Source organism: Pseudophryne corroboree, chromosome 9, assembly GCF_028390025.1.
Source record: "Pseudophryne corroboree isolate aPseCor3 chromosome 9, aPseCor3.hap2, whole genome shotgun sequence".
Lineage (NCBI taxonomy): Eukaryota > Metazoa > Chordata > Amphibia > Anura > Myobatrachidae > Pseudophryne > Pseudophryne corroboree.
The window spans coordinates 386933607-387005695 of NC_086452.1; the positions used below are offsets into that span (position 1 = coordinate 386933607).

Genomic DNA, 72089 nt, shown 5'->3' on the forward strand with positions numbered 1-72089 from the left:
GAAGCCGGCTGTCCCGCATTTGGCATGTCGTCAAATTTTTTGTGTAAGGAGTCGACACTTGCACGTAATCCATAAAACCATCCACTCAGGTGTCTGCCCCGCAGGGGGTGACATCACTTCTATGGGCATCTGCTCCGCCTCCACATAATTTTCCTCATCAAACATGTCGACACAGCCGTACCGACACACCGCACACACACCGGGAATGCTCTAATAGAGGACAGGACCCCACAGAAGCCCTTTGGGGAAACAGAGAGAGAGTATGCCAGCACACACCAGAGCACTATATAATGCAGGGACTAACTGAATTATGTCCCCTATAGCTGCTATAATATTTACTGCGCCTAAATTTAGTGCCCCCCCCTCTCTTTTTTACCCTTTCTGTAGTGTAGACTGCAGGGGAGAGCCAGGGAGCTTCCTTCCAGCGGAACTGTGAGGGAGAAATGGCGCCAGTGTGCTGAGAAAGATAGCTCCGCACCTTTTTCGCTGACTTTTCTCCCGCTTTTTTAAGGATTCTGGCAGGGGTAATTATCACATATATAGCCTCTGGGGCTATATATTGTGATTGTTTTGCCAGCCAAGGTGTTTTTATTGCTGCTCAGGGTGCCCCCCCCCCCCCCCCCCAGCGCCCTGCACCCTCAGTGACCGGAGTGTGAAGTGTGTATGAGGAGCAATGGCGCACAGCTGCAGTGCTGTGCGCTACCTTGGTGAAGACAGAAGTCTTCATGCCGCCGGTTTTCCGGACTTCTTCTGGCTCTGTAAGGGGGACGGCGGCGCGGCTCCGGGACCGAACATCAAGGCCAGTTCCATGCGGTCGATCCCTCTGGAGCTAATGGTGTCCAGTAGCCTAAGAAGCCCAAGCTAGCTGCAAGCAGGTAGGTTCGCTTCTTCTCCCCTTAGTCCCTCGTTGCAGTGAGCCTGTTGCCAGCAGGTCTCACTGTAAAATAAAAAACCTAAATTATACTTTCTTTCTAAGAGCTCAGGAGAGCCCCTAGTGTGCATCCAGCTCGGCCGGGCACAAAAATCTAACTGAGGCTTGGAGGAGGGTCATAGTGGGAGGAGCCAGTGCACACCAGGTAGTCTAAAAGCTTTCTTTTAGTTGTGCCCAGACTCCTGCGGAGCCGCTATTCCCCATGGTCCTTACGGAGTTCCCAGCATCCACTAGGACGTCAGAGAAAAAAGAGGCGCACCAAGGTCGCTGTGTGACTAAGCTAAGCAACACAAGTGGCCGACACAAACACCTGGCCCATCTAGGAGTGGCACTGCAGTGTCAGACAGGATGGCACTTAAAAAAATAGTCCCCAAACAGCACATGACGCAAAGAAAAAAAGAGCTGCACCAAAGTCGTTGTGTGACTAAGCTAAGCGACCCAAGTGGCCGACACAAACACCTGGCCCATCTAGGAGTGGCACTGCAGTGTCACGCAGGATGGCCCTCCCAAAAAATACTCGCCAAACAGCACATGACGCAAAGAAAAAAAGAGGCGCAATGAGGTAGCTGTGTGACGACTAAGCTAAGCGACCCTAGTGGCCGACACAAACACCTGGCCCATCTAGGAGTAGCACTGCAGTGTCAGCCAGGATGGTACTTAAAAAAATAGTCCCCAAACAGCACATGATGCAAAGAAAAAAAGAGCTGCACCAAAGTCGTTGTGTGACTAAGCTAAGCGACCCAAGTGGCCGACACAAACACCTGGCCCATCTAGGAGTGGCACTGCAGTGTCAAGCAGGATGGCCCTTCCAAAAAATACTCCCCAAACAGCACATGACGCAAAGAAAAAAAGAGGCGCAATGAGGTAGCTGTGTGACGACTAAGCTAAGCGACCCTAGTGGCCGACACAAACACCTGGCCCATCTAGGAGTGGCACTGCAGTGTCAGACAGGATGGCACTTAAAAAAATAGTCCTCAAACAGCACATGATGCAAAGAAAAAAAGAGCTGCACCAAAGTCGTTGTGTGACTAAGCTAAGCAACCCAAGTGGCTGACACAAACACCTGGCCCATCTAGGAGTGTCACTGCAGTGTCACGCAGGATGGCCCTTCCAAAAAATACTCCCCAAACAGCACATGACGCAAAGAAAAAAAGAGGCGCAATGAGGTAGCTGTGTGACGACTAAGCTAAGCGACCCTAGTGGCCGACACAAACACCTGGCCCATCTAGGAGTGGCACTGCAGTGTCACGCAGGATGGCCCTTCCAAAAAATACTCCCCAAACAGCACATGACGCAAAGAAAAAAAGAGGCGCAATGAGGTAGCTGTGTGACGACTAAGCTAAGCGACCCAAGTGGCTGACACAAACACCTGGCCCATCTAGGAGTGGCACTGCAGTGTCAGACAGGATGGCACTTAAAAAAATAGTCCCCAAACAGCACATGATGCAAAGAAAAAAAGAGCTGCACCAAAGTCGTTGTGTGACTAAGCTAAGCGACCCAAGTGGCTGACACAAACACCTGGCCCATCTAGGAGTGGCACTGCAGTGTCACGCAGGATGGCCCTTCCAAAAAATACTCCCCAAACAGCACATGACGCAAAGAAAAAAAGAGGCGCAATGAGGTAGCTGTGTGACGACTAAGCTAAGCGACCCTAGTGGCCGACACAAACACCTGGCCCATCTAGGAGTGGCACTGCAGTGTCACGCAGGATGGCCCTTCCAAAAAATACTCCCCAAACAGCACATGACGCAAAGAAAAATGAAAGAAAAAAGAGGTGCAAGATGGAATTGTCCTTGGGACCTCCCACCCACCCTTATGTTGTAAAAACAGGACATGCACACTTTAACGAACCCATCATTTCAGCGACAGGGTCTGCCACACGACTGTGACTGAAATGACTGGTTGGTTTGGGCCCCCACCAAAAAAGAAGCAATCAATCTCTCCTTGCACAAACTGGCTCTACAGAGGCAAGATGTCCACCTCATCATCATCGTCCGATTCATCACCCCTTTCACTGTGTACATCCCCCTCCTCACAGATTATTAATTCGTCCCCACTGGAATCCACCATCTCAGGTCCCCGTGTACTTTCTGGAGGCAATTGCTGCTGGTGAATGTCTCCATGGAGGAATTGATTATAATTTATTTTAATGAACATCATCTTCTCCACATTTTCTGGAAGTAATCTCGTACGCCGATTGCTGACAAGGTGAGCGGCGGCACTAAACACTCTTTCGGAGTACACACTGGAGGGAGGGCAACTTAGGTAGAATAAAGCCAGTTTGTGCAAGGGCCTCCAAATTGCCTCTTTTTCCTGCCAGTATACGTACGGACTGTCTGACGTGCCTACTTGGATGCGGTCACTCATATAATCCTCCACCATTCTTTCAATGGTGAGAGAATCATATGCAGTGACAGTAGACGACATGTCAGTAATCGTTGGCAGGTCCTTCAGTCCGGACCAGATGTCAGCATCAGCAGTCGCTCCAGACTGCCCTGCATCACCGCCAGCGGGTGGGCTCGGAATTCGTAGCCTTTTCCTCGCACCCCCAGTTGCGGGAGAATGTGAAGGAGGAGATGTTGACGGGTCGCGTTCCGCTTGACTTGACAATTTTCTCACCAGCAGTTCTTTGAACCTCTGCAGAAAGAGTCTGCCGGAAAGAGAGATCCAACATAGGTTTTAAATCTAGGATCGAGCACGGTGGCCAAAATGTAGTGCTCTGATTTCAACAGATTGACCACCCGTGAATCCTGGTTAAGCGAATGAAGGGCTCCATCCACAAGTCCCACATGCCTAGCGGAATCGCTCTGTTTTAGCTCCTCCTTCAATGCCTCCAGCTTCTTCTGCAAAAGCCTGATGAGGGGAATGACCTGACTCAGGCTGGCAGTGTCTGAACTGACTTCACGTGTGGCAAGTTCAAAAGGTTGCAGAACCTTGCACAACGTTGAAATCATTCTCCACTGCGCTTGAGACAGGTGCATTCCACCTCCTTTGCCTATATCTTGGCCAGATGTATAGGCTTGAATGGCCTTTTGCTGCTCCTCCATCCTCTGAAGCATATAGAGGGTTGAATTCCACCTCGTTACCACCTCTTGCTTCAGATGATGGCAGGGCAGGTTCAGGTGTTTTTGGTGGTGCTCCAGTCTTCTGTACGCGGTGCCTGTACGCCGAAAGTGGCCCGCAATTCTTCTGGCCACCGACAGCATCTCTTGCACGCCCCTGTCGTTTTTTAAATAATTCTACACCACCAAATTCAAGGTATGTGCAAAACATGGGACGTGCTGGAATTTGCCCAGATGTAATGCACGCACAATATTGCTGGCGTTGTCCGATGCCACAAATCCCCAGGAGAGTCCAATTGGGGTAAGCCATTCTGCGATGATCTTCCTCAGTTGCCGTAAGAGGTTTTCAGCTGTGTGCGTATTCTGGAAAGCGGTGATACAAAGCGTAGCCTGCCTAGGAACGAGTTGGCGTTTGCGAGATGCTGCTACTGGTGCCGCCGCTGCTGTTCTTGCAGCGGGAGGCAATACATCTACCCAGTGGGCTGTCACAGTCATGTAGTCCTGAGTCTGCCCTGCTCCACTTGTCCACATGTCCGTGGTTAAGTGGACATTGGGTACAACTGCATTTTTTAGGACACTGGTGAGTCTTTTTCTGACGTCCGTGTACATTCTCGGTATCGCCTGCCTAGAGAAGTGGAACCTAGATGGTATTTGGTAACGGGGGCACACTACCTCAAGCAATTGTCTAGTTCCCCGTGAACTAACGGCGGATACTGGACGCACGTCTAACACCAACATAGTTGTCAAGGCCTCAGTTATCCGCTTTGCAACAGGATGACTGCTGTGATATTTCATCTTCCTCACAAAGGACTGTTGGACAGTCAATTGCTTACTGGAAGTAGTACAAGTGGTCTTCCGACTTCCCCTCTGGGATGACGATCGACTCCCAGCAGCAACAACAGCAGCGCCAGCAGCAGTAGGCGTTACACTCAAGGATGCATCGGAGGAATCCCAGGCAGGAGAGGACTCGTCAGACTTGCCAGTGACATGGCCTGCAGGACTATCGGCTTTCCTGGGTAAGGAGGAAATTGACACTGAGGGAGTTGGTGGTGTGGTTTGCGCGAGCTTGGTTACAAGAGTAAGGGATTTACTGGTCAGTGGACCTCTTCTGCTGTCGCCCAAAGTTTTTGAACTTGTCACTGACTTATTATGAATGCGCTGCAGGTGACGTATAAGGGAGGATGTTCCGAGGTGGTTAACGTCCTTACCCCTACTTATTACAGCTTGACAAAGGCAACACACGGCTTGACACCAGTTGTCCGCATTTCTGTTGAAATAATTCCACACTGAAGAGCTGATTTTTTTTGTATTTTGACCAGGCATGTCAATGGCCATATTCCTCCCACGGACAACAGGTGTCTCGCCGGGTGCCTGACTTAAACAAACCACCTCACCATCAGAATCCTCCTTGTCAATTTCCTTCCCAGCGCCAGCAACACCCATATCCTCATCCTGGTGTACTTCAACACTGACATCTTCAATTTCACTATCAGGAACTGGACTGCGGGTGCTCCTTTCAACACTTGCAGGGGGCGTGCAAATGGTGGAAGGCGCAAGCTCTTCCCGTCCAGTGTTGGGAAGGTCAGGCATCGCAACCGACACAATTGGACTCTCCTTTGGGATTTGGGATTTCGAAGAACGCACAGTTCTTTGCTGTGCTTTTGCCGCAAGTCTTTTCTTTTTTCTAGCGAGAGGATGAGTGCTTCCATCCTCATGTGAAGCTGAACCACTAGCCATGAACATAGGCCAGGGCCTCAGCCGTTCCTTGCCACTCCGTGTCGTAAATGGCATATTGGCAAGTTTACGCTTCTCCTCAGACGCTTTTAATTTTTATTTTTGGGTCATTTTTTTACTGATCTTTTGTGTTTTGGATTTTACATGCTCTGTACTATGACATTGGGCATCGGCCTTGGCAGACGACGTTGATGGCATTTCATCGTCTCGGCCATGACTAGTGGCAGCAGCTTCAGCACGAGGTGGAAGTGGATCTTGATCTTTCCCTATTTTTTTAACCTCCACATTTTTGTTCTCCATATTTTGCGCACAACTAAAAGCCGCCACAGGTATACAATGTAGATGGGTGGATAGTATACTATTATTACTTATACTTATGGACGACGAGTGACGACACAGAGGTAGGTACAGCCGTGGCCTACCGTACTGCTGCTTATATATATATAATATACTGTATAACGGACCTGGTGGACATTATCAGCAGACTGCTAAACTAGTATGAAGAAGAAAAAAAAAACACCACAGGTATACAATGTAGATGGATGGATGGTATAGTATTATATTACTTATGGACGACGAGTGCACTGACGACACAGAGGTAGGTACAGCCATGGCCTACCGTACTGCTGCTTATATATATAATATACTGTATAATGGACCTGGTGGACACTGTCAGCAGACTGCTAAACTAGTATGAAGAAAAAAAAAACACCACAGGTATACAATGTAGATGGATGGATAGTATAGTATTATATTACTTATGGATGACGAGTGCACTGACGACACAGAGGTAGGTACAGCCGTGGCCTACCGTACTGCTGCTTATATATATAATATACTGTATAACGGACCTGGTGGACACTGTCAGCAGACTGCTAAACTAGGATGAAAAAAAAAAAAACCCACCACAGGTATACAATGTAGATGGATGGATAGTATAGTATTATATTACTTATGGACGACGAGTGCACTGACGACACAGAGGTAGGTACAGCCGTGGCCTACCGTACTGCTGCTTATATATATAATATACTGTATAACGGACCTAGTGGACACTGTCAGCAGACTGCTAAACTAGTATGAAGAAAAAAAAAAAAAACACCACAGGTATACAATGTAGATGGATGGATAGTATAGTGTTATATTACTTATGGACGACGAGTGCACTGCCGACACAGAGGTAGGTACAGCACAGATATATCATGCAGCAGTGCAGCACACTGAGTGAACACAGATATGGTGGAGCGTTTTTTTCAGGCAGAGAAACAAAGGATTAAACTCACTGGTGTGGTATAATCAAAACCCTGCACTGTACTCCCTAACAGCTGCTCCCCGTCCCCAATCCTCCCCACAATTATAACTAACGAAGTCACTCTCTGTTCTACTATAACGGAGAGGACGCCAGCCACGTCCTCTCCCTATCAATCTCAATGCACGTGTGAAAATGGCGGCGACGCGCGGCTCCTTATATAGAATCCGAGTCTCGCGAGAATCCGACAGCGGGATGATGACGTTCGGGCGCGCTCGGGTTAACCGAGCAAGGCGGGAGGATCCGAGTCGGACCCGTGTAAAAAAAAGGTGAAGTTCGGGCGGGTCGGATCCCAAGGATCCGAACCCGCTCATCACTAGTTCTTTTATTACAATAAACCTTGTTTCATTTTCACCTGGCTTTAGCTGACCTCATTTCAGGTTCTTTCAGCATGTGCACACAGGGATTGCTTACAAGTATTATGTACACTATACTGAAGTATGCCCTATAGTGAAGTATAATGTACACTAAACTGAACTATACCCTATAGTGAAGTATGATTTACACTATACTGTAGTACTGTATACACTAGTGAAGTACACTTTACATAAAGATTGATGCAAGTCACCATACCTGCTCCCATATTGCGCAGACTTGGAATTATCTTTCCGTAGTATGCAGAGTTGTATGCATCTTTGTCACGTTACCATCATATGGGCGAACTTGGACCACCCTATATACCAAACAGATGTATTTATGATGATGTACAACTTTATATAGCTGGCATTTCTGTCTATACGCCCTCTCTGAACCTTGCCTATGTGATTACTCCCTGGTACAGCCCAGTTACGCCCCTACAGTCACAACTGGAAATATGACTGAAATGTGTATGACACTGCATTGCTTGTACTTGAATACACTTAGGGGGTAATTCAGACTGGATCACTGTAGCGATCGCAGTCTGAATTACTATGTGCAGTGCACATGCGTGGCAGGCGCACTGTGCATGTGCAGCCAGTGAGATGCTATCAGCATGTCACTGGTGTAATTGCCTCTGCCTGATTGACAGGCATAGGCGGGAGGGGGAGTGCCAACGGCGTTAGAAAGCCATTGGCGGGGCACGGTCCAGACAACGGAGGCGTGTCCGGACCGTTGGGGGAGGGGGTGGCCACTGCAGCCGCGTGACTCCATACGCAGCCGCTGCGACACGGGACTCGGCACAGGAGCTGCGCTGGCAGGGAGCTACTTGTCAGGTACAAAAGCATTGCCGCCGTGCAATACTTTTGTACCTGTGCGGGGGTTTAGGGCCTGATTGGCGGGCGTACTAGCCCTGTGCTGGGCGTCCCCCCCCCCCCCCCGCATGTCAGAGTAAATGATTGTAGCTGTCCTAAATTTAGCACATCTACGATCAACTCTGAATTACCGCCTTAGTTTGGAAATGACGTATGTTCAATTCTGTATCAGTTCCAAGGTGTATAGGTCAGGGACTGCCCTGGGAAAAAGCACAATACATGAGACGTCTAGTATAGGGGGCCAGGAACTATCTCCTCCAGGGAACACAGAAGACCTCATTTCCGAACCCTCTTAGCCACATTGAGTACATGGTTGCCGCTTCTCGGAGGTAACACAAGTTCACATTTCCTAGAAACATTTTATGCCTCGGTGCAGAAATCTGTTAGATGGAATTTATAAGACTTCAGGTGCTGTGGAATAATCTGTGTTTGTTGTAACTGAAGCACCATATTAGATACTTAGAAACTGTACGGTTTGCATGGGTTATTTGTAACCTTTGTGGAATAACTGGACCACTATCTTGAAACTCCTGTTTAAGAATGCAATGGAAGCAAATCCCTCTACAAGTCGTGCTGTAAATTCAGCACTTTCCGGATGGTCAGCACCATATTTCATAATGCAAAATGTCTGGAGAGTGCGTGTGATTCTGCATATTTTATAAGCACACACATGGTTTGTTTTCATAAATGGTAAAAATGTCTCCAAACAAAAGGATTTCCTGAACAAATATACAGTAATAGCATGTGCATGAAGGGTGACTGGTATAAACTACTAGTCACCCTAAACTAGTAGATAGGTAATATCTATCTATTGACACTGTCCATCACTGAATCAGGCCCTTAACAAAGCAGTCCTGTAGCTAACTAACATTCTTTGATGATACACACTCTGCAACCATCCAGTTATGCAGATCCTCACAACCCTACCTAACTTTGGGTTTTAAATATTTTTCCCCGGGTCTGTGGGGCAAAGTCTGTAAGCAGTTTTGACATTAGTTTTTTATTTAAATCTACAAATGGAGCCTCGCTCAACTAGCCTTCTCTGCTGCGCCTAGGTGCACCAAGGCTTATTAGCATAAACCTTTCATCTATTGTTCTCGGCTGCAATACAGAGAGAACAATACAGCAGGGGATTAAGTCATTACAGAAGGGGATTAAGTCTGACTGCCCTGGCTCAATTAATCCTATTAAAGGGATAGATGAGCAGGGCTCCATCTGTAAATTACTAAACCCCATAGTTACATTTCCTAGTAAACAATATCTTTATGCACTTAGCACCCGTTTTTTTTCTAAATACTACACGAGTCATAAAATGTCTCATTAATTAAGACCTGAACAACCTTTAAACTGCAGCATAAAAGGATTACACAGCCTAGTACGAGCTGTCTAGGCCTTTGAAAGCACTGATCATAATTAAGATATGCTGTCATCCCAACCATTTTAAGAGTGCTGCTTTCATAATAGATACACAACAAAATATTCAGAATGCAAATTAATATTTATCACCATGACAGGGATAACAAATTATTCCAATCACCGTGATTCAAATGCTGTAAATTTCTGCAGATGTTCCATACTCTGTTTTTTATATATATAATATAATCAGTTTAATTTTGCACCATGAAATTGTCGAGGTCGACATTAAGTTTTCAGCCCTGTCAAGGAAATTGTTCTTTTTAAATTACCCTTTAAGGAAAAATGTTGCTAACACAGAAGTCGCTCATCTATGAAAGTGAATTTTCTCAATTTCATACTTGTGGTATGTCATGTGGGGATTTGCTCTGCTTAGGATTTTGCCACCAACCTACACAAGATCATAACACAACTACTGTACATGAGGCATTACTACAGGGGGCAATACTACATGGAGGCATTACTACTGGGGGCACTACTAATGAGGGCATTGCATAGAGGGCACTTAATAAATTCAATGTGTCTAAGGGGCTACCTGTTGCAGTGTGTATATGGGTCCACCTGGCGTAACGTGTATAAGGGGCTCTACTCTACTGTGGTGTAAGGGGTTCTAACATGGTATAAGGGGTACTACTGTGTGGTGTAATGTGAATCAGTACTATTCTGTGGTCATGTCCCTTCCCTATGAAGCCATGCCCTATTTTGCCTGTCAGGGGGGCGCCAAAGGAAACTTTCGCCCTGGGCGCCACAAGGTCTAGAACTGGCCCTGGCGCTGACCCCAGTGTTTTGGTTTTGGATCTGCATTCATTTTATGTTTTAGGTTTTGGTTCTAATTTAACAAAACCACCTCGCATGTTTTGTTTTTGTTTTTTGATCTGTTTGTTGTTGTTGTTGTGTTTTTTTTAATGCTATAAACTGCTAAAATCATGTACTTCAGGCCTTTTTTTTTGTTCCTACAGTATTATTAACCTCAATAAGATTAATTTCACAGTTCATAATATTGTTTTCACCCAAATTAGTCAAAAGGTGCAGCGAGCTGGCTGGTTACTAAGCGCCAGAGCAGCGGCACAAACACATGGCAGTTTATAGCTCATCTATGAAACAATGCCACACAGCAGTGGCATAAAAGAAAAGTGGTGCAAGGAATTGTCCACACTCCCACCCACCCTTATGTTGGATATTAAAAATGATGTGCACAGTTTAACAAATCAAGCACTTCAATGACAGGGACTGCCACTTTTGTTGCTGAACTGCTTAGTTTGTTTGGGTCTCCACAAAACAAGCTATCAATGGGCTTAAAGCAGCTGACATTGTTTTTTTTGTTAATGATCTCTTCTCTATAGTGGGAAGATGTCATTATCATCCTCATCATCACCTTCATCAGTGTTAACATCATTATCACACAATATTAACTCATCCCTGCTGGAATCCACCATTACAGAAGTCTCCGTGCTTTGATGTAATTGGTGGGTAAGGTCTTCCTTATGGAATTTGCAATTCATTTTTATGAACATCATCTTTTCCACCTTTTGAGGAAGTAGCAGAGTACTTCGATCACTCTCAAGGTTCCTGGCTCTGCTGAAAACTCTTTCTAAGTACACACTGGAGGGTGAGCAGCTTAGGTAAAACATAGTGAGTTTGTACAATAGGCTCCAAATAGCCTTTTTACCCCTCCCAGTAGTTAAAGGGACCGTCTGACATGCTCATTTATACACTGTCATTAAAATAACCCTCTACTATTCTATTGATGGGTACTGTATCGAGTTGAGTCATGGTAGAGGTGTCATTAATTTTAGGCAATTCTTTTAGGCCTGACCATATGTCAAAATGTTGTCACTCTGGTGTTGATTCAACCTCATCACAAGTATGTCTCTGGGAAAAGTTCAGTTTTTTCTTGGAAACAGTGCAGCACTAGCACTTGGTTGCTGCTCCTGCTCTTCTATTGACTGATTGTGATCCATATCGACTCACATTGCTTATATTATTAACGCAGTGCCATGACACCTACTGAGTAGTACTGTAACACAGTGCAACAACAAATGACAACAACTTCACGCTGTGATTCACACAGCGCTTGTATTATTAACGCATTGGCATGGCCTGACCCTGAACACACACAATTTTGTTTCTTTTTGTTTGTTTTTATTTAATTTCTGTGATTCACATATTAACGTGGTGACATGGCCTGCCTCTGAACACACACACGTTTATTTTCCTTTTTTTTCATATTTAATTTTTTTACACACTGCTGTAACTCTCACTACACATATATTATAAGTACGGTGGCACAGCCTGGCCCTGAACACATACAAGTTTATTTTTTCTATATTTGTCTTTTTTTTTTTTTACACTCTGCTGCAAAACACTGTTCTTGTATTATAGTAAAGGTAGCACACACCATAACTTTTTGCAGGCACCAGTGTGCACCAATAAAGGCTTAAAGGAGCTCTGGGCTGCACTGCGGACAAGAAAAAACACCACTGTGCACCAACTGTTAATGCTGCCCTGCAGTGCCGTAACTACGTGTGTGCCAGGTGTGCCTGGCACACAGCGCAGTTGTACTGGGGGCGCAATGGCCAGCGGCTTTTAATGAGTCAATTTGACTCATTACAAGCCGCCTGTGCCGGAGGAGGAGAGGGAGCAGGGAGCCGCAGCAGCGCTATGTAACTGATAGCGGCGCCGCTGCAGCAGTCCCCTCTCCTTCCACATCTCACTGCGCCCAATAGGAATCCTCAGACTCGTCTCCCACCCAATCAGTGCTGCATCCCATCCAAATTGTTCCCCGCGCTCCCATTAGGCCCCGCCCCCTCACGGATAGGCAGATGCTGGGCACTGACTGACGTGGACGCGACTGTCGCTGCTGCCGCCGCCAATCAGGCCGGGAGCAATGTTACAGTGAGCGACATGTGTGGTACGCCAGCAACCCAGTGTGCTCTATGCTAGCCTCGGCCGTGACACCTCCCGCATGGGGGAGTTTCCACAGCTTCCCGGACCGGGGAGACGCAGGAGGGATCAGAGCGGACTGGGCACCCTCCTTCCCCGCCCACCAGCAGCAGCGCACACAGTCTCCACTCTCCACAGCGTGCGGAACTGCCAGGAGTGTCTCCGGTGAGTCACTTGTGACAGTCAATAGGCCCGCTCAGACCTGGCCCTTTAGCGGCTTTCCGCACCCTATAATCAGCGCTGTGTAATAAAAGGCTAATTACAGAGCACCGGCATCAGAGCGTAGCATGGGCCAGCATCACAGTCCTAATACTTTGGGTCAGGCGAGAGCAGGGAATGTGAACGAGCATCACCCTGCCTTTCAGATGGGCTTGTCAAGGTCAGATGAGAATTATCATCTGGACACATTGTGTATCCAGTGTGGTCTCTCTCTATTGTAGGGAACAAGGGCTCTCTATTATACACTGACTAAAGGAGCTCAGGCAACAAGGCATCACACAACACACCATGTACTGTACATGTCATTTACTATATCATCACAACTGTCTATCGTTTCAGTGTACATCAATGTTACTCTATCCATTGATGAAACTTTCCAGTGCATCTTTAGCCATATCTATCTATCTATCTATCTATCTATCTATCTATCTATCTATCTATCTATCTATCGTTCGTGTAAAAAAGAGGGACGCTGTCTGCCGTAATGTGTAAAAAGGGGACGCTGTCTGTCGTAATGTGTAAAAAAGGGGACGCTGTCTGTCGTAATGTATAAAAAAGGGGACGCTGTCTGCCGTACTGTGTAAAAAGGGGACGCTGTCTGCCATACTGTGTAAAAAGGGGGACGCTGTCTGCCGTAATGTGTAAAAAGGGGGACGATGTCTACCGTAATGTGTAAAAAGGGGGACGCTGTCTGCCGTAATGTGTAAAAAGGGGACGCTGTCTGCCGTAATGTGTAAGAGGGGAATCTGTCCACCGTAATGTGTAAGAGGGTCTCTACCTGGTGTAGTGGTGCTACTGTGTGGCGTAATTTGAATAATGGAGACTACTATAATATGTAATGTGAATTGGTATTATTTTGTTGCCACACCCCTTCCCCATGAAGCCACGCTCCTATGGCGCGCACTGCCCCTTTTTTACATAGGGGGGTGCCGATGCCCTATCTTGCACACAGCGCTAAAATGTCTAGTTACGGCACTGCTGCCCTGTATATTAGAAAGAGCTGTGGGGACTATGTGCATCAGTGAAAAAAGAATATATACTGTATAATGCTACTCTGTATATTAGTTCTGGGGGCTGTGTGTACCAGTAAAAAAAAAAGAATATAATGCTGCTGCCCTGTATACTAGGAGGAGCTCTGGGGGCTGTGTGCACCAGTAAAATAAAAAGGATATATAATGCTGCCCTGGAGTAGCTTTGGAATGTGTGTATGCACAAGTGAAATAACAAGAGTCTAATGCTGCCATGGCAAGTGTGCTATCTGCACTACTGCAGAGAGGGGAATGGTGGAAGGGCGGTGGGTAATAATTACATGGGCTTAGGCCTATTGAAGGGGTGTGGCCTGAGGAGGGGTGGGGGTAGGGGGAATGCGAACACACTGATTTTACCCTGGTCGCGGTGTTGAAAATACATTTTTCTACAGCCATTTGCATAGGGAGGTGTGGCCCGAATCACTGTGGGAGGCAGAGGCGGAACTACCGGCAGTGCACTGCACTGGGGCCCGCCTCTGTCCAGGGGCCCAAGCATGTAATGAGTCAAACTGACTCATTACATGCCGCTGTGCGCTGCGGGCAACCGCTGCCCGCAGCGCACAGCCACCCGGCGAAGAGAGGAGAGGAGAGGAGCAGCGGTACTACAGACGGGGGAAGGAGGAGGAGGGAGGCTGAGAAGGGAGCCGCAGCAGCGCTTTGTTACTGGTGGAGGCGCTGCTGCTGCTGCCCCTCTGCTTCCCTATAGGCTGTCTTCCGAGAACAGCCTATAGGGAAGCAGAGGGGCAGCAGCAGCAGCGCCTCCACCAGTAACACAGCGCTGCTGCGGCTCCCTTCTCAGCCTCCCTCCTCCTCCTTCTCTCCAGCCCGGGAATCGTCTCTGACGCTGCACCGAGGAGCCTGAGCCAGCGGAGAGGGTAAGTATAATTCTTCTTTCTTTCTTTCTTTCTTTCTTTCTTTCTTTCTTTCTTTCTTTCTTTCTTTCTTTCTTTCTTTCTTTCTTTCTTTCTTTCTTTCCTTCTTTCCTTCTTTCTTTCCTTCTTTCTTGTGCCTGCCTGCCGCAATGTGTAAAAATGGAGGACTACCTGCCGCACTGTGTAAAAATGGGGGACTACCTGCTGCACTGTGTAAAAAGGGGGGACTACATGCCGCAATGTGTAAAAAGGGGGGCATACCTGCCGCAATGTGTAAAAAGGGGGGACTGCCTGCAGCAATGTGTAAAAAGGGGGGATTGCCTGCCGCAATGTGTAAAAAGGGGGGACTGCCTGCTGCAATGTGTAAAAAGGGGGGACTGCCTGCCGCAATGTGTAAAAAGGGGGAATCAGCCTGCCGCAATGTGTAAAAATGGGGGACTGCCTGCCGCTATGTGTAAAAAGGGGTAATCTGCCCGACGCAATGTGTAAAAAGGGGAATCTGCCTGCCGTAATGTGTAAAAAAGGGGGACTGCCTGACGCTATGTGTAAAACAGGGGGACTGCCTGACGCTATGTGTAAAAATGGGGAATCTGCCTGCTGCTATGTGTAAAAATGGGGAATCTGCCTGCCGTAATGTGTAAAAATGGGGACGCTGTCTGCCGTAATGTGTAACAAGGGCACGCTGTCTGCCGTAATGTGTAACAAGGGCACGCGGTCTGCCGTAATGTGTAACAAGGGCACGCTGTCTGCCGTAATGTGTAAAAAGGGCACGCTGTCTGCCGCTATGTGTAACAAGGGCACGCTGTCTGCTGTAATGTGTAAAAAGGGCACGCTGTCTGCCGTAATGTGTAACAAGGGCACGCGGTCTGCCGTTATGTGTAAAAAGGGCACGCTGTCTGCTGTAATGTGTAAAAAGAGGAATCTGTTCGCTGTAAGGTGTAAAAGGGTCTCTACCTGGTGTAGTGGTGCTACTGTGCGGCGTAATTTGAATAATGGAGACTACTGTGTTGGTATTTTCTCTATCGTCCTAGTGGATGCTGGGGTTCCTGAAAGGACCATGGGGAATAGCGGCTCCGCAGGAGACAGGGCACAAAAGTAAAGCTTTCCGATCAGGTGGTGTGCACTGGCTCCTCCCCCTATGACCCTCCTCCAAGCCAGTTAGATTTTTGTGCCCGGCCGAGAAGGGTGCAATCTAGGTGGCTCTCCTAAAGAGCTGCTTAGAAAAGTTTAGCTTAGGTTTTTTATTTTACAGTGAGTCCTGCTGGCAACAGGATCACTGCAACGAGGGACTTAGGGGAGAAGAAGTGAACTCACCTGCGTGCAGGATGGATTGGCTTCTTGGCTACTGGACATCAGCTCCAGAGGGACGATCACAGGTACAGCCTGGATGGTCACCGGAGCCTTGCCGCCGGCCCCCTTGCAGATGCTGAAGTAAGAAGAGGTCCAGAATCGGCGGCAGAAGACTCCTCAGTCTTCTAAAGGTAGCGCACAGCACTGCAGCTGTGCGCCATTTTCCTCTCAGCACACTTCACACGGCAGTCACTGAGGGTGCAGGGCGCTGGGAGGGGGGCGCCCTGGGAGGCAAATGAATACCTATTTTGGCTAAAAATACCTCACATATAGCCTCCGGAGGCTATATGGAGATATTTAACCCCTGCCAGAATCCGTTAAGAGTGGGAGGCGAGGCCGCCGAAAAAGGGGCCTATCTCCTCAGCACACAGCGCCATTTTCCCTCACAGAAAGGCTGGAGGGAAGGCTCCCAGGCTCTCCCCTGCACTGCACTACAGAAACAGGGTTAAAACAGAGAGGGGGGGCACTAATTTGGCGTTAGAAATATATAAAAAAGATGCTATAAGGGAAAACACTTATATAAGGTTGTCCCTATATAATTATAGCGTTTTTGGTGTGTGCTGGTAAACTCTCCCTCTGTCTCTCCAAAGGGCTAGTGGGTCCTGTCCTCTATCAGAGCATTCCCTGTGTGTGTGCTGTGTGTCAGTACGTGTGTGTCGACATGTATGAGGACGATGTTGGTGAGGAGGCGGAGCAATTGCCTGTAATGGTGATGTCACTCTCTAGGGAGTCGACACCGGAATGGATGGCTTATTTAGGGAATTACGTGATAATGTCAACACGCTGCAAGGTCGGTTGACGACATGAGACGGCCGACAAACAATTAGTACCGGTCCAGACGTCTCAAAAACACCGTCAGGAGTTTTAAAACGCCCGTTTACTTTAGTCGGTCGACACAGACACAGACAGGGACACTGAATCCAGTGTCGACGGTGAATAAACAAACGTATTCCTTATTAGGGCCTCACGTTAAAGGCAATGAAGGAGGTGTTACATATTTCTGATACTACAAGTACCACAAAAGAGGGTATTATGTGGGATGTGAAAAAACTACAGCAGTTTTTCCTGAATCAGATAAATTAAATAAAGTGTGTGATGATGCGTGGGTTCCCCCCGATAGAAAATTATGGGCGGTATACCCTTTCCCGCCAGAAGTTAGGGCGCGTTGGGAAACACCCCTTAGGGTGGATAAGGCGCTCACACGCTTATCAAAACAAGTGGCGGTACCGTCTATAGATAGGGCCGTCCTCAAGGACCAGCTGACAGGAGGCTGGAAAATATCAAAAAAGTATATACACACATACTGGTGTTATACTGCGACCAGCGATCGCCTCAGCCTGGATGTGCAGAGCTGGGGTGGCTTGGTCGGATTCCCTGACTAAAAATATTGATACCCTTGACAGGGACAGTATTTTATTGACTATAGAGCATTTAAAGGATGCATTTCTATATATGCGAGATGCACAGAGGGATATTTGCACTCTGGCATCAAGAGTAAATGCGATGTCCATATCTGCCAGAAGATGTTATGGACACGACAGTGGTCAGGTGATGCAGATTCCAAACGGCACAAAGGTGTATTGCCGTATAAAGGAAGAGGAGTTATTTGGGGTCGGTCCATCGGACCTGGTGGCCACGGCAACTGCTGGAAAATCCGCCGTTTTTACCCTAAGTCACATCTCTGCAGAAAAAGACACCGTCTTTTCAGCCTCAGTCCTTTCGTCCCTATAAGATCATATCTGCCCAGGGATAGAGGAAAGGGAAGAAGACTGCAGCAGGCAGCCCATTCCCAGGAACAGAAGCGTTCCACCGCTTCTGACAAGTTCTCAGCATGGCGCTGAGACCGTACAGGACCCCTGGATCCTACAAGTAGTATCCCAGGGGTACAGATTGGAATGTCGAGACGTTTCCCCTTCGCAGGCTCCTGAAGTCTGCTTTACCAAGGTCTCCCTCCGACAAGGAGGCAGTATGGGAAAAAATTCACAAGCTGTATTCCCAGCAGGTGATAATTAAATTACCCCTCCTACTACAAGAAAAGGGGTATTATTCCACACTATATTGTGGTACTGAAGCCAGAAGGCTAGGTGAGACTTATTCTAAAAAATTTTTTGAACACTTACAAAGGTTCAAATCAAGATGGAGTCACTCAGAGCAGTGATAACGAACCAGGAAGAAGGGGACTATATAGTGTCCCGGGACATCAGGGATGCTTACCTCTATGTCCCAAATTTGCCCTTCTCACTAAGGGTACCTCAGGTTCGTGGTGCAGAACTGTCACTATCAGTTTCAGACGCTGCCGTTTGGATTGTCCACGGCACCCCGGGTCTTTACCAAGGTAATGGCCGAAATGATGATTCTTCTTCGAAGAAAAGGCGTCTTAATTATCCCTTACTTGGACGATCTCCTGATAAGGGCATAGTCCAGGGAACAGTTGGAGGTCGGAGTAGCACTATCTCGGATACTGCTACAACAGCACGGGTGGATTCTAAATATTCCAAAATCGCAGCTGATCCCGACGACACGTCTGCTGTGCCTAGGGATGATTCTGGACACAGTCCAGAAAAAGGTGTTTCTCCTGGAAGAGAAAGCCAGGGAGTTATCCGAGCTAGTCAGGAACCTCCTAAAAACAGTGCATCATTGCACAAGGGTACTGGTAAAAATGGTGGCTTCCTACGAAGCAATTCCATTCGGCAGATTTCACGCAAGAACTTTTCAGTGGGATCTGCTGGACAAATGGTCCGGATCGCATCTTCAGATGCATCAGCGGATAACCCTATATCCAAGGACAAGGGTGTCTCTCCTGTGGTGGTTATAGAGTGCTCATCTTCTAGAGGGCCGCAGATTCGGCATTCAGGATTGGATGCTGGTGACCACGGAGCCCAGCCCGAGAGGCTGGGGAGCAGTCACACAAGGAAAAAATTTCCAGGGAGTGTGATCAAGTCTGGAGACTTTTCTCCACATAAATATACTGGAGCTAAGGGTAAATTTATAATGCTCTAAGCTTAGCAAGACCTCTGCTTCAAGGTCAGCCGGTATTGATCCAGTGGGAAAAACATCACGGCAGTCGCCCACGTAAACAGACAGGGCGACACAAGAAGCAGGAGGGCAATGGCAAAAACTGCAAGGACTTTTCGCTGGGCGGAAAATCATGTGATAGCACTGTCAGCAGTGTTTCATCCCGGGAATGGAAACTGGGAAGCAGACTTCCTCAGCAGGCACGACCTCCACCCGGGAGAGTGGAAACTTCATCGGGAAGTTTTTTCCACATGATTGTAAACCGTTGGGAAATACCAAAGGTGGACATGATGGCGTCCCGTCTGAACAAAAAACGGGACAGGTATTGCGCCAGGTCAAGAGACCCTCAGGCAATAGCTGTGGACGTTCTGGTAACACCGTGGGTGTACCAGTCGGTGTATGTGTTCCCTCCTCTGCTTCTCATACCTAAGGTGCTGAGAATTATAAGACGTAGAGGAGTAAGAACTATACTCATGGCTCCGGATTGGCCAAGAAGGACTTGGTACCCGGAACTTCAAGAGATGCTTACAGAGGTCTTATGGCCTCTGCCGCTAAGAAGGGACTTGCTTCAGCAAGTACCATGTCTGTTCCAAGACTTACCGCAGCTGCGTTTGTCGGCATGGCGGTGGAAAGCCGGATCCTAAGGGAAAAAGGCATTCCGGAAGAGGTCATTCCTACCCTGGTCAAAGCCAGAAAGGAGGTGACCGCACAACATTATCACCACATGTGGCGAAAATATGTTGCGTGGTGTGAGGCCAGGAAGGCCCCACAAAGAATTTTCAACTCGGTCGTTTCCTGCATTTCCTGCAAACAGGAGTGTCTATGGGCCTCAAATTGGGGTCCATTAAGGTTCAAATTTCGGCCCTGTCGATTTTCTTCCAGAAAGAATTGGCTTCAGTTCCTGAAGTCCAGAAGTTTGTCAAGGGAGTATTGCATATACAACCCCCTTTTGTGCCTCCAGTGGCACTGTGGGATCTCAACGTAGTTCTGGGATTCCTCAAATCACATTGGTTTAAAACCAGTCAAATCTGTGGATTTGAAGCATCTCACATGAAAAGTGACCATGCTCTTGGCCCTGGCCTGGACCAGGCGAGTGTCAAATTGGTGGTTTTTTCTCAAAAAAGCCCATATCTGTTTGTCCATTCGGACAGGGCAGAGCTGCGGACTCGTCCCCAGTTCTCTCCCTAAGGTGGTGTCAGTGTTTCACCTGAACCAGCTTATTGTGGTGCCTTGCACCTACTAGGGACTTGGAGGACTCCAAGTTGCTAGATGTTGTCAGGGCCCTGAAAATATGTTCCAGGACGGCTGGAGTCAGGAAAACTGACTTGCTGTTATCCTGTATGCACCCAACAAACTGGGTGCTCTTGCTTCTAAGCAGACTATTGCTAGTTGGATGTGTAATACAATTCAGCTTGCACATTCTGTGGCAGGCCTGCCACAGCCAAAATATGTAAATGCCCATTCCACAAGGAAGGTGGGCTCATCTTGGGCGGCTGCCCGAGGGGTCTCGGCTTTACAACTTTGCCGAGCAGCTACTTGGTCAGGGGCAAACACGTTTGCTAAATTCTACAAATTTGATACCCTGGCTAAGGAGGACCTGGAGTTCTCTCATTCGGTGCTGCAGAGTCATCCGCACTCTCCCGCCCGTTTGGGAGCTTTGGTATAATCCCCATGGTCCTTTCAGGAACCCCAGCATCCACTAGGACGATAGAGAAAATAAGAATTTACTTACCGATAATTCTATTTCTCGGAGTCCGTAGTGGATGCTGGGCGCCCATCCCAAGTGCGGATTATCTGCAATACTTGTACATAGTTACAAAAATCGGGTTATTATTGTTGTGAGCCATCTTTTCAGAGGCTCCGCTGTTATCATACTGTTAACTGGGTTTAGATCACAAGTTGTACGGTGTGATTGGTGTGGCTGGTATGAGTCTTACCCGGGATTCAAAATGCCTCCCTTATTGTGTACGCTCGTCCGGGCACAGTACCTAACTGGCTTGGAGGAGGGTCATAGGGGGAGGAGCCAGTGCACACCACCTGATCGGAAAGCTTTACTTTTGTGCCCTGTCTCCTGCGGAGCCGCTATTCCCCATGGTCCTTTCAGGAACCCCAGCATCCACTACGGACTCCGAGAAATAGAATTATCGGTAAGTAAATTCTTATTATTTTGTGGCCACACCCCTTCCCCACGAAGCCACGCCACTATGTATTTTTGCGCGCGCCTACGGCGCGCACTGCCCCTGGGGTGGACTTGGATGGGGGGGGGGGGGGGGGGGGGGCCAAAGCATTTTGTCGCACCTGGGCCCACCGCTTGCTTGTTCCGCCACTGGTGGGAGGGACTCCTATTTAATCCAAAACGCCGGCAAGAGGATGTTTTGCCTCGTTTTGAAATCGGTGTAAGGTGGGAAAGCGCAAGCCAGTGCTTGGATTACTTCAGAATCCGGAAGTTTGAGTGGGCTCAGTTTATAGGAAACTGAGCATGCACATCCTTAGTTATAAGCGGAGGCGTAACTAGGGGGGTGCGAGCAGGGCTCGTGCCCTGGCAGACCGTGCAGAGGGGGGCGCACTAGGGTGCCGTATGTAAAGTGCATTTTATTGTGACCGCATTGCTGTGGTTCAAAATTGTGCGGTGCGGGCCTCCCGGCTGCGGCGCTGAATGGGCAGGGGCTACTTTTATTCCCGGTCCTCCTCTAGCTGTAATGCTGCAGCAGTCTGGATATACTGGCTGCTGGACGTGCGGAGCTCCCAGGCTACAGCGTCGCGCTTCCCGCCCAGCCTCTGCCCCGGGGACAGTGTGTGCCTGCAACGGGGTGTTTTAATGTGTATGTGGCCACTGCGGTTCACGATGCTGCCCCCTTCAGAGTTTGCGGCGCTGGAAGGACAGGGTGCACTCTCCTTCCCGGTAAACTTTTAGCTGCAGCTCCGCAACTGCCCATGCTTAATTACAGGCTGCTGGGCGTGCTGAGCTCCTGGGCTATGGTGTCGCTCTCCGTGGCTGGCCTCTACCCCGGGGACACTGTGGCCCTGCTGCTGGGGAACAAGACCAGCTTCTTGGAGGCCTGGATAAAGGATATCCAAGCTGGGGGTGGTCGCTGCATCAACTATGTCTGGACACTGGAGAGTGCCCCTGATGCACTGCCTGGGATCCAGCCGCCTCATCACCAGCCCAGGTCTGTCTCATGTGTTTGCATCATGTATGTTTCATGTATTGTGTGTGTCATGTATGTATCATGTACTGTCTGTAATGTCTGTAATAATAACCTGTTGGGGCTGCTATTGTGTATAGGGAGACATCAGAGTTGATCGTAGCTGTGCTAAATTTAGCACAGCTACGATCGTTAACTCAGACATGCGGGGGGACGCCCAGCACAGGGTTCGTCTGCCCCGCATGTCAGTGCCGGCCCCCCCCCACACAAATACAAAAGCATCGCACAGAGGCGATGCCTTTGTATTTGAGGAGTAACTCCCGGCCAGCGCAGCTCCTGCGGTTGGCCGGCAGATGCTCGTCGCTCCCACTGGCCGCAGCGGCTGCGTGAGATGTCGCGCAGCCGCTGCGGCCCCCCCCCCCCCCCAACGGTCCGGCCACGCATGCGTTGGCCGGACCGCTCCCCCTAAACGGCAGCTTAACGCCGCCGTTCAGCCCCCTCCAACCTAGCGACCGCCTCTGTCTCAGAGGCGATCGCTAGGTAACGAAAGCTGCACAGTTCCGACCCGATCGCTGCGCTGCGACAAAATGCAGCGAGCGATCGGGTCGGAATGACCCCTATAATACACACACACACACACACACACACACACACACACACACTGGCACCTATATATACACACCGACATACACAAACTGACACCTATACATACACACTGACATACACACACACACACACACACACACACACACACACACACACACACACACACACACACACACACACACTAACACCTATACATACACACCAACACCTATACATACACACCGACATACACACACTGATACCTATATATACACACCGACACTGACATACACACCGACACCTATACATACACACCAACGTACACTGACACCTGTACATACAAACCGACATGAACTAACATACACACACTGACACCTGCACATACACACTGACACCTGTACTTACACACAGCTGTACACACACACACACACACACACACACACACACACACACACACACACACACACACACACACACACACACACACTGACACCTGGACATACACACCAGCATACACGGACATACACACACTGCCACCTGTACATACAAACCAACATACACTGACACCTGAACATACACACTGACATACACACACTGACACAGGATCTTATGCTTATTTCACTATTCTGTCTATCTTTCTATCTCCAACTGCTTTCACCCTCTCCCTGGCGTCACCCTTTCCTTGTGATCCACTGCTGTCACCCTCACCTTGTCAGTGAGATGACGCAGGGGAGAGATGACAGTGTGCTGATAGACAATGCGAGGGGAGATGATGTTGTGCTGAGAGACAATGCAGGGGGGAGATGGTGTGCTGAGAGACCCAGGATGGAGATGATGGTGTGGCTGAGAGACAATGTAGTGGGGAGATGGTGTGCTGAGAAACTACAAGAGAGGAAATGATGGTATGCTGAGAGACAATGGTGAGGTGATGGTGTGCAGAGAGACTATGCAGGTAGGAAATGATGGTCTGGCTGAGAGGCACAGTGGGGAGATGGTATAGCTGGGAGGCAATGCAAGGGGGAACTGGAATAGCTGAGAGACGCAGGGGGTAGATGATGGCGTGCTGAGAGACGACGCAGGGGGCAGGATGTGAGTCTGGTTGAACAGCTGTTGTATGATGATGACCTTGTTAATATTCTTACACAAACAGGCATCTTCTCGATCACGTGATATCCTACATGAAAAGTGATTACCGAATGAAGACTCTGTCTTCCCAGGGAGGATACATTTCTTCAGAGGTTCCCCAATGTGAGAAACCATAATATAGGTAAGGTGCATATGTAATAGAAATGGATGTTGACACAGTGACTGAATGGGTGTTGAGTCATGTTAACACGCCTCATTTTCAGTGACCACACCCTTTCCAAAATGTGAACACCCCCATTTTTTTGCGAGCGCCTTTGGTGCGCACACATCATTCATGGGCATGTGGAGGTGGTGGTGGTGGTGCCGTTTACCATCTTGCCCTGGGCGCCGAAGGCCCTAGTTACGCCCCTGGTTATAAGCAGTGTGACACAGAGAAGTTTTACATATGTGATATTGTTCCTGAAAAATAGCATTCACAAGGTCCATTAGTGCATGAACATAGCACAGTGTAGTTTAAACGGGATGTAGTTAGGATCCTGAAGGTCATAATCCCAACAGCGGAATCCCGATGGTCTCAATGCCAACAGACTTCAAAGGTGAGTATTAGGGTAGAGCTAGGGCTAGTTTTAGGGTCAAGGTTAGGCACTGTGGGAGGGTTAGGGTTAAGCTATGGGAGAGGATGTGGGTTAGGCAGCAGGAGAGGACGATTAGCATTATGCTACAGGAGGGGTGGGTTAGGGTTCAAATACTTACTGGGATCCACCAGCATTCTGACCGTTGGGATTCCGCTGTTGGCATTCTGACCGCCAGCATTTCATACCCAACTCAGTTTACATGGCCACAATATTTCCAGGATCAGGCCCTTCTTCACCCTCTTGGCTAATAAAATCTCATTTATGCCCTTATCTTTTCCCACTTTGATTACTATAATCTGCTTCTCTCTCTCTCTATCCTTCCTAACTCCCGCCTTTCCCCTCTGCAGTCTATCCTCAACTCTGCTTCTTGCCTCATTTCCTCTCTCATCACTCTACCTCTGCTGTTTCTCTCTGTCATTCCACTGGCTCCTTGTACTATTCAGAAGTAAATTTGGACTCCTCTCTCATCTACAAAATGATCTTCTCCCTATATCTCCAGCCTCATTTCCTCAATACTCCATCCCACCCTCTTTGCCATGCTAATGTCTGGCACCACGACACCTCCTCCCTGATCACCACTTTCCATCTCTCGCAATCGGGATTTCTCCTAGGCTTCTCCTAACCTGCCCTCCCTCACTCCATTAGACTATCATCCAGCCTCCTAGCTTCAAGCTTGCCCTTAAAACTCTTTTTCATTCTAGCATGCCATCATACTGCAGTCCACCCATATCTCCTATAGACTTCATGCTCATATGAACAGGGCCCTCTCCCGTTCGTCTTCTCAACATAATTATGATACTGTAACTGTATATTGTCATTTTGTGTCTATGGGAATTTATTATTAGGGCAGGATGTACTAAGTCTGAAAATGCAGGCAAATCTTCAAAAATTTAGTTTTTTGGCCACATTTCCATGTGTACAAGCTTCGGGATGGAATACATTTCGGAGTTTGGACCCAATGGGTAATGCCATCTCTAGATGGCGTTGACCAATAGAAGCCTACGAGCTTCTTTTCCCGTTCCATCTGAGAGGGATATCCTCTCCTTGCACAGTCCCAGTAATATAGAATTTTTTTTTTTTATACTGCCAATACAGTCCAAACCTCACCGACAGTTAACATCTTTGTGCTGGTGCTATGATGTCAGCCTCATGTGGTCTTCTCCCTGTTTCCATTGGAGTGTGGAAGTTGAGCAGGACTCATCCTCTGTATTTTAAATTTATATGTGAAGCTCCATTCCTAGTCGGCACTCAAGGAGTTAAACAGGTAGGTCTAACTTTTCCAAGTATGACTATCATAATTCACTTTTAAGATCATTTATTTATTTATTTATTTATTTTTCTCTGACGTCCTAGTAAATGCTGGGACTTCCGTAAGGACCATGGGGAATAGCGGCTCCGCAGGAGACTGGGCACAAAGTAAAAGCTTTAGGACTAGCTGGTGTGCACTGGCTCCTCCCCCTATGACCCTCCTCCAAGCCCCAGTTAAGATTTTGTGCCCGGCCGAGAAGGGTGCAATCTAGGTGGCACTCCTGAGCTGCTTAGAAGTAAAAGTATACTTAGGTTTTTTATTTTCAGTGAGTCCTGCTGGCAACAGGCTCACTGCAGCGCGGGACTAAGGGGAGAAGAAGCGAACTCACCTGCGTGCAGAGTGGATTGGGCTTCTTGGCTACTGGACATTAGCTCCAGAGGGACGATCACAGGTTCAGCCTGGATGGGTCCCGGAGCCGCGCCGCCGGCCCCCTTACAGAGCCAGAAGAGCGAAGAGGTCCGGAGAAAGCGGCGGCAGAAGACGTTCCTGTCTTCAGATAAGGTAGCGCACAGCACTGCAGCTGTGCGCCATTGCTCTCAGCACACTTCACACTCCGGTCACTGAGGGTGCAGGGCGCTGGGGGGGAGCGCCCTGAGACGCAATAAAACTTGATAAAAACCTTATGTGGCTAAAGAAATGCATCACATATAGCTCCTGGGCTATATGGATGCATTTAACCCCTGCCAGTTTTCCAGAAAAAAGCGGGAGAAAAGGCCGCCGTGAAGGGGGCGGAGCCTATCTCCTCAGCACACAAGCGCCATTTTCTTTCACAGCTCCGCTGGAAGGACGGCTCCCTGACTCTCCCCTGCAGACTAAAGAGAGGGGGGCACTATTGGCAGCTAATATATAATACAGCAGCTATAAAGGGAGTAACACTTATATAAGGTTATCCCTGAATATATATAGCGCTCTGGTGTGTGCTGGCAAACTCTCCCTCTGTCTCCCCAAAGGGCTAGTGGGGTCCTATCCTCTGTCAGAGCATTCCCTGTGTGTGTGCTGGGTGTCGGTACGATTGTGTCGACATGTATGAGGAGGAAAATGATGTGGAAGCAGAGCAATTGCCTGTGTTAGTGATGTCACCCCCTAGGGAGTCGACACCTGACTGGATGGTTGTATTTAAAGAATTACGTGACAATGTCAGCACTTTGCAAAAAACTGTTGACGACATGAGACAGCCGGAAAATCAGTTAGTGCCTATTCAGGCGTCTCAGACACCGTCAGGGGCGCTAAAACGCCCGTTACCTCAGATGGTCGACACAGACCCAGACACGGATACTGAATCCAGTGTCGACGGTGAGGAGACGAACGTAATGTCCAGTAGGGCCACACGTTACATGATCACGGCGATGAAGGAGGCATTGAACATTTCTGACATTACAAGTACCACAAAAAAGGGTATTATGTGGGGTGTGAAAAAACTACCAGTAGTTTTTCCTGAATCAGATGAATTAAATGAGGTGTGTGATAAGGCGTGGGTTTCCCCCGATAAAAAACTGCTGATTTCTAACAAATTATTGGCACTATACCCTTTCCCGCCAGAGGTTAGGGCACGTTGGGAAACACCCCCTAGGGTAGATAAGGCGCTCACACGCTTATCAAAACAAGTGGCGTTACCGTCTCCTGATACGGCCGCCCTCAAGGAACCAGCTGATAGAAGGCTGGAAAATATCCTAAAAGGTATATACACACATACTGGTGTTATACTGCGACCAGCAATCGCCTCAGCCTGGATGTGCAGCGCTGGAGTGGCTTGGTCGGATTCCCTGACTGAAAATATTGATACCCTGGATAGGGACAGTATATTATTAACTATAGAGCATTTAAAGGATGCATTACTATATATGCGTGATGCACAGAGGGATATTTGCACCCTGGCATCAAGAGTGAGTGCGATGTCCATTTCTGCCAGAAGGGCGTTATGGACGCGACAGTGGTCAGGTGATGCAGATTCCAAACGACATATGGAAGTATTGCCGTATAAAGGGGAGGAGTTATTTGGGGTCGGTCTATCAGACCTGGTGGCCACGGCAACGGCTGGAAAGTCCACCTTTTTACCCCAGGTCACCTCTCAGCAGAAAAAGACACTGTCTTTTCAAACTCAGTCCTTTCGTTCCCATAAGAACAAGCGGGCAAAAGGCCACTCATTTCTGCCCCGGGGCAGAGGAAGAGGAAAAAGACTGCACCAGGCAGCCTCTTCCCAGGAGCAGAAGCCCTCCCCCGCTTCTGCCAAGTCTTCAGCATGACGCTGGGGCTTTACAAGCGGACTCAGGCACGGTGGGGGCCCGTCTCAAAAATTTCAACGCGCAGTGGGTTCACTCGCAAGTGGATCCCTGGATCCTGCAGGTAGTATCACAGGGGTACAAATTGGAATTCGAGACGTCTCCCCCTCGAAGATTCCTGAAGTCTGCTCTACCAACGTCTCCCTCCGACAGGGAGGCAGTATTGGAAGCTATTCACAAGCTGTATTCCCAGCAGGTGATAATCAAGGTACCCCTCCTACAACAGGGAAAGGGGTATTATTCCACGCTGTTTGTGGTACCGAAGCCGGACGGCTCGGTGAGACCAATTTTAAATCTAAAATCCTTGAACACTTACATAAAAAGGTTCAAGTTCAAGATGGAATCACTCAGAGCAGTGATAGCGAATCTGGAAGAAGGGGACTATATGGTATCTCTGGACATCAAAGATGCTTATCTCCATGTCCCAATCTTCCCTTCTCACCAAGGGTACCTCAGGTTTGTGGTACAAGACTGTCATTATCAGTTTCAGACGCTGCCGTTTGGATTGTCCACGGCACCCCGGGTCTTTACCAAGGTAATGGCCGAAATGATGATTCTTCTTCGAAGAAAAGGCGTCTTAATTATCCCTTACTTGGACGATCTCCTGATAAGGGCAAGGTCCAGGGAACAGTTAGAGTTCGGAGTAGCACTGTCTCAGGTAGTGTTACGTCAGCACGGATGGATTCTAAATATCCCAAAATCACAGCTGATTCCAACAACACGTCTACTGTTCCTGGGGATGATTCTGGACACAGTCCAGAAAAAGGTGTTTCTCCCGGAGGAGAAGGCCAGGGAGTTATCCGAGCTAGTCAGGAACCTCCTAAAACCAGGCCAGGTGTCAGTGCATCAATGCACGAGAGTCCTGGGGAAAATGGTGGCTTCTTACGAAGCGATTCCATTCGGAAGATTCCATGCAAGAACGTTTCAGTGGGATCTGCTGGACAAATGGTCCGGATCGCATCTTCAGATGCATCAGCGGATTACCCTATCTCCAAGGACAAGGGTGTCTCTCCTGTGGTGGTTACAGAGGGCTCATCTTCTAGAGGGCCGCAGATTCGGCATTCAGGATTGGATGCTGGTGACCACGGATGCCAGCCTGAGAGGCTGGGGAGCAGTCACACAGGGAAGAAATTTCCAGGGCTTGTGGTCAAGCATGGAAACGTCTCTTCACATAAATATCCTGGAACTAAGGGCCATTTACAATGCCCTAAGTCAAGCAAGGCCTCTGCTTCAGGGTCAGTCGGTATTGATCCAATCGGACAACATCACGGCAGTCGCCCACGTCAACAGACAGGGCGGCACAAGAAGCAGGAGGGCAATGGCAGAAGCTGCAAGGATTCTCCGCTGGGCGGAAAATCATGTGGTAGCACTGTCAGCAGTGTTCATTCCGGGAGTGGACAACTGGGAAGCAGACTTCCTCAGCAGACACGACCTCCACCCGGGGGAGTGGGGACTTCACCCAGAAGTCTTCCAACTGATTGTAAACCGTTGGGAAAAATCAAAGGTGGACATGATGGCGTCCCGTCTCAACAAAAAACTGGACAGATATTGCGCAAGGTCAAGGGACCCTCAGGCAATAGCGGTGGATGCTCTGGTAACACCGTGGGTGTACCAGTCGGTGTATGTGTTCCCTCCTCTGCCTCTCATACCAAAAGTACTGAGAATCATAAGAAAGAGAGGAGTAAGAACTATACTCGTGGCTCCGGATTGGCCAAGAAGAACTTGGTACCCGGAACTGCAAGAGATGCTCACGGAGGATCCGTGGCCTCTACCTCTAAGAAAGGACCTGCTCCAGCAGGGACCTTGTCTGTTCCAAGACTTACCGCGGCTGCGTTTGACGGCATGGCGGTTGAACGCCGGATCCTGATGGAAAAAGGCATTCCAGATGAAGTCATCCCTACCCTGATCAAAGCCAGGAAGGATGTAACCGCGAAACATTATCACCGCATTTGGCGAAAATATGTTGCGTGGTGTGAGGCCAAGAAGGCCCCCACAGAGGAATTTCAACTGGGTCGTTTCTTACATTTCCTGCAAGCAGGACTGTCTATGGGCCTAAAATTAGGATCCATTAAGGTTCAAATTTCGGCCCTGTCGATCTTCTTCCAGAAAGAACTTGCTTCAGTGCCTGAAGTTCAGACGTTTGTCAAGGGGGTACTGCATATACAGCCTCCTTTTGTGCCACCAGTGGCACCTTGGGATCTCAATGTAGTTTTAGGGTTCCTAAAATCACATTGGTTTGAACCACTCACCACTGTGGACTTGAAATATCTCACATGGAAAGTGATAATGCTGTTAGCCCTGGCTTCAGCCAGGCGTGTCTCAGAGTTGGCGGCTTTATCATATAAAAGCCCTTACCTAATTTTTCATTCAGACAGGGCAGAATTGAGGACTCGTCCTCAATTTCTCCCTAAGGTGGTTTCAGCGTTTCACATGAACCAACCTATTGTGGTACCTGCGGCTACTAGGGACTTGGAGGACTCCAAGTTACTGGACGTAGTCAGGGCCCTGAAAATATATGTTTCCAGGACGGCTGGAGTCAGAAAATCTGACTCGCTGTTTATCCTGTATGCACCCAACAAGCTGGGTGCTCCTGCTTCTAAGCAGACGATTGCTCGTTGGATTTGTAGTACAATTCAGCTTGCACATTCTGTGGCAGGACTGCCACAGCCAAAATCTGTTAAAGCCCATTCCACAAGGAAAGTGGGCTCATCTTGGGCGGCTGCCCGAGGGGTCTCGGCTTTACAACTTTGCCGAGCAGCTACTTGGTCAGGGGCAAACACGTTTGCAAAATTTTACAAATTCGATACCCTGGCTGAGGAGGACCTGGAGTTCTCTCATTCGGTGCTGCAGAGTCATCCGCACTCTCCCGCCCGTTTGGGAGCTTTGGTATAATCCCCATGGTCCTTACGGAAGTCCCAGCATCCACTAGGACGTCAGAGAAAATAAGAATTTACTTACCGATAATTCTATTTCTCGTAGTCCGTAGTGGATGCTGGGCGCCCATCCCAAGTGCGGATTGTCTGCAATACTTGTATATAGTTATTGTTACAAAAAATCAGGTTGTTTATTGTTGTGAGCCATCTTTTTAGAGGCTCCTAAGTTTTATCATACTGTTAACTGGGTTCAGATCACAGGTTGTACGGTGTGATTGGTGTGGCTGGTATGAGTCTTACCCGGGATTCAAAATCCTTCCTTATTGTGTACGCTCGTCCGGGCACAGTATCCTAACTGAGGCTTGGAGGAGGGTCATAGGGGGAGGAGCCAGTGCACACCAGCTAGTCCTAAAGCTTTTACTTTGTGCCCAGTCTCCTGCGGAGCCGCTATTCCCCATGGTCCTTACGGAAGTCCCAGCATCCACTACGGACTACGAGAAATAGAATTATCGGTAAGTAAATTCTTATTATTTATTTATTACCAGTTATTTATATAGCGCACACATATTCCGCAGCGCTTTACAGAGAATATTTGCCCATTCACATCAGTCACTGCCCCAGTGGAGCTTACAATCTAGATTCCATATCACATGTACACACAGACATATTCACTAGGGTTAACTTTGTCGGGAGCCAATTAACCTACCACTATATTTTTGGATTGTGGGAGGAAACTTGAGAACCCGGAGGTAACCTACGCAAGTACGGGGAGAATAGACAAACTCTGCACAGATAGGGCCATGGTAGGAATCGAACCCATAACCTCAGTGCTATGAGGCAGTAATGCTAACAATTACACCATTCGTACTGCCCCATTATATCTAGAGATGTGCGGCGGACACTTTTCGGGTTTTGTGTATTGGTTTTGGATCTGGATTGGTTTTGCCAAAACCATCCTTTTAGGTTTTAGATCTGGATGTTTAAAAACAAAACAAAACATAAAAACAGCTCAAATCACAGCATTTGGGGGTAATTTTGATCCTACGGTATTAGTAACCCCAATAACATTCACTTCCACTTATTTCCAGTCGATTCTGAACACCTCACCCCTCACAATATTGTTTTTAGGCCAAAAGGTTGCACCGAGGTAGCTGGTTGACTAAACTAAGCAACACAAGTGGGTGACACAAACACGTGGCCCATCTAGGAGTGGCACTGCAGTTTCAGACAGGATGGCAGTTTTAAAAACTAGGTCCCGAAGAGCACATAATGCAAAGAAGAAAAAAAGAGGTGCCAGATAGAATTGTGCTTGGGCCCTCCCACCCACCCTTATGTTGTATAAACAGAACATGCACACTTTAACAAACCAATCATTTCAGCAACAGGGTCTGTCACATGACTGTGGCTGAAATTATTGCTTTGTTTGAGCCCCCACCAAAAAAGAAGCAATTAATTTCTCCTTGCATAAACTGGCTCTACAGAGGCAAGATGTCGTCCTCATCCTCCAATTCCTCACTCCTTTCAGTGTTTACATCCTCATCCTCAGAGTATTAATTTGTCCCCACTGGAATCCACCATCACAGGTCCCTGTGTACTTTCTGAAGGCAATTGCTGCTAAAGGTCTTCCTGGAGTAATTTATAATTACTTTTGATGAACATCATCTTCTCCATATTTTGTGGAAGTAACCTCCTACGCCAATCGCTGACAAGGTTACCGGCTGCACTAACACTCTTTTGGAGTACACACTGGAGGGGGCAACTGAGGTAAAATAAAGCCAGTTTGTGCAAGGGCCTCCAAATTGCCTCTTTTTTCCTGCCAGTATACATACGGACTGTCTGACATGCCTATTTGGATGCTGTCACCGATATAATCCTCCACCATTCTTTCAATGGTGACAGCATCATATGCAGTGGCATTAGACATGTCAATAATTGTTGGCAGCTCCTTCAGTCCAGACCAGATGCCAACACTTGCTCCTGACTGCCCTGCATCACCGCCAGCGGGTGGGCTAGGAAATATTATTCTTGTCCTCCCAGCCCCAGTTGCGGGAGAAAATGAAGGAGGAGCTGTTGACCGGTCACGTTCCGCTTGAGTTGACAATTTTCTTACCAGCAGGTCTTTGCACCTCTGCAGACTTGTGTCCGCCAGAAAGAGAGATACAACGTAGGCTTTAAACCTAGGATCGAACACAGTGGCCAAAATGTAATGCTCTGATTTCAATAGATTGACCACCCTTGAATCCTGACAAAGCGAATGAAGGGCTCAATCCACAAGTCCCACATACTTAGCAGAATCTCTCCATCTTAGCTCCTCCTTCAATTTCTCCAGCTGCTTCTGCAAAAGCCAGATGAGGGGAATTACCTGACTCAAACTGTCTGAACTGACTTCGTGTGTGGCAAGTTCGAAGGGTTGGAAAACCTTGCACAACATGGAAATTATTATCCACTGCGCTTGAGTCAGGAGCATTACCCCTCCTTTGCCTACATGATAGGTGGATGTATAGGCTTGAATGACATTTTGCTGCTCCTCCATCTTCTGAAGCATATAGAGGGTTGAATTCCACGTCATTACCACCTCTTGCTTCAGGTTATAGTAGGGCAGGTTCAGGAGTGTTTGCTGGCGCTCCAGTCTTCGGCACGCAGTCGCTGAATGTCGAAAGTGTCCTGCAATTTTTCGGGCCACCGACAACATCTCCTGCATCCCCTGTAATTTTTCAAAAAATTCTGCACCACCAAATTAATTGTATGTGCAAAACATGGGATGTTCTGGAATTTTCCCAGATGTAATGTACTCACAATATTGGTGGCGTTGTCAGATATCACAAATCCCTAGGAGAGTCTAAGTGGAGTAAGCCATTGTGCGATGATATCCCCCAGTTTCCATAAGAGGTTGTCAGTGGTGTGCCTCTCATGGAAACCAGTGATACACAGCATAGACTGCTTAGGAACGAGTTTGCGTTTGTGAGATGCTGCTACTGGTGCGCTGCTGTTGTAGCTGGGGGAGGCAATTCATCTACCCAGTGGGCTGTCACAGTCATGTAGTCCTTAGTTTGCCCTGCTCCACTTGTCCACATGTCTGTGGTTAAGTAGACAATGGGTACCACCGCATTTTTCAGGACACTTTGGACACTTTTCCTAATGTCCCTGTACAGTCCTGGAATCGTTTACCTAGTGAAGTGGAATCTAGATGGGATTTGGTACCGGGGACACAGTATGTCCATCAACTGTCTAAATCCCACTGCACTAATGGTGGATACCGGGCTCATGTCTAACAACAGCATAGTAATTATGGCCTCACTAATCCAGATTTTTTGAGAAATAATTCCACACCGAAGAGGTGGCTTTTTTTAGTATTTTGCCCAGGCATGACAATGGGCTTTTTCATCCCATGGACAACAACTATCTCAACTGGTGCCTTATTCAAACAAACCACATCACCATCAGAATCCTCATCGTCCACTTCCTCCTCTGCACCAGCTACATCAATATCCGCCTCATCCTGGTGTACTTCTACAGTGACATCCTCAATCTCAATATCAGCAACTGGACTGGTGGTGCCCCTTCCATGCACCTGCAGGGGGCGTGCAAATGGTGGTAGAAGCCTCCTCTTTCCATACAGTCTTGGGAACATCAGGCTTAGACATCGCAACCGCTGACACACTTGGACTCACCTTGGGGATTTGTGATATCTCTGAATGCACAGTTGTTTTTTTCCTGTGCTTTAACAAGCTTCATTTTTAAAAGATTTTGAGAGGGAAGAGGGTTCCCATCATCATGAGAAGCTGAACCACCAGTCATGAACATAGGCCAAAGCCTTAGACTTTCCTTGCCACTTCGTGTTGTGAATGGCATATTGCCAATTTTACGTTTCTCATCAGATACAGTAATTTTAGTTTTTTGCTGATTTATTAATTTTTGTTTCTTTGATTTTACATGCCCTCTATGACATTGGGCATTGGCTTTAGCAGATGATGTTGATGGAATTGCATCATCAATGTCATGACTGGTGGCAGCAGCAGCTTCAGCACTAGTGGTTCCTGATCTTCCATTATTTTTTTTCCTCCAAATTTTTGTTCTCCTTTTCACAGGACAGCACCCCTTTATTATTACAGCCCACAGAACAGTGCCCCTTGTTTTCACAGCAACCTTGTATTTTTATTTTAACAGCAGCATCCCTGTATTTTTACAGCATACAAGACAGGACCAGTGTACATTTATTTTCACTGCACCCTTGAATTTTTACTGCCAGTACCCCTGTATTTTCACTACATACAGGAGGACAGTGCCCCTGCCCCTGAACAACACAGTGACAGCCAGGACAGCAACACCCATATACAGCTGCAGCACCAATAACAGCACATGAAACACCAGTGACAGCCAGGAGAGCACCCCTAAAAGCACAGGGACACCACAGTGACTGGAACAGCAGCCCTACAGAGCACACACTGACCCCACCCAATGCCACCACCCACAGAGAGAGACAGAGGTCTGTTTCCCTCACTCTCCAAGTCTGGAGTGAAAACGGTGGCAACACGCGGCTCTTTATATGGAATCCAAAACCGTCGAGAATCCAACAGCGGGATGATGACGTTTTGCCTCGTTCTGGGATCTCAGTCTGGCGGGAATTCCAGAACCGGACTCTGATTCTGGCTCGGAACTTTATGTTCGGGGGGGGGGGGGGTGTTCGGTTCTTTGAGAACTGCACCCGCTCATCTTTAATTATATCCAAAACTAATGTATTTTCTACATAGGAGAAGTATACCATCATGACATTTTGTCAGGAAGCAAAGATCTCACAGGCCTGGAATCAATTACACAGAACTTGTAATCTCATAAAATGAAAGTACTCCTGATCTTAAGAAAACTTATTGAAACAGATGTCATATGATGAATTTTCAATCTGTACATAAAGCGAAACCGTTTTTTATACTACAGAAGGTAGCAAATTATTTTTATAAAGAGGCAACGTGGATGTAACATATGATAGGAGATATATATATATATATATATATATATGTGTGTGTGTGTATATATATATATATATACATATATATATATATACTATACAAACAGATATAAAACCACAGCACTCGCCACCCCAGAAGCGGAGTTCAATGTCTGCACTCACCACTCATAGGGTGGGGTGCATGTAGTCCATGGCCACCTACTTAAATGTATACAAACATAAAATTCGGCACTCACCATAGCAAGCGCTCTTATCCTCACAACATCAATAAATGATGGGGGTTTAGTTAGTGAATTGGCCAATGCACGGAAGCCTGCAAACCGATCGCCAAGGTACCCCACCTTCATGCAGGTCCTATACTATCAGAGTCTTAAAAATTAAAACCTGTCAACTGTATCCCACATAATATACCTGCAAATATGCCTACTTGGTTTAATGTGCACCTGCCACATACCTTATGGCTTTTAAAGGTACACTAGTCACCTGACACTGGCTGATAAATTACTAAGGAACAGCTTTTTCATGCACCCCTATGTAAACTCAATTGTCCTAAACCTGTGTCAGCTGTTCCTTAGTAATTTATCAGCCATTGGGGGTAATTCCAAGTTGATCGCAGCAGGAATTCTGTTAGCAATTGGGCAAAACCATGTGCACTGCAGGGGAGGCAGATATAACATGTGCAGAGAGAGTTAGATTTGGGTGTGAAGTGTTCAATTTGCAATCTAATTTGCAGTGTAAAAATAAAGCAGCCAGTATTTACCCTGCACAGAAATAAAATAACCCACCCAAATCTAACTCTCTGCAAATGTTATATCTGCCCCCCCTGCAGTGCACATGGGGGGTCATTCCAAATTGTTCGCTCGCAAGCTGCTTTTAGCAGCTTTCCACACGCTAAGCCGCCGCCTACTGGGAGTGAATCTTAGCATATCAAAATTGCGAACGAAAGATTAGCAGAATTGCGAATAGACACTTCTTAGCAGTTTCTGAGTAGCTCCAGACTTACTCGGCATCTGCGATCAGTTCAGTGCTTGTCGTTCCTGGTTTGACGTCACAAACACACCCAGCGTTCGCCCAGACACTCCCCCGTTTCTCCAGCCACTCCCGCGTTTTTCCCAGAAACGGTAGCGTTTTTTCACACACTCCCATAAAACGGCCTGTTTCCGCCCAGAAACACCCACTTCCTGTCAATCACACTCCGATCACCAGAACGAAGAAAAAACCTCGTAATGCCGTGAGTAAAATTCCTAACTGCATAGCAAATTTACTTGGCGCAGTCGCAGTGCGGACATTGCGCATGCGCATTAGCGACTAATCGCTCCGTTGCGAGAAAAAAATAACGAGCGAACAACTCGGAATGACCCCCATGGTTTTGCCCAACTGCTAAAAAATTTCCTGCTGCGATCAACTTGGAATTACCCCCATTGTCAGGTGACTAGTGTACCTTTAAAAGCCATAAGGTATGCTACAGGTGCACATTAAACCAAGTAGGCATATTTGCTGTTATATTATGTGTGATACAGTTGCCAGGTTTTAATTTTTAAGACTGTGTGATAGTGTAGGACCTGCATGAAGGTGGGGTACCTTGGCGATCGGTTTGCAGGCTTCCGTGCATTGGCCAATTCACTAACTAAAACCCATCATTTATTGATGTTGTGAGGATAAGTGAGCTTGCTATGGTGAGTGCTGAAGTGTGTGTGTGTGTATATGTATGTATGTATGTATGTGTGTGTATATATATATATATATATATATATATAATTTATTTATATTATAGTGTGTGTGTATTTCTATTTAAGATGGGATTTTGCCCATAGCAACCAATCAGATTCTACTTCTAATTTATCTAGCACCTTCTAGAAGATAATACCTGAAATGTGATTGTGATAATACCTGAAATAGAACTCCCATCTTAGTAAATTTAACTCATACTGTATATAGGGCCTTATTCAGCTTCAGTTGCAATTTTGCAAAATCGCACATCGGACAACCGTGCATGCACTTTGAACGCATTGTGCATGTGTGACCAGCGATTTTCGATTTTGCCGGGATGCAACTTCAAGCTGACTAAGAGGCGGTGGGTGTTCATGGGCATACACAAGGCGTTTGCGGGAAGTGGTTCAGAAAACTCAGGCCTGTCATGGCCATTTTTGGGGCATGCATGTAACATCAACTGCGATTGCTTCGACTTAAATTATGGCGTCGGTGCAACTGCATCCTCATTATTCTGAGTAGCCATGGGTCATCCGAAACTGTTGATAATGCTCGATTTTTGCAATGCATTCGCAATTCTGCAAATGGAGCCGCAGAATTGCGAACGCATCGGGTGGCAGCTTGTTCTGTGCTGGCTGGACTTTTGGCATCCTGGGCTTTTGCTGTGCAATTCTCAGCTGTTGCAGTTCTGCTACAATCTCAGAACTGAAGCTGAATATGGGCCATAGTTGTGAGATGCAAGTAACATTTAAAGGGGTAACATGAAATACACCTCTAGTGAGTTTATTAAATAAAACAGAGTCAGGACAGGTGCTAAGGAATGAATAATGAATAGATAAACTAGCAAGGTTCAATTCTGACAGCAAGAGAAAGTAGTCAATAAACAATACAGGTCTGGAAACAACAGTAATCAAGGTCAGGAAAATAACAGGTAGAAGTAAAAAATTAACTGAGCCAATCAGGACCATAGCTAGGACCAGTGCAAGAACAGACTGGCTGGTTGCTATTAACAACAACCGGTGAAAGTCGCAGACTTTGTTTTGCTGCAATGTAGACAAATGCGCTATGAGACCACCTTAACATATATTAATAAAATTGTAAACACAGAGAGTGGAGTTAAAATCATACAGTTTTAATTTAACTTTCACATTAAAACACAATATAAAAAAACTAAAGTTGAAAACAATAATAATGTAGCTCCTATGTATATGAGGGACATCATGAACAAAAATAAAATAATATTGGGCCTAATTCAGACCATGTGGTTGATGTGCAGAAATCGCTATGAAGTGATTTTTTTTACATGCGCGTATGCTGATACTTGCATGTGCAAGGTCCTATACTGCGTTCTCTTCAGAATGCAGTTTAAGACCTGGAGGGGGGTGGGAATGGGGCATTGATGCTCCACTTAAGGGGTGCGGTCTGGTCAATGGAGGCATGTCCGGACCATTGCTAGGGTAGGACGCGGCAGCTGCGTGACGTCACACGCAGCCACTGCGACCCTTATCATGGCGGGTAGCTGTCTGCCTTTGCAGCCAGGCGGTGCAGGCAGAGAGCTACTCGAAACATGTGAAAGCTATGTTTTTGCATGTCTGCGGGGGGGCTGGATCCGGTATGCGGGGCGGACTTGCCCTGTTCAGGGCATCACCCTGCATGTCTAAGAATTTGATCGTAGATGTGAATTTTTTCCAGGATGATATCCTGAAATATGGAAAGCTCTGAGATGGTGGCCCGATGGCATAGTTTGCACTACTATCTGAGTGGGAGCAGGCTAGTATGAGAGCTCTTACTACTGATGGTCCGGTAGTGCAATGAGCACTAGAATCACAGCGGGAGCAGGCCAGTGTGAGAGCTCTGGCTACTGATGGTCTGTTGGTGCAGTGAGCACTAGAATCCGAGTGGGTGCAGGCCAGCGTGATAGCTCCAGCTACTGATGGTCCAGTGCTGTAGTCTTCAGTAGAATCACAGTAGGAGCAGGTTAGTATGAGAGCTCTGGCTATTGATGGTCCGATGGTGTAGTCTACACTAGATAACAGGGAGCAGGCCAGTGTGGGAGCTCCGGCTATTGATGGTCCGTGGTGTAGTCTGCAGTAAAATCACAGTGGGAGCAGGCCAGTATGAGCGCTCTGACTATTGATAGTCTGGTGGTGTAGTCTACACTAGAATCACAGTGGGAGGAGGCCAGTGTGGGAGCTCTGGCTACTTATGGTCCAGTGGTGTAGTCTGCAGTATAATCACAGTGGGAGCAGGCTACACAGTGGGAGCTCCGGCTACTGATAGTCCAGTGGTGTAGTCTGCAGTAGAATCACAGTAGGAGCAGGTTAGTATGAGAGCTCTGGCTATTGATGGTCCGATGGTGTAGTCTACACTAGATAACAGGGAGCAGGCCAGTGTGGGAGCTCCGGCTATTGATGGTCCGTGGTGTAGTCTGCAGTAAAATCACAGTGGGAGCAGGCCAGTATGAGCGCTCTGACTATTGATAGTCTGGTGGTGTAGTCTACACTAGAATCACAGTGGGAGGAGGCCAGTGTGGGAGCTCTGGCTACTTATGGTCCAGTGGTGTAGTCTGCAGTATAATCACAGTGGGAGCAGGCTACACAGTGGGAGCTCCGGCTACTGATGGTCCAGTGGTGTAGTCTGCAGTAGAATCATAGTAGGAGCAGGCCAGTATGAGAGCTCTGGCTGCTGATGGTCCGGTGGTGTAGTCTACACTAGAATCACAGTGGGAGCAGGCCAGTATGAGCGCTCTGACTATTGATAGTCTGGTGGTGTAGTCTACACTAGAATCACAGTAGGAGGAGGCCAGTGTGGGAGCTCTGGCTACTGATGGTCCAGTGGTGTAGTCTGCAGTAGAATCACAGTGGGAGCAGGCTACTGTAGTCTGCAGTAGAATCACAGTGGGAGTAGGCTACACAGTGGGAGCTCCGGCTACTGATGGTCCAGTGGTGTAGGAGCACCACTAGTAGGAGCAGGCCAGTATGAGAGCTCTGGCTGCTGATGGTCCGGTGGTGTAGTCTACACTAGAATCACAGTGGGAGCAGGCCAGTGTGGGAGCTCCAGCTATTAATGGTCCGGTGGCGTAGTCTACACTAGAATCACAGTGGGAGCAGGCCAGTGTAAAAGTTGTGTAGACCTAGTTATATGTTGTTCCAAAGGTACATGGCTGGATTAAGGGCCTTGATCTGAAAATGTCCGAGAGCCTATTATGAGAAGCGGAGGAGTTGAGACCAATGTCATCTAGGAATGTACACTATTAACCCTAATGTCTACCTAGATATGTAAAAGTACAAAAATTGCATCATTAATACATATGATTTATGTCTGACCGTGTGGCCAGCAGATGGCTGGTCATCATCATGCTGTCATGATGATGGGCCTATTTTTATGTGAAGGCCTGGAGCTGTAGCTTCGTCTGCCCTAACTCGGGCGCCCACTTTGAGCTGCTGTACTTGTAACAGGTAGGTATGGTGGAGTATTGTTGTGAGTACAGGTGTCGGTGGACGTACCTGGATTCTTCGCCTGGGAATACGTCTTGAACTGGATCTCGCTGCTGGAACCCTAGGCAGAGAGACGAGGAAACCCAACCCAGGAGGACCCAATACAAAAGTCACCACACATTAGGACGGTGACATATGATTTATTATTCGGGAACAATTGGTCACCGCTATGGAATGAATAGGTTATCAGGTAAATACAATTCCACCAATGAAGAAACAATGCAAATAAGAATATGCAATCATATGACAAAACAAGAATATAAAGTCACAATGTATTAGTATACTACCTCTTTAGACTGTGCATGTACAAATCACTTGTAGTATTCTAACATGTGCACACGGTGGTGGCATTACATCAGCTGCCACTTTAACATGCTCCTAAACTCAGGTACTGTATGTACTCAGTTTATAGCTATCCTAAGTAGCGGAGAAGTAAATTTAAGAGAACCCGTTGTAATCCACAGTCATAAGGATAGCAGGTAAAGCTGGTAGTTAAGAATTAATAGCATAGTATATATAAAGTACAGTTCCGTAGTGCGGATTAGCAGTAGCAGGTACACAGTATAGAGCTAGCAGTTCAGTGCAGGTAAAGAATGGCATGCAGGTTTCTAACACGGCTCAGTCAGTGTCAAAGCATGCATTAAGCTGACATATAAGTATAGTCTGTAGTTGGAGAAAACAGGTAAATCTGTAGAGGAAGAGCACCCGCTCCTTCTAAGTGACAAGAAATAATGCAGTACTAGGTCTAGGCAAGTGACTGCAGGTTATGAGGGAACATAGCAATTTGTAGCGGATACCCTCTCATAAGCCAGGGCAGGTATTAGTGAGGAGATTTCTAGCGGACAAAACAGACAGGCAGGCAGGCGGGTTTGGCAGAATCTATCAGCAGATGGCATGCAGGTATCAATGTTCAGATAAGAAACAAGTGGAAAGTAAACTTGGTAAGTGTAAGTCTTAGGGTGCCCTGTTAGTGCATAAAGAGTCCTGTTCTAACTCACACACTGAAGAGTTCAGGGTTTTCACTGAAATTTCACTGAGGTAAATTTCTAATTAATCTGGGAAAGTGCTGTCAATTACGCTGTTTCAAGCACTGGTGCAGGGTTACCTCAAGTACGGATAGGGGCACTCTCAAGTCTCAACTGCACTAAATGGAGGTACTCAGTCTCTCTCTCTCTACTCCCTCCTCTCTAACCTGCTCAGTGATGTGAAGTGACACTTTTGTTGAAGGGTACTAGCAGGGGTGAAAGTGCGGCTGGAGCAAGTACCTGTTAGTGGCGACAGTGACTAGCGGGTCTCCAGCCCATTAACGGTGGGTACCTGGTGTTTGTCTCTCCTAGTGCCATGCAGCATCATGAACCAATGTGGACTTACACCAGCCCTATTCTACAGTAGGTGCAGAATCGCCATCAATCCTGTATGGCCTCCAATGTATGACATTAAGCTCCTGAGGGTATTATTCTGAGTTGGTAATAAAGCAAAAAAGAGCTAGTAACTTTGTACTTTGACAAACCATGTTACAATGCAAAGGGTGAAAATAGATTTATTTATTTATTTTGCATGCATGGTATATACTGCCTGCCTTTGTATGTAGCCCACAGAATCTGATAGCTTTATTTTTACACAGCAGTTTAGATTTGAGTTTGGACACGCCCCACCAAATCTAAATCTCTCTGCACATGTTAACATCTGCCTTACCTGCAGTGCAGCATGCTTTTGACATAATGTACAGTTACTTGTTCTTGTTTGTTTTACTCCCAACTCAGAATCAGGCCCTGTGCCTAAAATTACCCCCCCCTCCCCGCCGACACTCACATAATGTGCACATAAGCCAAAATATCTTTGCATGCCTGAATAGCCACTTCTCAGTCAGCTCACTGGAATGGCTCATCGGCCCTGTGATTCCGTGCGAAGACTCTGTCGGTCGCATGCACCATGCAACTTTTAGGAATTTAGATTCATGCAAATTCACAATAAAAGTTCTTTATGTGACCATTGATATTGCATCCAACTCAGAATCAACCTCCATGTCACAAAGCACATGTTATCTCAAGGTGGTTCCACAAATATGAAAATGAGTTCAGTGTACACCAGTGGTTCTCAAACTGTGTGCCTACGCACCCTGGGATGCCCTAGGTCACATGCAGGGGTACCCTGGGTTGGTGATCCAGGACCAATTCAAATTATTTATGATCAGTGTAATAAGCAAAGCCAGTGCTAGTGGCTGTCAGTCATAAAATATGTGGAGAAACAGAAGTGAATCCTGTCCCTCATCACCACACAATTGAACCTAAGGATGAAATATAAACACAATTTACTTAATTTAATATTTCTTTCTAAATTTCTCTTACGTCCTAGAGGATGCTAGGGACTCCGTAAGGACCATGGGGTTAGACAGGCTCCGCAGGAGACATGGGCACTTTAAGAAAGACTTTAGGTCTGGGTGTGCACTGGCTCCTCCCTCTATGCCCCTCCTCCAGACCTCAGTTTGATACTGTGCCCAGAGGAGACTGGGTGCATTACAGGGAGCTCTCCTGAGTTTCCTGTCAGAAAGTATTTTAGTTAGGTTTTTTATTTTCAGGGAGCCTGCTGGCAACAGGCTCCCTGCATCGTGGGACTGAGGAGAGAGAAGCAGACCTACTTCTGTGAATTTCAAGGCTCTGCTTCTTAGTCTACTGGACACCATTAGCTCCAGAGGGAGTCGGAACACAGGTCTCACCCTGGAGTTTGTCCCGGAGCCGCGCCGCCGTCCTCACAGAGCCGGAAGATAGAAGCCGGGTGAGTATGAGAAGAAAAGAAGACTTCAGAGGCGGCGGAAGACTTCATGATCTTCACTGAGGTAACGCACAGCAGTAACGCTGTGCGCCATTTCTCCCATACACCTCACACACGGCAGTCACTGTAAGGGTGCAGGGCGCAGGGGGGGCGTCCTGGGCAGCATATGAACCTCTCTTTGGCAAAAATATATATGTATACAGCTGGCCACTGTATATATATGTATAAGAGCCCCCGCCAATTTTTAGTGTATTTGAGCGGGACAGAAGCCCGCCGCCGAGGGAACGGGGCTTCTCCCTCAGCACTCACCAGCGCCATTTTCTCCAAAGCACAGCTGAGAGGAAGCTCCCCGGACTCTCCCCTGCTTATACCACAGTGAAAGAGGGTTTTAAAGAAGAGGGGGGGGGGGGCACATAATTAGGCGCATATATACATATATACACAGCGCTACTGGGTATACAACATATATTTATTGTGTTTTTTCCTGGGTCATATAGCGCTGGGGTGTGTGCTGGCATACTCTCTCTCTGTCTCTCCAAAGGGCCTTGTGGGGGAACTGTCTTCAGATAAGAGGATCCCCTGAGTGTGTGGTGTGTCTGTACGCGTGTGTCGACATGTCTGAGGTAGAAGGCTCTCCTAGAGAGGACGGGGAGCAAATGAATGTGGTGTCTCCGTCGACAACGCCGACACCTGACTGGATGGATATGTGGAATGTTTTAAGTGCTAATGTAAATTTATTGCACAAAAGATTAGAGGTACAGCCAGGGAGTCAACCCATGTCTGTCCCTATGTCGCAGGGACCTTCGGGGTCTCAAAAGCGCCCACTTTCCCAAATAATAGACACAGAGACCGACACGGATTCTGACTCCAGTGTCGACTACGATGATGCAAAATTACAGCTAAAATTGGCTAAATGTATTCGATATATGTATATTGCAATAAAAGATGTTTTGCATATCACCGAGGAACCCCCTGTCCCTGACACGAGGGTACACATGTATAAGAGAAAGAAACCTGAGGTAACCTTTCCCCCCTCACATGAGTTGAACGAATTATGTGAAGAAGCTTGGGAATCTCCAGACAAAAAACTGCAGATTCCCAAATGGATTCTTATGTCCGCCAACGGACAGGATACGGTGGGAATCCTCCCCTAGGGTGGACAAAGCATTGACACGCTTATCCAAAAATGTACCGCTGCCATCCCAAGATGCGGCTACCCTCAGGGATCCTGCTGACCGCAAGCAGGAGGTTACCTTGAAGTCCATTTGCACACATTCTGGTACCTGCTTTAACAAGGAAGGGGATATTACTCAACCCTGTTTATAGTCCCGAAACCGGACGGTTCAGTCAGACCCATATTAAATTTTAAAATTCCTGAACCTATAATTGAAAAGGTTCAAGATGGAATCGCTAAGAGCGGTCATCGCCAGCCTGGAAGGGGGGGATTTTATGGTATCTCTGGACATAAAGGATGCATACCTTCATGTTCCCATTTATCCACCTCATCAGGCGTGCCTGAGATTTGCGGTACAGGATTGTCATTACCAATTTCAGACGTTACCGTTTGGGCTTTCCACGGCCCCGAGGATTTTCACCAAGGTAATGGCGAAAATGATGGTGCTCCTGCGCAAGCAAGGTGTCACAATTATCCCGTACTTGGACGATCTCCTCATAAAAGCGAGATCAAGAGAGCAGTTACTGAACAGCGTATCACTTTCACTGAAGGTGTTATAGCAACATGGCTGGATTTTCAATATCCCGAAGTCGCAGTTGGTTCCTACGACTCGTCTGACTTTCTTGGGCATGATTCTGGATACAGACCAGAAAAGGGTTTATCTTCCGATAGAAAAAGCTCAGGAACTCATGACTCTAGTCAGGAACCTATTGAAACCAAAACAGGTGTCAGTGCATCACTGCACTCGAGTCCTGGGAAAGATGGTGGCATCATACAAGGTCATTCCCTTCGGCAGACTCCATGCGAGGACTTTCCAGTGGGACCTACTGGACAAGTGGTCCGTGTCACATCTACAGATTCATCAGTTGATCTCCCTGTTCCCCAGGGCCAGGGTATCTCTCCTGTGGTGGCTGCAGAGTGCTCACCTTCTAGAAGGCCGCAGGTTCGGCATTCAGGACTGGATCCTGGTGACCACGGACGCGAGCCTCCGAGGTTGGGGAAAAAGTCACACAGGGAAGAAACTTCCAAGGTCTTTGGTCAAGTCAAGAGACATGTCTTCACATCAACATCCTGGAACTGAGGGCCATATACAACGCCCTACGTTAAGCGGAGACCTTACTGCGCGACCAACCAGTTCTGATCCAGTCAGACAACATCACCGCAGGGGCTCATGTAAACCGCCAAGGCGGCGCAAGGAGCAGAGTGGCAATGGCGGAAGCCACCAGAATTCTTCGCGGGGCGGAAATTTATGTAAGCACACTGGCAGCAGTGTTCATTCCGGGAGTGGACAACTGGGAAGCAGACTTCTTCAGCAGACAAGACCTGCATCCAGGAGAGTGGGGACTTCATCCGGAAGTCTTCGCACGGATTGCAAGTCAGTGGGGACTACCCCAGATAGACATGATGGCGTCCCGCCTCAATAAAAAGCTACAGAGGTATTGCGCCAGATCAAAAGATCCTCAGGCGGTAGCTGTAGACGCCCTAGTGACACCGTGGGTGTCCAGTCGGTCTATGTATTTCCTCCTCTTCCTCTCATACCCAAGGTGTTGAAAATAATAAGTAAGAGAGGAGTGAGAACAATTCTCATTGTTCCAGATTGGCCACGAAGGACCTGGTATCCGGATCTGCAGGAAATGCTCACAGAAGATCCGTGGCCTCTTCCTCTAAGACAGGACCTGTTGCAACAGGGGCCCTGTCTGTTCCAAGACTTCCCGCGGCTGCGTTTGACGGCATGGCGGTTGAACGCCGGATCCTAGCGGAAAAAGGCATTCCGGATGAGGTCATTTCTACGCTGATAAGGGCTAGGAAGGACGTGACTTCTAAACATTATCACCGTATATGGCGAAAATATGTTTCTTGGTGTGAGGCCAGGAATGCTCCTACATAAGAATTCCATCTGGACCGTTTCCTTCACTTCCTACAAACTGGAGTGAATTTGGGCCTAAAATTAGGTTCCATTAAGGTTCAGATTTCGGTCTTATCCATTTTCTTTCATAAAGAATTGGCTTCTCTCCAGATGTACAGACTTTTGTAAAGGGAGTGCTGCACATTCAACCTCCTTTTGTACCTCCGGTGGCGCCTTGGGACCTTAACGTGGTGTTGAGTTTCCTTAAGTCGCATTGGTTTGAACCACTTAAAACGGTGGAGTTAAAATATCTCACTTGGAAGGTTTCATGTTATTAACCTTGGCTTCGGCTAGGCGAGTGTCGGAATTGGCGGCTTTGTCTCATAAAAGCCCCTATCTGGTTTTCCATATGGATAGAGCGGAATTGCGGACTCGTCCTCAGTTCTTGCCTATGGTGGTGTCATCTTTTCATATGAACGAACCTATTGTGGTGCCTGTGGCTACACGTGACTTGGAGGATTCCGAGTCCCTTGATGTGGTCAGGGCTTTGAAAATTTACGTGGCCAGAACGGCTAGAGTCAGAAAAACAGAAGCACTGTTTGTCCTGTATGCAGCCAACAAGGTTGGTGCCCTGCTTCAAAGCAGACAATTGCTCGCTGGATCTGTAACACGATTCAGCAGGCACATTCTACGGCAGGATTGCCGTTACCAAAATCGGTCAAGGCCCATTCCACTAGGAAGGTGGGTTCGTCTTGGGCGGCTGCCCGAGGGGTCTCGGCACTACAGCTGGGCCGAGCTGCTACTTGGTTGGGTTCAAACACCTTTGCAAAGTTCTATAAGTTTGAGACCTGGCTGAGGAGGACCTCCTGTTTGCTCAATCGGTGCTGCAGAGTCATCCGCACTCTCCCGCCCGTTTGGGAGCTTTGGTATAATCCCCATGGTCCTTACGGAGTCCCCAGCATTCTCTAGGACGTAAGAGAAAATAAGATTTTAAACCTACCGGTAAATCTTTTTCTCGTAGTCCGTAGAGGATGCTGGGCGCCCGTCCCAAGTGCTGACTAATTCTGCAAGACTTGTATATAGTTTTGCTTACATAAGGGTTATGTTCTAGTTTTCATCGGTCTTGGACTGATGCTATGTTGTTTTCATACTGATAACTGGTTAGTATGTCACAAGTTATACGGTGTGATTGGTGTGGCTGGTACGAATCTTGCCCTTGGATTAACAAAAATCCTTTCCTCGTACTGTCCGTCTCCTCCTCGTACTGTCCGTCTCCTCTGGGCACAGTTTCTCTAACTGAGGTCTGGAGGAGGGGCATAGAGGGAGGAGCCAGTGCACACCCAGACCTAAAGTCTTTCTTAAAGTGCCCATGTCTCCTGCGGAGCCCGTCTATCCCCATGGTCCTTACGGAGTCCCCAGCATACTCTACGGACTACGAGAAAAAGATTTACTGGTAGGTTTAAAATCTTATTTTCTCAATAAGAATCCTTTTGGCCTTGAGGTGCCATAAAAAAAATTCTGATACTCTAGAGCAGGAACCGGCAACTGGCGGACCGCGGTCCATCTCCGGACCGCAAAGTACAGTACAGCGGACCGGTTTACTAATCTAGATAGACTCTAATTATAAATACTTAAATACTGTCAGGATACTGGCAGGGGAAGGAAGATGGCAGTCACACTGTAATGACGCAGAGAGGCAAGAGCGTCCATCTTCCTTCCCCTGCAGAGTGTGCCGACGCGGCGTCCCACGTGAGCGGGCTGACGCAACGTCTCTTGTGAGCGGGCTGACGCGGTGTTACGGGACTGATGGAGGCTGAGGAGCTGAGTGGACCCCACGCACCACACCACAGCATGGAGGAGCCCCAACTGGACCCAGCCCCTGCACCCAGGGGACTCACCCTCTCAAGAGGAAACTAAGCTACCAGGCGGCGGAGCCGGGAGGCACTTTTTAGTGCGTCTGCGGGTTGCGGCCTGCCCATCCCCACGTACGCGGGCTTTGTACATAAGGGTGAGCAGTCATATTTTGAAACACGTGTCTGTATTGCACAAAAATAGATAGAAAGATACTGCGCTCCACTGTAGGGGTTTGGGACGCAATTAATTCTTACAGCCTGGGAGTAAAGAAGTCATCATATACATAAGATTACAATTAGGTATTACAAATGTATACAAATGAAAAAGTGAAGTATCACTGGCGCAAGATGTGTAATTGCCCATTAGTGGGGAAATATCACAGCCAAACACAATGGGACATTCACAAGAACAAATACACAAACTTCTCAGTGCAGTGTGTATTTGTTCTTGTGAATTTACCACTTGTATGTGTGTTATATTATAATTAATTGATTTTATTGCTGATTTTCATCCCATTGTGTTGTGTGTGAATTAAAACCCTGGGCTGTGATATTTCCCCACTAATGGGCGATTACACATCTTTAAGGACTGTTCTAGCGCCAGTGATACTTCACTTTTTCATTTGTATACTATTCTAAGTAAATTTGATGTTTACTTTTTCCCCCCCTGTAGAGTGGTGTATCAAGGCAGCTGAGTCCTTTCTATTTGCTTATTGTAGATCAGGTGAATCCTGCATCCGGACCGAGTCTGGAACGGCACAAAGGGCACCCGGTGACGCTGCAGTATCCGTGGAGCATCCGTGAGTACGAATTACTAAGTTACTCAAACATTGTGCTGTGGATAAACATGTTTTATAACAAGCGTAAAGTTGACACTGAAAATAGGAAGTTTCTGTCGGAGTGGACCGAACTATACTGTTTTACGCTGCCTGAAAGAACTGGAGCTGTTCCACTTTGCCTCATATGCAACAAGACGGTCGCTATTATTACAAGTGGAAATTTAAAGTGACACTACGAAACAAATCATCAGGATTTTCATAAAAAGTTTCCTCCTGATAGTGCAGCGCGTAAAGACAAACTGCAGTCTTGTCTGTCTTCTTACAAAAATAGTATGGCTATACTAGTTCGGTGCATGAGCGAACAACAAAAATCTGCAGAAGCAGCGTTACGCATATCCTGGACGCTTAGTAAGCACCAGAAGCCATTTTCGGACTCTGAGATCGTAAAAGAATGTATGTTGGAAACAGTCACAGCACTTTTTGAAGAGAAGAAGGACATTCTTGCGGCTATTCAAGGCATTCCTTTGTCATCAAGAAGCAATACAAGAAGAACAGAAATTTTAGCTGCTGACAACAAAAGCAGCTTGCTCGAACTTCTACATAAGCCACCTTGTTGCGCCATTGCACTTGACGAATCTTGCGACATTGTTGACAATGAACAAATGTCCATTTTTGTGCGATTTTATGATGTTGAAAGCAGGGTCGGTTCAGGGGCTTTTTGCGCCCCGGGCGGCAATAGGGGGCGTGGCTTCATACAGGGGGCGTGGTCAGTTACACCCCCTGTACAGTAGTAGCGCCGCTGATATGATGTGCAGTGCGCGATGACGTCCTCTCCACGAACGCGTCTAGTTTCCCTTCGTGGAGAGGACCTTTGCTGTGCGCGATGATGTCATCGCACACCGCACAGTAAAGGTCCTCTCCATGAAGGGAAACTAGACGCGTAGCGTCTAGTTTCCCTTCACAGCAGGCAGCGGGGGGCACAGCAGCAGCAGATCTTGCCCTGGTGCGGCGCCCTCCGGAAGGCGGCGCCCCGGGCAAAAGTCCTGCTTGCCCATGGCAAGATCCGCTACTGGTTGAAAGTAAACTTATTTAGAGATGAGTTGCTAGCAATATTGCCATTTACAGGCAAGACTCGCGGAGAAGATTTGTTCAAGACTTTTGATGAATTCATTACAAAATCAAACATTAGCTATGATAAAATTGTGTCCATTTCCACTGACGGCGCCCCGGCCATGATAGGCAAAGAAAAGGGTTTGGTAAAGAGAATCAGGGATAAGAATGCTGGGATATTATCTTATCAGTGCATAATTCATCAGACATCCCTTTGTGGCAAACTCAGTGCTACATTCAAAGACGTAATGGACACCTTGATTAAGTTGATCAATTTTATGAGGTCTCGCTCTGCTCTTCAGCACAGACAGTTCAAAGAGTTCTTATCTGAATGTGATTCGGCCTATTCCGATTTATTACAACACAACAATGTTCGCTGGCTGAGTAAAGGCCAAGATATTGAACGATTTTGGCACATAAAAGACTAAGTGACAGCATTCCTGGAAAATTTGAATACCGAAGAAGCAAGGAAGTACATGGAGTGACTAGCCAACAAGTGCAATATGCTAGCTTTGTCTTTTCTGAAAGACATTCTCAAATATTTAAATGAGCTTAATACCGAGTTACAAGGGAACGGAAAGTTAATATGTGATCTGATACAAACTGTCTCTGCTTTCCGTCGCAAGCTTGATATATTTGAAAAAGACATTGAAAAGCAAGAATTTATTCATTTTCCAACTACTCTTCAATTAAGAAAAAATAATTCTGAAATGTACACTGCAGTATTTTCATGTTTTGTCTCAGATCTTAGGAAGGAATTTGCAGCAAGATTCCAAGACTTTGCAGAGATAGGGAAACTGTCACATTTTATAAAAACTCCTTATGAAGTTTCTCCAGCGGGAGAATGGACTGATGTAGCTGAGAAGTTGTTCGGAATTTCAAAACCTACGCTTCAAATGGAGATAATCGACATGCAAGAAGATGCTTCCTTGAAAGTGTACAAAACTGCATCCACTGAAGATTTTTGGGCTAAGCATGTTTTGGACAAGTACGCAAATTGTAAAAAACTGGCTATCAACATAGCCACCATGTTTGGCTCCACATACATATGTGAGACCTCTTTTGCCAAGATGAATTTTCTGAAAAATAGACATCGATCAAGGTTAACAGATGCCCACCTTGAAGACACTCTGCGTATTAGTTGTTCTCCAAGAGTTCCAAACTTTAAAAAACTGTCTCAGGATGGGAAGTGCAATTTCTCGCAGTAAGGGAGTGATTCAGGTTGGTTTGCAAAAGCAAACTCCTTCTTTAATGTACAAAAACATGTGCACTGCAGGTGGGACTGATGTAAAATGTGCAGAGAAAGTTACATTTGGGTGGGGTGTGTTCAAACTGACTGAAACCTAAATTGCAGTGTAAAAATAAAGCAGCCAGTATTTACCCTGCACAGAAACAAAATAACCCATCTAAATCTAACTCTCTCTGCAAATGTTATATCTGCCACACCTGCAGTGCACATGGTTTTGCACAACTGCTAACAATGCTGCTGCGTTCAACTCTGAATTATCCCCATGGTTTTGTTCATTAAAGAAGGAGTTTGCTTTTGCAAACCAACCTGAATCACTGCCTAAGAGTAACATAAAGACTCGTAATGTCTAGTAAAGTTTTATTTAAGGCTTAAAATTCCTTTTAAGGAATGTAGTATATTACTTGTTTCAGCAACAAAATAAAAACTTGTTATTATTTACATTCCAGATATTTGATTTTGTGGTTTTTTTGGACCTCGATCAGATAACATCCGGACTCCATTAAAAATTACTTGCCTACCCCTGCTCTAGAGCCAAGTAAATAACATGCACCTGCAGTTTAAACAGTCTGATCTGATTTAGACATGTGATGTTATTGCAGATGATGGGTCATACACAACAACACTCATTTAAGAGTCCGCTTGTAGCATTTAACCATTTAACTTTATGTCAACAAGAACTACTAAGCAACTAAATAAACTCCATACTTCATTTTTATGCACTTTTTTCTACTCCTGTTTTAGAGTGCTCAGCATGATCAGTTATTTCTTGTGAGTTATCAGGAATATAGATGTGGCATTCTTTTTAATTAGGGTGCCGATTATAGCTCTGTGCCAGACATGCAATCGCATGGGGTGCTGGCCTGCGGCCACTGTGAGTACACTGTTGCAGTATTCTATGCAGCCTGGCTGGCCGCAGAGAACACTGTGAGCACGTCTCTCCCAAAATGGAGGTAGTATTTTCCTTCAAGACCACGCCCATTTCAACAATGTAATGCCCATTTTCTGCTAGACCACGCCCCCTTGGGGGGGGCACTTTTTTGTGTGTATTCACACTGGGAGCCAAATTGGCTAGAAACAGCTCTATCCCCCATCTTTTCCTTTATTAGCACAAAAAGTAATGCCATTCTGCTGTACAGATAACAGATTGACAGTTCTAATGGCAAACATTTCCACAGTGATATTTGTGATGCAATTGCAAGTTGATTTCCATCTCTTCTAGCACTCTGGATAATAATCACACTACTTATTACTTTGACAATCATACTGACTAAGTATTTGGGAAGTAAGATAGCAAAGAATCATTCACTTTCAGAAATATCTCTCATATCCCTACAGTATTGTTAGGAAAAAGAATAACATTCTAATTGCAGGAGGTGTATATATACTAACAGCTTCCCTACAAGTCTGTTGGTAACCATAGGTTAGCTTTTATTCCACAAATAAAATAGTATTCCTGTTGAGTACTTAATTCCTTGCATGACATAAGTGGCTGTATCTGGGGGCTTATTAGGACAAGTAGTATTTGCATTGTTCCTTACAGAGCCATTACATGTGCAGTTTCCCACTGAGCGAGTTCCTTGGTTTATGAAGCAAATTACACCAGATATAGAATTGGCTAATTGTACATACAGTTATGTTAAAATATTTGGATCTGGTCCCCGTTCACTTTAGTAGCCCACATTCTGTTTCTCTCATATAAGTGCAAACTGTCCGTATGCTGGCTAAAATCCTGTCAATAATAGGGCTTATTCTGAGTCGGATGGATCTTTTGTGCACAGCTGCAAATGGTGCATTTTTGCATACAGTGTATGCGCAGATGCGAATGTGCGCATTTTAGTGTATCTCCGTCCTATCAGAGTGGTATACATGCAATCTGATATGTCATTAAATGAAATTAGGCATTTTGGGGCGGCGACAATGCATGTATACCTGTTCCCCTGTCTTGTTGGAGAGTCATGGGAGTGTCGTGGGTGTGTATCAAAAGCTCCATGTGATTTATATGTATGGGGAAGAGAAGCCTGTTTCTAGAAGAACTCTTGGCCTCTGGGATCTTTTCTCAAGCTTTTCCGTTGCATGCCCCACAGGTCTTTCCCTCACATGCCACCCTGTAGACATTAATGTGCCCCACATGGCTCCTTCTACTTACCTGATTCTCCATTGCTGCTCAGGAAACACTTACAGTATGTATCATGTGTCTGTAGCTAAACAACGAGTAGGAAAGAGAGCAAAGCTTTGAAACAAAGCTGCAATACTGGATAAGAGAGGAGAGCACTGCCTGTCTATGATGTAACTGATGTTACTGTTACTGACATTTCTGGATTTGTGCAGCGCTGGTTCTCATACCTCTCAACTTTCGTCCCATCTGAATAGGGACATGGGGCAACTGTGGCTGGAAAGTGGTTGGGGCTTCTAGTGGAGGGGTAGGGCCTTGAGTTGAGGGTACACAGTCTAGCGCTGCAACACCCATTTTTATCATTTTGGGGTGTGCCCAGCCAGTGTCGGACTGGGGTATGAAAGGCCCATCGGGGGAATGCAGTGATAGGGGCCCATATTTAGTGGTGTGACCAGCCTGCAAAGGGGGTGTGGCCTGCCTCCACAGAGGCTTGAAACGCACAATAGTCTTGTGCAGTGTAATGCAACATATCTACCATGTATAATACAAGTGCACAGTCTGGAACCTGATCTCTAGAGGAAGGAGTGGGCCCTCAGGCAGTGGGGCCCACCAGTGGTTTCCCCTGTACCCCTGTTGGCCAGTCCGACCCTGTGCCCAGCGCTCCCTGAGCGGCTGGACAGCACCCGGCTCCCCTCCTTGCACTTGCGAATGGCATCTAGTCCGTAATCACTGGCTGCTTTGCAGAGCAGAGTAGCGGTGATCACTGGGTCTCCCAACGCCCCCTCCCCCGCCCTCGGGACACTGCAACTCGCAGTTGGGACAGTGGGACAGTGTCCAATTAGCGGGACTGTCCCGCTAAATTTGGGACAGTTGGGAGTTATGGGTTTTGCCTACTTGTGTTTGCTCCACCTACCAGTGCAATGCTTCACTTACTTGTGTGTTAGGTCCACCCACTGTGACAGGCTTCTTCTTGTACTGCACATCAAACCTGACAATGGTGGTCATTCCGAGTTGTTCGCTCGTTGCCGATTTTCGCAACGCAGCGATTAGGTGGAAAATACGCATGCGCTTAGTAATTTAACACAAAACTTTGGAGATTTACACAAGCTCGAGCAACGTTTTTTCAACGCTCGAGTGATCGTAGTGTGATTGACAGGAAGTGGGTGTTTCTGGGCGGCAACTTGGCGTTTTCAGGGAGTGTGCTAAAAAACTCAGGCGTGCCAGGAAAACACGCAGGCGTGGCTGGAGAAACGGGGGAGTGGCTGGCCAAACGCAGGGCATGTTTGTAACGTCAAACCAGGAACTAAACAGACCGAGGTGATCGCAATCTAGGAGTAGGTCTGGAGCTACTCAGAAACTGCAAGGAATTATTTAGTAGCAGTTCTGTTAATCTTTCGTTCGCTATTCTACTAAGTTAAGATACACTCCCAGAGGGCGGCAGCCTAGCGTGTGCAATGCTGCTAAAAGCAGCTAGCGAGCGTACAACTCGGAATGACCACCAATATCACTAGCGTCCTGTAGTATATAATGAAGGTCAGAAGATGATCATCATTCATTAATAAGCGCCTTGAGTCCTATTGTAGAAAGAGTGCTATATAAATAGAATTATTATTATTATTTTTATTATATCACTTAATGTGTACCCATCTGGAACAGTGGTGAGAGAGTGCTCCCCTGACCTTCCCGCTGCCGGACACTGTGGTCCAATGGTGGGATGGCTAAAAAGCAGGACTGTCCTGCCAAAAGTGGGACGGTTGGGGGGTATGCATTTGTTTTATTTAGGATAATAAGCCAGCACTTGTAGTGCACTGTGGTAGTTGTAGTTCTACAATCTCCAGCATGCATAAACCGCCTGGCACTTGTAGTTCTACAAGTGCGTGCTTTATATAAGTTTTTTACACGCAGTAACTACAAATTCATTTTCTCTTCCATATCACCAATGAGAACTGTTACATGAAAACACACATCACAAACCAGCCGCTAAACTTGAGGCCTAATGGGGATGATTCAGACCTGATCATAGATGTGCTACGATCAGCTTCCCTGACATGCGGGGGGGGGGGGGGGGGGGCGCCCAGCACAGGGCTAGTCCGCCCTGCATGTCAGGCCCTACCCCGCCGCACAAGTACATAAGCATCGCACAGCGGCAATGCTTTTGTATTAGAAGAGTAGCTCCCTGCCAGCGCAACCACCACGGCCGCCCCCCCCAACAGTCTGGGCAAGCCTGCGTTGCCCGGACCGTGCCCCCTAAATGCTGGCCAAACGCCGTCGTCCTGCCCCCTCCCGCCCAGCGACCGCCTTTGCCTGTCAATCAGTCAGAGGCGATTGCAGGGCTAAGACAGCTGTCGGCTGTCTGGCATGCGCCGGTGCATGCGCAGTCAGACCTGATCGCTGCTGTGCGAAAACGCACAGTAGCGATCAGGTCTGAATTAGCCCCATTGTGTTAGCAAAGACCAGTGTGAATTAGAATCTATTTTATTATCTATAATTATTCACTTACTTATATAAAGATAATACTCTACATAAACATTGCACGCACAAGAGATAAGGCGTGATAAACATCAGCATTTCCTAGATGTCAGCCCAATGAATTATACTGAATAAGGGCCTTATTGCCAGGCTGCCTTGCAAATAATTTCTCCTCATCGATCTCCCCATGCTTTTCAGTGCTGAAGCTGCAGGAAAATATTACATCAGTTATTAGATAGCGTTGAAGCTGCAGCCATAGAAATGGAAGCTTGGCCATTGTACTAAGTGATAATTATCGGCCTCTTTGTGTTGTCCTGACGTGAGACAGCTCAGCCCCCAGCGCTGCAATGGAGGCGAGGGTTTGTGCTGCCCTAGCAGATGGAGATGATTGTAGAGACAGGGATCAGAGCAGAGCAGTCTGCTGCTTACTTAGTACTTTTCAGCAGAAATGCTTTTAGACAGAAATATTGCTTAGACCATTATGGTGCAGACGGAAAATATAGCAACAAGCACAATGTTTTTTCTTCTGGTCAAGGTTATTGTGTAGATAAAATTCCTGTGCTGTTCATTAATCATTAAGCAAAATAGATACAGGAACGAAGCTGGTTGCAAAGACACCAATATGCTTCATCTCCCTATATTCTGTATGTTAATATCCCTGCCGTAGAAGAGGGGTCACATGATTTTATGAAAATTTTTTTTTCTTCAATACACTCCTGCAGCTTTATAAAATGCATTTTATGTTTTCTAGGTGCCTTAGGGGCTTCTCAGCCATGCCCTTATAGGCTTATATCATCGCGCAGAGTTATGTCCTACCCTAGCTTACAACAAAATATACTCTCAGGACACATTTCTTTCTAATCCAGAGCATACAGATAAAGGGTCCTATTAAATGAATGGTATCTCTACCTGTATTTACATATTATCACAAATTAATTAAGAGGGCACAGATGTGGTTGAAAATAATTACAAGTGCACACATATAATTGACACTTGCCAACCTCCATTATGGCCACTTCAGTTATGGGCAACCAGGTTGGTGAGTGGGGTACATGGTGCGGTAGAGGTGGGCAATGCATTGGGCATGATATTATGATCTACTACTACTCATCACAGTCCTACTCCCACCATAAAATGCTGAGATGATCGACATTACAAAGTGGGGAAAGGGGCCAAAACAACGCTATTCAGTGCAAATTGTGTCATCTGCCACCATGACTGGGCGGCAGTGTGTGATGCCAGGCAGTCGCGGACAGGCTCCAGGAAACTTGGTTACTCTTATGAGCGTCCGTGAGCCAGCTGAGATTCGGGAACCTCTCAGATGTTCCGGAATGGTAGGCTGCTATTTAATAAAAATAGAAGTTTTGTAGCACTTCTGGGCAATTTTCTATTGTTTGGCAACAAAAATTATCCAAAATCTTACCAAAAATAGTTCATTTGTCAGTTCCCCATTAAGTATCTCATGCAAAAGCAACAAATATACAGGCTAATTCAGGTTGGATTGCGATACAGTGCATCTGGAAAGTATTCACAGCGCTTCACTTTTTCCATATTTTGTTATGTTACAGCCTTATTCCAAAATGGAATAAATTAATTTTTTCCCTCCAAATTCTACACACAATGGTGGTCATTCCAAGTTGTTCGCTCGTTGGCGTTTTTCGCAACGCAGCGATTAGGTGGAAAATGCGCATGCGCATGGTACACAGCGCGCATGCGCTTAGTAATTTAACACAAGACTTTGGAGATTTACACAAGCTCGAGCAACGTTTTTTCAACGCTCGAGTGATCGTAGTGTGATTGACAGGAAGTGGGTGTTTTTGGGCGGCAACTTGGCGTTTTCAGGGAGTGTGCTAAAAAACGCAGTCGTGCCAGGAAAAAACGCAGGAGTGGCTGGAGAAACGGGGGAGTGGCTGGCGAAACGCAGGGCATGTTTGTGACGTCAAACCAGGAACTAAACAGACCGAGGTGATCGCAATCTAGGAGTAGGTCTGGAGCTACTCAGAAACTGCAAGGAATTATTTAGTAGCAGTTCTGCTAATCTTTCGTTCGCTATTCTGCTAAGTTAAGATACACTCCCAGAGGGCGGCGGCCTAGCGTTTGCAATGCTGCTAAAAGCAGCTAGCGAGCGAACAACTCGGAATGACCACCAATACCCCATAATGGCAGTGGCGTAACTAGAAATTTTTCTCCCCCAAGCCAAAAAATTTTTGGCGCCCCCCCCTCCCCCCGCTGCATAACTGGGAGCAAGAAAGGGACAAATATGCGCGCGCCGAAGGCGCGCGCTGCAAAAAAAGGGGCGTGGTTTTGTTGGAATGGGCGTGGTTTCTCGTAAAGGGGCGTGGTATTGCAGGAAAAGACTACCTTATACCCCAGTTTTGCAACCTGCACGCCCAGACGTTAGCCACCACAGGAAAGAAAAATAATCCTGATTCATGCCCCTTACATTATTTGTCATTTTTCCTCCTTATAGTAATGCCCAGTATACATTATGCCACATACTGCAATGGCCCTTAGACATTATGCCGCACACAACAATGCACATGACACAATATGCACACACTGTAATGCCCCCGACACATTATGCCACACACCGTAATGCCCCCGACACATTATGACAGGAATCGCAATGCCCGTTATACATTATGCTACACACTGCAATGCCCCTGATACATTATAGCACATACAATGCCTGTGACACATTATGACACACACCGCAATGACCTTGAGACATTATACCACAATGCCCGTGATATAGTATACCATACACCGTAATGCCTGTGACACATACCGCAATGCCCTGCCCGTTATACCCTATGCCACACACCGCAATGCCCGTTATGTATTATGCCACACTGCAATGACCCTGAGACATTATACCACATACCACAATGCCCGTGATATAGTATACCACACACCGTAATGCCTGACACATTATGACACACACCGCAATGTCCGTGATACATTATGCCACACACTGCAATGACCCTGAGACATTATACCACATATCACAATGCCCGCGATATAGTATACCATACACCGTAATGCCTGTGACACATTATGACACACACCACAATGTCCGTGATACATTATGCCACACACCGTAATGCCCATTACACATTAAGTCCTACAGTAAGGCTTCTAATTACTTTTCAATTACCTTCTCGTTGTCAGGGGTTTCATGCACTGGGTGTCATGCTCGTTGCCAGGTGTTTCATGCACTGGGTGTCATGCTCGTTGTCAGGTGTTTCATGCACTGGGTGTCATGCTCGTTGCTAGGAGGTAGTCCTTGTTGCTAGGGCTGTGCTCCCAGTGCCACATATGTCCCCAGTGCCAGATATTTCCCCACGGTGCCAGGTACTCACATGCCCCCGGTGCCAAATATAGCCCCCCCCCCCATGTGCCAGGTACACATATACCCCCCCAGTGCCAGATATGCCCCCAGTGCCAGATATTCCCCCCCAGTGCCACATATGCCCCCAGTGCCAGATATTCCCCCCATGCCAGATATGCCGCCAGTGCCATATATTCCCCCCCAGTGCCACATATGCCCCCAGTGCCAGATATTCCCCCAGTGCCAGATATGCCGCCAGTGCCATATATTCCCCCCGAGTGCCATATATCCCCAGTGACAGATATTCCCCCCCAGTGCCAGATATTCTCCCCCAGTGCCATATAAGCCCCAGGGCCAGATATTCCCTCCCAGTGCCAGATATCCCCCCCCCCCCAGTGCCACATATCCACCCCGTGCCAGATATCCCCCCCCCAGTGCCATATATGCCCCAGTGCCAGATATCCCCCCCAGTGCCAGACATCCCCCCCCCCCAGTGCGATATGCCCTAGTGCCAGATATCCCCCCCCCCCCCCCAGTGCCATATATGCCCCAGTGCCAGATATCCCCCCCCCCCCCTTCCCCAGTGCCAGATATGCCCTAGTGCCAGATATCCCCCGCCCCCCCCCACAGTGTCATATATGCCCCAGTGCCGGATATCCCCCCTAGTGCCTGACATCCCCCCCCCAATGGCCATATATTCCCCGGTGCCAGACACCCTCTCCTCTCTCCCCCCCCGTGACAGATATGCCGCAGTGCAGCCGCCGCTTGTTGGAGAACTTGGAGGGACACGGCGGGCGCAGCGTGTGCCTCTCCTGTGTCCCTCCTGAGTCCTGCATCATCTCCGGCGGCCGCGGGTCTGATAGGGGGAAGTGCCGTCCGTGAGCTCTAATTGGCTCACGGACGGCACTTCCCCCTATTAGACCCGCGGGCCGCCGGAGATGATGCAGGGCTCAGGAGGGACACAGGATAGGCACACGCTGCGCCCGCCGTGTCCCTCCAATAAAGCAGACTGACATGCGGACGTTCGTCCGCATGTCAGTCTGCTGTAATCAGTGGCGCCCCCGCAGCCCCTCGCCCCCAAGCCACCGCGAGGACTGCGGGGGCAGTAGTTACGCCACTGCATAATGGCAATGTGAAAAAAGTTTTTTTGAGACTTTTGCAAATTTCTTAAGAATAAAAAAAATAAGAAATCACATGTCTAGGCGTGGCCACGGCGGCAAGAGACTAGGCAGCAGGATCGAGGAGTTCCCTGTATATTAATCCTGACAATATCCTGGGGCTCTTTTTGAGGCTTCCCCTCGGCTCCTCTCCCGGCTAGCGGCATTGGGGAGGCGGCGGCCATCGCTGGAGGACCCTTGTGAGAGCTCCCGGCTCGCGCCAGCGGCCGCCCGGATCGCGGGCCTAGGCCGCCAGCAAGTCCCCGGCCTCAATTTCCGGAGCTCCGCCGGGCGTGCGTGCCCGCATGCGAACGCGCACCTGCGGCGACCACGGCTTCCACGGCATCTGAGGTGAGCGGCACCCCACTCCTGCACCCCCAGGGCACCATACTGCCCCGATCCATCTCACCTGGTGCCAGATATTGAGAGGGCTGGATAAAGGAAGGGAGAGTGTGTGTGCTTGGCGGCCATCTTGACTGCAGTTTCCAGTGTCCCTCCTCACTGCATGGAGCTGTGTGTGTGAAGATCATATTGGGCTGGATGACTTGAGCTGGTCCCCGCTGCCCTGCTTTCTGCTTCTGGACTATCCTACACTATATATATATAGCGGATGTTCAAAAAGACCGGGCCCAAGAAACCCATTAAGCAACATCTTCGTGACCTGAATCTCCCCTACTCGATGCTGTTCCCCTCCAGGTTGCGTGTGGTGGCGGATGGGGAAACCAAGTTCTTCAGTTCTCCGAAGGAGGCGGCTGCCTGGTTGAACAGATATGCTCCAGGTGTCCGCCAACTTGCTCCAGACTGACACCAGGACTTCCTCCTACATGGGCCTACAATCTGCAAGTATAAATCCGGGGAGCTTCCTCTTGTTTAGTGGTTCTGGACTTTGCTGAGAAGAGTTATATACGTATAAGGGTTCTGTGTTGGGGTTGTTTTGGATCTTTACGCCTAGAATAGCGTTGCCGTAGGCTTTCGGATCTTCAGGGGTAGAGTTCAGTTAGGGAAATGTGTATGCCACAGTTCGGGAAGGTATACGGAGTGGGGGGTGGTTGTGGGGTTGCTGTAGGTTTCTCAGCAGTTTTTTTGTTCCTTTTTTTAGTTTTTTTGTTTCTATATAATTGTTTTTCAGACAGTGAGGTGATGCTGTGCTATTTTATGGGGTTTGGCTTGGGAACCGGGGTCTGCGGACGATCTGGATATGACGGTGGAGCACAGTACGGGAGGGTAGATGCCCGGATAGCATTGATGATGGTACTTCCTCTTAGCCTTCTGGTATCTGGGAGTGATGGGTCCCAGTTGGTACATTGGCCGACATGTCTCCCTTAAAAATCTTGGCATGGAATGTCCGGGGCATTAATAACAAAATAAAGCGATCCCTAGTATTTAAAATGATTAATAAATATGGCCCGGACATTATTTGCCTGAGCGAAACTCATTTAGAGGGTAATAGACTGTTGTCGCTCCGCAGGCCCTGGGTGGGCTGGGCGTATCATTCCTCACACTCCTCCTCTTCCCGAGGGGTGTCGGTCATGATAAAGAGGACTGTACAGTTTGAACTGATCACCGTAAATACGGATCCGTATGGTAGATACGTATTTCTAGAATGGTAATTGTATTCTCGTAATTTTTTCCTATTGTCTGTATATGTCCCTCCCCCATTCTCATATGATGTCCTGCAGAAGGCCGCCTCATTTATCGCTTCTTCCCCTCACACTCCTGTCATCTGTCTGGGGGACTTCAACAATGTGTTGGATGTCTCTCTGGACAGATGGAGGACACCTCGGGATTCAGGGGCGGTGGGTTACCCGAATTCATCCAAATCTAAGTTTGCGGATTTTCTAGATAGTATGCAGTGGGTGGATGCTTGGAGGACTCGGTATCCTACGCTTCGGCAATACTCCTGCTTCTCCAGTACGCACGGCTCCTTCTCCAGAATCGACCTGGCCCTGGTCTCACCTGAGCTCTTACCTAGTATAAAAGATGTCCACTATGAGGCACGGGGGGTGTCTGATCACTCTCCCCTGATGCTGTCTCTGGATGGGGAGTGCCAAAGGGGACAATCTTATTGGAGGTTGCATCCGTCTTGGTTGACCCAGCTGGGTGACTGCCCGGATTTAGCGCCCATGTGGGAGGGGTTTTTTGCGGATAATGTGGGCACGGCCCCGGCCCCGGTAGTTTGGGATACATTTAACGCTTATTTACGTGGTACATTGATTGGCAAAATTGCTGCCTGCAAAGTGGCATGTAGGGTGACGGAGAGACAGCTTGAGTCTGAATGCAGGGATCTGGAGACCCGCTATCTGACCGAGGGGACCTCTGCGCTAAAGGCTCGCTGGCTGCTGGCTCAGGAGGCCTGGCTGGCTCACCTTTCGGACAAAAATGCACGCTCCCTCTTGTTTAGGGCTACTAATATATATATGCAGGCGGACAGACCAGGTAGTTTACTGGAACATTTGGTGCATTATGACCGACCTGGGACTACGATAGCGCAGATGTCTGGCCCGGACGGTTCCACGGTAGATAACACCCCTGACATTGCACAGATGTTCCTCTTATACTATAGGGAGGTTTATGATACTCGGCTGACGTGCTCCATGGAGGACTTAGACCTGTACCTGACGAAAATTCCCCTTTCTAAACTTTCCCCCGAGGCTAGGGACGCTTTGGATGCGCCTTTGACTCTGGAGGAGGTGACGGCGGTGGTGGAGATGTCTCCCAGTGGCAAGTCCCTGGGTAATGACGGTATCCCCACGCAGCTGTATAAACAGTACATACAATTCTTTGGCCCTAAGTTGCATGAAATGTATACTGATATATTTACCAGTAATCACCTTCCTCCCTCAATGTCAGAGGCCGTCATTATAGTGCTCCCAAAACCCGGAAAGGACCCCAAACTTTTGGAGTCCTACAGGCCGATCTCTCTCATCCCTACCGATGCCAAGATCCTGGCAAAAATTCTGGCGCTCCGGCTCAACTTAGTGATTGAATCTATAATACATCCGGATCAATCCGGCTTCATGCCCGGGAAATCCACGTCCATTAACTTGCGCAGGCTGTACACTATTTTGCAGGCCCCTCATGACTTCCCCTCAGACGCGGTTGTGGTCTTATTGGATGCGGCTAAGGCATTCAACAGCGTCAAGTGGCCTTACCTGTGGGGAGTCATGAGAAGCATGGGCTTTGGCCCTAATTTTATACAATGGATCAAATTGCTATATCAAAATCCACGCGCCAGGGTCTTGGTCAACGGCTACATTTCCTCCTCCTTTCCTCTGACACGGGGCACCAGACAGGGATGCCCCCTTTCTCCTGCCTTGTTTGCCATAGCCATCAAGCCCCTGGCTTGCTTGGTTAGGTCGCATCCGGACATTGGGGGAGTTGATACGGGTACATGCACTGACAAAATAGCCCTTTATGCGGATGACTTGTTGTTATTCCTCCATGATTACGTGGTGGATATGCCTACTGTGTTGCAGGTCATAGAGACATTTGGTGGTTTTTCTGGTCTCTGCATAAACTGGTCCAAATCATTTATAATGCCCATTGTGGGCTCTCCCCCCCAGGTCCCGAGGCTCTCTCTGATGCTATGCTGGACAGGCCAGTTTAAGTACCTTGGGATCCAAGTTACAAATGACCCCTCGGACTTTGTACCCTTGAATCTTGACCCGCTTGTACTGCTGATTGTACGCAAGTCGAGAGCTTGGTGTAAACTCCCGCTGACAATGACGGGTAGAGTTAGCCTCATTAAAAGGGTAGTGTTGCCCAAACTATTGTACGTTCTCTTGCAATCCCCTGTGTACATCTTTCTAGCCTTCTTTAGGAAATTAAATAGTATCATAGCGTCTCTGATCTGGGCCAATAAAAGGCCTGGAATAAAATTAACTACCCTTACCAGACAAAAAGCTGATGGAGGCTTGGCCTTGCCTCACTTCCAACTGTATTACTACGCGGCTCAGTTGTCCCATATTGGTATTTGGCTCAGGGGTGGAGACGAGGCTGGCTTATACTGGGCGTTCCTTAGGTGTTACTACCCAGATCTCTCCCCGGCGCAGGTCCTGGTGGGGGGAGTCCTTCTAGATTCTCGCCTCCTATTGTCTTTCAGGCCATGAAGATCTGGCTAGCTTTGAAGAGTCTGCTCGGGTATGATGGTGTGGACCCAGACACTCCCCTTTGGCACTCCGCGTCGTTCCATGAATTGGGGTCTCTGTAGGTGGGGAGGTGTGGGCTCCGTATTCGATAACTTCAATGTCCAGCTGTATAGTGATGGTTCATTGAAATCGTTTCAGCAATTAAAGGAGGAGTTTGGACTCTCGAACTCTTACTTTTACAGATTTTTACAGCTCAGGCATGCCTTGCAAGCACAGTTTGGAGACTCTCCCCCGGCGCTCCTCCCCAACCCCATAAAAACCTTTCTACATTCACTGGGTCGAGTTAAGGTGACCTCCTTCACCTACTCGTACCTTCTTAAAACAATTCACGCAGACCCGCTCTCGAATCTTCGGGAGCGCTGGGATTGTGACTTGGGCCCCATAGATGTGGAAGATTGGGAGGTTGCGCTGGGTAACTCGAGCCAGGTCACCAAATCATTACGGTTCCAACAGATACAACTCTTTATTTTGCACAGATCATATATGACGCCAAGTAGACTGGCCCGATATGGGGTCGGTAGTGTTGATGTTTGTCCCAAGTGTGGGGCTGCTGGAGGAACCTTCTGGCACCTTGCATGGGAATGTCCATCACTGCAGGCGTTCTGGGCTGGGGTCGGTTCGATTCTGGAACACACGGGGATATCGAGAGGTTTGCTGACTCCGAGATTTTGTATTTTGGGGATGGGTGGTCCTGACTCTGGGTCTCGGTGGGAGGGCATGTATGCCCGTAGTATGTGCGCCCTTGCTAAGGTGTGTATTGCGCGGGCATGGATGGCTCCGCATTCTCCCACGATATCTGCATATAAAGTTTTGGTGAATGATACTCTATTGAAAGACCGCTATGTATATATGAAAAATAATGCACTCACCAAATACGAGAAAATATGGTCTCCTTGGATCAATTCAGCATACTCATCCCTTGCCCTTCGGATTTAGGGGGTACTGACCGTAACTGCAACGCGTTCTCTGGGTCCAGAGGAGCCGATCTGGACCTCTCTCTCTCTCTCTCCTTTACTTTAGTTTGTTATTTATTTTGCTATTGGGTAGTTATAGGTTTGACGGGTTTGTGTTTGTTTTTTGGGGGTTTTGTTTTGGGTCAAGGGGTTGTGGGCTATATTTGGCCTGCTAGTTGGGGTAGTTACCATAATGGTTCGGGGAGAAAATTTAAAATGTTAAGTATGTGGATCATGATTTGTATACGGACTTCGGTAAATATGTATTCTGTGGGGGAACAATGCTAAGTATATTGTATAATGTCAACTATGTTTCCCAGCGTACACTGAAATGTCTGTACCATTAATTACTTTGTTGAATAAAAACACTATTCACAAAAAAAAGAAATCACATGTCTATAAGTATTCACAGCCTTTGCCATGAAGCTCAAAATTGAGCTCAGGTGCATCCTGTTTCCACTGATCATCCTTGAAATGTTACTACAGCTTAATTAGAGTCCACCTGTGGTAAATTCAGATGATTTGACATGATTTGGAAAGGCACATACCTGTCTATATAAGGTCCCACAATTGACAGTGCATGTCTGAGCACAAAACAAGCATGAAGTCAAAGGAATTGTCTGTAGACCTCCAAGACAGGATTGTCTCGAGGCACAAATCTGGGGAAGGGTACAGAAAAATATCTGCTGCTTTGAAGGTCCCAATGAGCACAGTGGCCTCCATCATCCATAAATGGAAGAAGTTCAGAACCACCAGGACTCTTCATATAGCATTACATATCCTAAATAAACCCTAGTCCTCCAGGACACACAAACAGCTTATGCTGATTTAACTGATATGCAACATGGCTATATTCAGTGTGTAATCGCGACTGTACCTAATTAAGTGTTCGGTTAGATTACACTGTACTTAGCATAACATTTTGTACAGTATGCAAATACAGATGCTATTACACACAGAATGTAGGCATGCTGCATATAATTTTAAATAGCAGGAGCTGCTTGTGCATCTTATTCGCGCGTGTGCACAACAAGGAGCATACCTCCCAACTTTGTGAATACGTGAAGAGGGACATGCCGCGCCGAAGGTCAGGAAGGGGGCATGGCCTCGGATTAGGCTACGGGGCCTCGGGTTAGGGGGCGTGGCCTCGGGTTAGGGGGATGGGGCATCATGCTACGATCCCTGTTTTTGCAGTTTTGGGGGAGTATCCAGCGCTGCTTGAGCAGCTGGGCAGCCCCTTCCTCTCCTCCCTGCACCTAGTCAGTGATCACCGGCTGCTTTACAAAGCAGAGCAGCGGTGATCACTGGTTCCCCCACCCCCAACTGCCCCCCGCCCACGGGACACTGCGACCCCCGGGAAGGACAGCGGGATAGTGTCCGAATAGTGGGATTGTCCCGCTGAATTCGGGACAGTTGGGGGGTATGCAAGGAGACGTGGCCACACCTCAGAGGGGCATGCCATGAGTCACAGTGGCCTGGCCTGGCAGCACGCCCCCATCTCTTTGTATGCTGAGCGCTGAGCTGCTAAGCCAGCCCCTGTCTCTGTGGGTGCCATGCGGTCGAGCTAAACTGCTGGGCCATCATTTATCTGCCCTTCTGACATTTGCTAGAAAGTGCCAGATGGCCAGTCCGGCCCTGACGCATTGTCAATGTCGGCCTCACTGGAGTGATTTTTCTTTACCACTTCACATACACAATAAATGATTATCAATTGTGGACATTTATTTGCAAATGAAGCGACAGGTTCTGTAGTCAGAGTTTGGGGGAGGTAACGGGGACGGCTAGGAAAATGCAGGTGAGTTGGGACAATTTTCTGGCCGTTCCCTAGTCAGCCGCTCAGTCTGAGACAGCATAGGGTGGCTCGATGGTCCGACCGACCATTCCATTAATGTACAGCTAAACATAAATATGTAGATCCAATGGGTGAAGTCATATATGTATCCAAATATATACATTATTCTACAAAAAATGGTGCTAAAATAAAAATGCCTCTTAACCTGCTACAAACAATATCTAATTTATGTTATCCTTATATTTATCTGAAATTATATATATTATTATAATTTTTACGAGACAAAATTAGAAATAAAGTGTTTATTTTAAATTATTTTTTAGAATGTATAAGTGGGCAGTTAGGAGTTACCACACAGACTGCCCGCACAGCACATTCCTGCAATTCAGGCTTGGTTTGCTAGCAACTATAAATGATTTGCGATTTGATAAATATGGTTCTTTGTCAATGTAACACTTTAGAAGTACAGACTAGTAATGACAAATAACCCACTTGAATTCTAACAAATGGAGGCTGTTAATCATTGTTTTGCAGTAGAAAAAAAAAACACTGAAACCTCTAAATATCAACAAAATTCCCTCAGGAGGCAGCGTGTTGTATGTTTTTGCCTTGTAATGGCTATATATATATATATATATATATATATATATAGTTATCCTGATATGTTTAACCATAAGTAAGGTTACAGTAGGAGAAACTCTGCTGACTTACAAGTGTAAGTAACAATCATTAAAGAGCTCTCTGAGATAAAAACCCCCCAAAACAACTTAACTTCAAGTACTGTATACTTAAATACAGTACATCTTCCTTTGTGATAGCAGAGCAGGGAGCAGGTACATATAAAATAAAATTAGTTATTTTACTACCAAGTGCTGCACCTAAATCCATAGATATGCATAGGAAAGTTGACGATCTTGGGTCACTGCATAGGGTGAATTGAATACTGGCCTTGAATTTTAGTATTGTGTAGCCCATTGCATACATTAGGTACCTTTTAGATCAGGGGCATATGCATTTCTATAATGGATGCAAGGGCCCCTGGGTCCAGGGGGGGCCCACACCACATACACTGCACCCATATATTATACTTACCGCTCCGGAGTCCTGCGACGGCGGCCCTGCTGTGCGGGCAGAAATAACTCATAAAATGGTCGCCGCAGTAACTTCCGAATGATTTGCGCATGCACACTGGATGGTCCCCGGGAACAAGGAGCGGACACCATGTTCCCGGAATCCTGAGCATGTGCAAGAGTCTACTGCTGTCGGAGAGGAGGTGGCTCGTGAAGGAGACTGCACGCGGGTCCTCTCCTCTGTTAAAGCACTCCTGATCGTGGGACTGTTGCTCCTAAGACAAGTATACAAATAAATCAAAGACTAGTAATTTATTCAGATATCCTTATCACAGATAAAGGTAGAAGTTATGGATACACTGCAATGCTATTGATGATACTGGCATATCCTGGGTATGGAGATATGTCTGAGGCTGAAGTCGGAGGCGATTTCCCTTGAACTCTCCCGGGAACATTCCGGGAGTGGTTCCATCCAATTTGGTACATTTTGCATGCGACATATCACGAGGGCAGCACTAACAATCTAGAGGAGCCGATCCGACCCTCACGGGAACGTGCATCGAATCGTATCGGAAACTTGTGTCCAGTCCCCAGTCTAATTCTGTCACACAGTGGTGCTGCACTGACTTCACAGCCATATCCTGCCCACTGTGTTCACATATAATCACTACAGTGCGTATTGCCAGTTGTGAAAAAAGTAAAAAAATAAATTAAAAAAGTAATAAAAAGTAAAAAATAAATTTTTAAACAAAGTTACTTAAAATGTATTATTTTAAGTTTGTACAACCTGTGTGCGCTGTAACCCAGTGCGTTTGTTCACATACATATAAAAGTGGTCTGACTCAATGCCATGTGAGCTGAACTGCGAGTAAAAAAAAATAGATATAAAAACGAATTGTTGTATTATTTGTACTGTTATGGAGCACTGTACCCGTGTGTTTACCATTCAGATAATATAAAAGCATTTTGAATTGTCGTAGTGTGAGCTGAGCTGCAAAGTGATATATTGTTCTATTGTTTGTACTGTTCTGGCGGACTGTACCCCTGTGCTTTTGTTTATATATACTGTATAGAAAGCCCTTTGAATCACCACATAGGGTCCCTTTGACTACTGTTAGGAAAACAGACAATTTGGAAGCCCTTGTATAAACTGACTTTGCATTACTTAAGCTGCCTACTCTCCAGCGTGTACTCAGAAGGAGTTTTCAGCACAGCTGGGAACCTTGTCAGCGATCTGCATAGGAGGCTACTTCCTCAAAATGTGGAAAAGATGATGTTCATCAAAATGAACTACAAATTTTACAAGGAAGACTTTTACTGGCAATTACATCAAAGTATAGAGGGACTTCACTAAAGGTGGATTCCAGCGGGGATGAATTGATACTGTGTGAGGATCATGGCCAGACTGGCCATCTGGCACTTCTGGCACATGCCAGAAGGGCCGATGGGCAGGTGGGCCGAATTGGTCGCTCAGAGAGCCGGGAGGGTCACGCGCAGCACAGCCTCCGGTTCTATGGTCTCCATGGAAATGGGGGAGTGCCGCGAGTCCACGCCCCCAGACTCACGGCGCGTCCTGACCCCCAGCAACCGTCGCCATGGTAATGGGGGCGTGCCACGAGTCCACACCCCCATGACTCGCGGCACGTTCCCATATGTCGTGCGGCGCGTCCCCTGTGACGCACGTGCACGCCTTCGGCGCGTGCGCGTTCACAAATGCCAAGGCCAAATCGAGGCCCCAGTCCATCGCTGGTGAGGCTGATGTACACACTGATGAGGGTGAGGATGGTAGTGATCAGGAACGGTGCTACGGTGTTCAGCGCCCCCCCTGCAAATTTATATTTGCGCCCTCCCATACTTTACAAAGGGACAGCGCGTGCCTTTGGTGCCCAAAAAGTGGTGTGGTCTTACAAGGAAGGGGCATGGCCACACAATAGTACCCATTTCAAATTACACCACAGTAGCACAATCTTATTCACATAACACTGCACATATTAGTGCTTCTTATACACATAATGCCCCCTGTAGTAGTGCCGCTTATACTCATAATGCCCCCTGTAGTGGTGCCCCTTACACAAAATGCCCCCTCTAGTAGTGCCGATTACACAAAATCCCCCCCTGTAGTAGTGCCGCTTACACAAAATGCCCCATGTAGCAGTGCCGCTTATACAAAATGCCCCCTGTAGTAGTGCCGCTTAAACAAAATCCCCCCCCTGTAGTAATGCCACTTACACAAAATGCTCCCTTAGTAGTGCGGCTTACACAAAATCCCCCCTGTAGTAGTGGCGCTTACACAAAATTATCCCTGCAGTAGTGCCACTTACACAAAATCCCCCCTGTAGTAGTGCTGCCTACACAAAATCCCCCCTGTAGTAGTGCTGCTTAGACAAAATCCACCCTGTAGTAGTGCTTCTTATACAAAATGTCCCCTTAGTAGTGCCGCTTATACAAAATGCTCCCTTAGTAGTGCTGCTTACACAAAATTCCCCCTTAGTAGTGCCGCTTACACACATTATGCCCACACAGTCACACATACACACAGATACACACACATACCTAAATACACACAAACACATACAGATACACACACATACATACATACTGTACACATTTACACACACACACACACACACACACACACACACACACACACACACACACACACACACAGACACACACAGACACACACACAGACACACACACACACACACACACACACACACACACACACACACACACACACACACACACACTGTCTCAAGCTCACTCACTCTCTTTACATCTTCGTACCAAAGTAAACATGGCTGGCCGGAGCTGTCCATCCTCCTGTTCTTCCTCATCATGATCAGCCTGGTCCTGTGTAGCTCTGCCCCCTTTTTCGGGTCTTCCTACACACACAGTGCACACTGCGCGTTGTCACACAGCCAGGGAGGGGGAGAGGACACTTAAAGCTGCTTGCACCACTACCTGTCACAGTGTGACAGGAGCAGCAGCCGGCAGCATCAGGGATGCAGAGTAGGGAGAGCGCCTCTCCAGCCTGGTGCCTCCCTGCACTGCATCCCTTTGCGGAGTGTGTGGCGCC

The 72089-nt window shown here is 47.4% G+C and overlaps 1 long non-coding RNA gene across 1 annotated transcript; it reads left to right on the forward strand.

Moving 5' to 3' along the window:
* Nucleotides 1–14697: 14697 nt before the first annotated feature.
* Nucleotides 14698–52382, forward strand: LOC134957066 (uncharacterized). The gene is made up of 4 exons (XR_010186428.1): nt 14698–14746; nt 23990–24106; nt 49559–49639; nt 51473–52382. It is a non-coding gene; the product is annotated as an uncharacterized LOC134957066 (long non-coding RNA).
* Nucleotides 52383–72089: the final 19707 nt, after the last annotated feature.